This window comes from Gossypium hirsutum, chromosome A02, assembly GCF_007990345.1.
Source record: "Gossypium hirsutum isolate 1008001.06 chromosome A02, Gossypium_hirsutum_v2.1, whole genome shotgun sequence".
Taxonomy (NCBI): domain Eukaryota; kingdom Viridiplantae; phylum Streptophyta; class Magnoliopsida; order Malvales; family Malvaceae; genus Gossypium; species Gossypium hirsutum.
The window spans coordinates 14,030,934-14,103,022 of record NC_053425.1 but is presented as its reverse complement, the minus strand read 5'-3'; the positions used below and the strand labels follow the sequence as shown (position 1 = coordinate 14,103,022).

The following is a 72,089-nucleotide window of genomic DNA, read 5'->3' as shown; positions in this document are numbered from 1 at the left end:
CTGATGTTTGGATGAATGTATGCAAAATATTTTCTGTTGTTTGGCAGATTTCCTGAAAATATTTCATAAAAATTATTTTAAATAAAACAAATATACATTTGAGAATTTATTATATTTTCATTGTTTAATTGAGTTTATTATATATATATTAATAAATTTATATTTTACATTTGTTTTTACATATACTGCAATAAATAAATCAAATTAAATATATAATAATACTCAGTTATTAAGTTAGAATATTAACCATCATAAATTAAAAACAACTAAAGCAAATAAATTATTTTTAATTGTGTTATAAAAAATAAAAAACAAAGATTGAATAATTATTAATTAGCTTCCAAACCACAATTAATACTAGAAATTAATAATATTATCCAAGTGCATAATTAGTAGTACACCACATGATAACAATAACATTGTCAAAGTGCATAACTAATATTACACCACATTAAAGTATAAATATCTTTAATCTTGAGAAAATTTTTGAAACTAAATTTTTCTATGCTTCATACTTTTAACTAAAAAAGCTTTAGCCTCGAATTCATAACCTACAAAATAATCAAACATACTACAAAAGAAGTCGTCATCAAATCCTTCTACCTCCATCGACATCACTTCTTCGTAAAGATATGGTATATTATCCGCAGTAAATTGTTCTAAAGTATTAGCAATGTTGCCGAGTTGCTCGCCCATAAATTTAATTTATTCATCAATGACACTTTCTTGAGCATTTTTCCTTTTACATTTAAATGTGCCAGATGAAGATACTTTTGTTCTTACCTCTTCAATCTCTTCATTGTCACAATCTATAGGCACTGAATCTTGGTTACCATCATCCAAGTCTATGTTAGCAAATGTTCTAGCAAAACTCTCCATTGCCATATCTTTGCCAACAACCAAAGCCATTTCATCATAAAGATCAATGCTTTTATTCAAAAATAGTTCATACTTCTTGTGTGCCTGTTGGATATTATACACAATTAGAATAACAAGTAAAAAACAATTGAAATATACTTAACATATATATACATATATTACTATCACTATTACATCATATGTTGCTCTATCACAAGTAATTATTTTCATGTTATCATCCCATCCAAAACCACTTTCAATTCAAATTGTGCATATAATCTGCCACTGATTTTTTACAATCTTCAAAAATGATTTTCCACATGCTTCGCATCGCATTGGACTTGGAATCTTTTAAAAATAGCTACGGTGAAATCTTTTAAAAATAGCTACGACAACTCGATGAATAGAAATTGCTTTGAAAGTGTTAGAAAGATTATTTCCTTTCTGAGCCTTCTTTGCCAGAATTTCGAGAAAAATATGTTCCATCGGTTTTGTCCATCTGAATTGCTTGGATGCCCCTTCTTTGTTGCCCTTACCCATTCTACATTAATAATTGTCATTATTAATTGTTTCAATATCCAACAAGCTTAAAACATAATAAATTCAATATCTAACAAATTTAAAACATAATAATTTCAAAATCTAACAAACTAATTTCAATATTAATATCCAACAATTATTAAAAAAATAACAATTTTAATACTAAAACATACATAACATAGAAACAATAACCCTAAGCCCTAAACTTACCTAATATTTCTAACCATATAATCAGTCCACATAGTTTGTGCAATTTCCTCTCTCTTAGTAAACCATTCTCTTGCTTCTTCTCTTTCTTCCCGCTCCGTAAGAGTTGGTATTATCAAATCAGACTCAGACTCCTTGTATAATCCTTGATTAAGTAAATCACTAGGATTAACTCCCATTATATGATTATGATGACACAACAAACCAAAACTATATCTACTTGAGTTTGAAAATTCCAAAATGGTTCAACATCTAACACATGAAATTGTTTCTTCAAAATCCCCAAAACACGTTCAATAGTGATTCGCAATGATGAATGACAAAGATTAATGAGTTCCTTTGCATTTTCTGGCCCCTGAGCGCTAAGCTCTTTTAAATGATATTGGACACCACGATATAGGATAATATATCCATTTCGGATGCCATATCCAGCACTAGCAAGATAATATTTACCTAAAATTTTACACAACATAATTATTACTATAAATTATGAGCTTACTTGAACTATTTGGTATTTAATGTTAATTCTTACCTTCCGAAATTCTTACTCCTCTTGGACATGAAAATACATCACTTAAAATACGAAAATTATATGCACTACCTTCCCAACCAGCTAGAACATAGGAAAATTTCAAAACAAATATAATGGCAACAATACATTTTGTGTCGTCCCCCCTTTACGGCTACGAAATCTTTCTTGAATGCTAAGTGGAATGGATGTACGAACATGAGTTCCATCTAATGCCTCCAATACAATCTATAAAATAAAAGCAAAACCTCAAATTGTTTCTGATTTCACTAGGAGTTGACTCATCAAGTAATCTAATAACTAGTTTATACAATTTCAAAATAGCTCTCAATACAACCCTAAAGTAACGATGAATTGTCTCAATTGATCTATAATATCTAGATTTAATCACTCGAAATATTACATTATGACTAATTATATGTAAAAATATAATTACTTGCTCCCTAATATTCACCGATTTAGTTGATTATAACAAATTATTCCTACTAAGAATATCACACAAATTAAAAAAGACAATCGGTCTCATCCTTATCACATCAATACAATGCTGATCACCACTATATAAAATAATATTAATATAATTTCCTCTTTCAAAATCTCGATTCATACAAGGGGGAGAAGCAATTTCCTTCCTAGTTTTTAATTTTTTAATCCAAAGAGCTCCAAAAGCTAAAAAGCCACAACTCCAACAATTACATTTTGATCTTGATAACGATTCATCTACAAAAAATAATGCCACACAAATATTTGACCACTACAAAAAAAGATGTAAGCTTCCCATAGGATCACACAAAAATTTACAAATTAATATGCAATTATTACAAATCAATGTGTAATTAATTTGAAAATTAATAATAATCAGATCTAACTTAAAGAAATGACATAACGAAATCTGAATTTAAAGACTTATTAAGGATTTCATTTAAAATTAACCCACTAATTTAAATTTAAACGCAAAGTTAATTTAAGATTTGACCACTTTAATCTTTTAATAGCTTAGCTATAAGGGCAATAATTTACCTTTGGTGTCGCCCTGCTTTATCCAACTTCCATGGACTCCGCTGGGCTTTTGATCTTTCTATTATTTTAGTGATATCAATCCTGCCTTCAGTCCCTGTACCACATTAACTTTTAAAATTTAATCTTCAAGTGTTTTTTTAACTAAATAATTCGAAAATTTTAATCTAATACTTGTTTTATTTAAAGTTCAATGGACTTTTTACTAAATAATTCAGACAAAAACCAGTTGTACCAGTAAAAAACCATATAAATTGGTTTTAAACTTAATTTTTAAATTTATTTTATGCTATGAGATTTGAATCTTTACCCCTTTGAATCTATACTATACTATTAACCAAAATTCATATTTCTACTAAATATCTATTATATTTAATTCTTATTTAATATTGTAAATTATTTTTTATTAAACTGGAAGGTCCCAGTGGTTGAACCTGTTCAATTGGTTACCAAAGGTCTCGCCAGTGTGACCTCCATCCGACTTTTTAAGCTTTGCCTTTGTATTTCTTTTCCTACTTTTTTCTGACGTCTATAATGAAGTCAAAATGATCTCAAATTGTAAATGGAACAGGAATGATTAAAAAAAAAATCTATATTAACAATAAAAATACTTGGTATAGTATATCGATTCAATTTAATCCTTGAATTAAACTAAAAAACTGAATTATGTTTTGAGCTACAATAACTGCCATTTAACATTAGCTGTTACTTCCTAGATCATGCCATTTAACATTCATGTCAGTTATTAGGGATTATAATATCCAAATGACTTTTGTTGACATGCGGGTACATCCACCATGGATGCGTACTTTTATTCTTATTTTAGAAAATAGTTAAGAAAGCTCTTCACATTTTTTTTCTTTTTTTCCTTTTCAAATCTCTCCCACTCAAAAGAAAAAAATACCATGGCTATCGACAAGAAACCAAACAGATTATCTCAAACAACAATTATCAAACAAATCCATAAATGTGAGCACTATATTAGAAACCAAACAGATTGCCTCAAACCTATGCTGAATGCCTTCTCCAAGCGTCTAACCAGGGAAGTATATCGCAGTGGTCTTTGCCTTATACAAATTCTAACATTATTTAGCTTTGAATTATCAACTCCTACTTTCCCGAAACACAACTTTGGAATTTTAATATTTGGAACTCCTAAGCTACCTGAAATAACAAGAAGTTACCATGACTAAAGTGCATATATACATATATGAAAGTTTCCCAAGCAATGATAAGATAATTAATTGCTAAAAATCTTTATTGATTTTGAGGAGAGACAATCAAACAAATGATGTCAGATTAATAGTGGGACAAAAAAGTTTTCTGGACTTTTAAAGTTACGAATGCATCTATCACGCACAAGCATTTCCAACATCTAATTTTTATCTTACATTTCAAAGTAAAGAATGCAAAGCATCAGGCATAAAGATCATAATATGCACAACAAATGTCATGCATGCATAGATACATTACATTACTACAAGCAAATTACACCCTTATCAAACTATAACATGGTAGCATAATCAGCACTATCAAACATGTTGGGTTCTCCCTACATGGAGTGTGCATATTAGAATCGAAGTACGAAGGCAAAAATATACAGGTTTCTTCTCACTGCAGTATAGTAAAAAACTTCTACTGCCTGCCAAGGATGAAAGATGCTAACTCAAGCCTTACAACAGTGCATACATCACAAGATGCATGTGAGCCAAAAGTGCCTCAAGAGACATGAAACTTAACACAGTTATAATCTTCATATTTACCCCAAAAGTTCAGACTTCATACAACAGAAAATGGTAGACAAACTAGCTTTTTATAGTGTCAAACATGTGCGTTGCAACAAAATGTTCAGATTGACCTTCTCCGATAAAACAAAAGGTTTTAAAACAAATGGAAAATGAAAAAACAATTGGAAACAAACTATTAAATAACACTTAGACATGGATCATAAGTCTTGAATTTTGACAATATTCGGAACCAGCAAGAATAATGTTTACAATTCAAGTAACAAAACAAAACAAAAGGATGCAGCTGGGACCATATTACCAAGTGAAAAGCATGTGAATAAATGTCAGGATAGACTCAAGGCATAAATATTATTTCCTGAACACAATTTTAAAACAACTCGTCATATTCTTGGACTTTGTTATGAGGGAGAAACAATGCAACTTCAGCTACAGTAATCAACTCTTCCCTCAACTCTTTTCAAATCAAATATTGACATTAACATTATGTCAAAGCCTCAAACTTAAATATGTATGAAGTAAACTATAGTTATATGACTCAGCTTTATTACTTGGAAAATTCGAAGACAATAACTGTATAACAAAACGTCATACTGTCCTGATTATCGACAAGAAAATAAGGAAAGAACAATAATAACAAGAAAAGGTTCATTGAATTTAGCATTGATTGAGGACAAAAGGAAGTTCACCCAAAAATACAAGCATAACACAACAAAGTATATGTTGACAACCTATGAAACTTATGGACTTTGTACCAATGCTGATAGCTTTAGAATTTAAATGTTAGAAACATGAATTGATGTTCTAGAAAGCAAATGTATTAGTAGTGGATAGGGTCTATCACCATCATTTGTCAGAGTCAAGTACTTGTGCCCCTCACTTGAATGAAGACATGGTAGTATTCAACATTACCAGGGTATACAAGTTTACAACTTTCATCTTTAATGATTGGCCCTCAGAACTAACTGCACCAACCTAGAAATTACAAGTTATATGAAGAAGCACTGAAGGAAGAAAAAAATACCATATAAGGAATGCTATCTGTTTTTACAACATGGTATCATAGATTCTTTACTTAGCAATTTTGAAATTGTATTTCTAGTTCTTCACATGTGGCTAAAAAATCTCCAGTCTCTTAACAAAATAAAAACCAAATAGACCAAACATCCTTTCCTTTACATGCAAAAGCTAATTCTAAAGATTACAAAAAAAAAAAAGCTAATTCAAGAACCAAGAAACAGAAGAGCAGAACTTAAAAAAAAATTCTTTACTCATCCAAACTTGAAAAACAACCAAAAACCCCAATTAAAATCTTAGTCAGCTTAAACTGAAAAATCACATAGAAAGAAAAAAAGAAAGAAAGAAGCTCACATGTGGCTATGGAGATAGCAACGAATTTCTCTATCGTTTCCAAGGGACCAAATACAAGAACTTTGAAGAATAAAAATACTTAGGGAATTAACCAAAGAGAAAAACAAGAATAAGAAAATGTGTGGGTGAAATGGAATGTGTAGTCAAGTGTTTCATTTACAGGGTAACCAAAATAAAACACTGCAAAGACCAATTAACCAAAAAAAAACAAAATAGAAGATAGTGATATACCTTGATAGGACTGGAAAGCCAAATTTTAGGGTTTCTTGTAGATTTGGTAAGAACGACAGTCGACCAACAGAGATGACGAGATAGAGATTCGGAGGTGAGACGAATGAACAAAGATGAGGAGGAGCAGTAGAGGCTGACCGGCAGAGAGGAAGGGAGAACGGATTACTTCGATGAGGATGAAGAGAATGGAAAATGTCTCATAGAAATAGAACCGATAAGGGATTTTCCATAAAAACATTTGTTTTTACCCTAGGAAAATATTTTTCGAAAAATGTTTTACTGCAAATCTTTAGAAGATGATTCCCTTCCCTTATTTTAATGTAAAAATTTAGTGAATAAATTATGTTAAAACAAATTGTGTAAAATAGAATAGAAAAATATAGAGTAAAAATAAGAAGAATTTTGAAATAGAAAAAGGTAAATGCCAGTGGATTGATTCATAATTCTGTGTTGTGTTTCATCATATTTGCAACAATTCTATTTATAAACCACATAAAATGGGAGGAATAAAGGTGAATTTTGAATACTTCTTTTATTTTATATAAATTATTCATTAATTTTAAGGGTTATTTTTCCCATAATTTTTATTTTAATTTTCACAATTAACATTAAGAATTTTTCTATTACCTTTTATGTAACAATCAGAAAGTTAGTCATATTGGAAAATACGATTCTGGAATTCCATCTCTATAAATCGGATCAATAAATATTAAATTAAAATATTTATGGAGTTTGTATAATAGAATATTAAATTTTACTCCAATTTTTTAGTAATTATTTAATTTAGGTACAAGGACTAAACTGTAAAAATTCAATCGCTATAGGTTTTTAATTATAAATTGGATTAAGAACTTAAATTATAATTAACCAAAGGTCTAAAATAGAAATTAGACCATGTTAAAATGATACATAGTGGATGGTTGATGATGGTTTACTAATTAAATAAAATCAAGATTAATTTTAATTAAGTACATAATTAACCTAAGTTAAGTAAAATTAAGCTAGGTATAAATTAAAACTTAGCCGAGAAAATAGTACCTTCTTCTTCATTACACTCATCCACTGTCCAAGAAGAAAGAAAAACCTAAGGGAGAGCTCCAAAAACCATAAGCTTTTAGCCATTAAATTGGTGAGTTCAATTAGGTCCTTTCTTATAAGTTTTATAGATTTGAGGTCATGAGAATTTGATTTAACGAGACTATGTACCAATTTCTAAAATTGTGAAAGTTTTAGAAAGTTTCCATTGTTGATTTCTTGATGTTTTAGGTGTTAAATTGATAGATTTTAAGCTTAGATGTGAAAAAGGACTAAATTATAAAGCTTAATCAATAGTTTTGTACATTAGGGACCAAATTGAATAAAATGAAAAATTGAAAGTAGGAATAAGAATTAGGAGTTCCCTAATAAGTAATAGTGAAATCATATTTCAATTCAGAGTTTTAAATTGAAAGTTATGCTAGTCCCGATTTTAGAGACTAAATTGAATAAATTGCAAAATATGATGACTTTGAAATTGAATATATTTTGATATGGAATTTGATACTGTACTATTATTGAACTATTATTTATAGCTAAAGATGACGCAGGACCATCGAGAGAGAAAGGAAAGGCGAGAGCCGACGACCAGTGACTCGAGCTTTTGGTTTGTATTTCTATGACTTGAGACCAATCTAGTTACTGCATATTCATGGTATATTACATTAAATAATTTGGGGGTAAGATATTGATGGTTATTGAGTTGAAATGTTATGGTTGAGATTGAATATCAAGATAGGAATTAAATTGAATAGAATAGAATAGAAAGTTGTATAACTTAACTGAAATAGGAAATTGATATGAGATCGAGATGAATTATGTTATATTCCATGACAAATTGATCTTGAATTGAGAATGATAGGATGTGAATTGAACTATGTGATGAAATTGGAAATTGGATACTATATTAAATGTACAGGTCTATACTTTGGTTCAATTAATGATGCACTTATGTACCGGTATAATTGCTTCAGTATATCCGATGATATACTTATGTGCCAGTATATATTCTTCAGTACATCTGGTGATGCATTTACGTTCCAATATGATTTTTTTGATTTATCCGATCATTCACAATGCATGCCAGTATGATTGCTTCGATATATTCAATTATGCACTATGTGTGCTAGTATACATTCTTCGTTACATCTGATGATGCAATATGTGTTAGTATATTTCCTTTGATTTATTCGATGATGCACCATGATGCCAGTTTGAGATGCAGATTGACTAATCTGAGTATCCATCTTGAATATTTGCGTCAGGTTAATAGGATTATATTAATATGATTTGACTATAAGGTAGATATGATATGAAATGTGAATTGATTTGGTATAATTGCATACTTATGAAATGTGATATACGGTAGTATAAAAAAAGCAAGCAATATGATTAAAAAATGAACCCTGAGGATCGATTGAGTATTTACGAGCCAATAGACTCGAAAATGATTGAATGGATGAAATGGAATTGAATATGTAAATTGTTGAATGTATATATATAAAAGTATATGTTTATAAATGGTGATATGAAATCATCAAACATGTATGAAATGAAATATGTGGAAAAATGGTTAGATAAGTGTTATAAAGTAAGATATGAAATAAGCAAATGAATTGATCACTAGGTTTGTTCTACAATTTGGTATATGAATTAGTTGTATAATAAACTTGAATTTGATTATTTGCATTTGAATAACATTTATATTATATTAACTTGAATTATAGAAATACCACTGAGTGTTATCACTCAACATACTGTTTGTTCTTTTGTGCGCAAGTTAGGAACAAATCGAGATCCCAAGCGTTGACTTCAACATCCAATCAAAGATCCTGAACTCAACGATGTTTGTGTACTTCTTTCACTTGTTGTTTGGCACGTACCTAGGTTGTGTCAATTTTGATGCCAAATTATGTCAATATACTCTTTTAATTTTAAATGTTGATGTGTGTGTTTGGTTAATTTGTTAGTATCTTGTAAATTAGAAATGAATATGGGATTGAAATTGTACAAATATTGAAATGCTAATGATCTTAGTGAAGTAGGTATGAATGTTTATGGATTTGCATTAGAAGTTAGCTTTTGGGAGATGAAGCATTTCCATATTGTGAATAAAGCGTATATGTTCATGAATTGGTGCTAAAGATATGCATATGATTGTTGAATGAGATCTAAATGTGTTTAGAATTGGTTTGGAATAATTGCAGGTTGTTTAACAAAGAGATATTGTAAAAACTATAACAACTCATTTTTCAATGGTGTTAAAAACGACAGTTTCAAAATCCTATTATTTGATTATGGAGTTCGTAAATATTATATAATAATTATATAATATTTACGAGTCTATTACAGTGTTATATTGATTTTCGGTCCAGTTGAAACACCCCTAACTAGTATTCGTTACCAGAACAGGGTTACAGAGTATTACCGAAGTTTACAGAACAATTTTAGTTAATTCACGCTAATTACTATTCATTTTCGAAACTAGTCATATTGTCCCTTGAATAGAACTTCAAGGCCCAATATAAACATTAGAATCGAGACGGGACTAAATAGGGAACTCAGATAATTTTTCGCAAAATTTCAAAATTGCCGTCATATACAAGGGTTACACGCCCGTGTGGGTAGGCCGTGTGGCTCACACGGCCAAATGACACACCCTTGTTCTAGGCCATGTGGTATATGAAATAGGTCACACGGCTGTGTCTCCAACCCGTGTAACTCTCTGACTTACAAAATCTTAAAGTGCAGGTTTCACACGGTCAAGACACACACCTGTGTTCTAGGCTGTGTATCACACACGGCTGAGACACACGTCCGTGTCTCTTTCCGTGTGCTTAATTCTAAGCATTCTGTTTCACAAATTTAACATGTAGAGGACAAACGGCCAAACTACATGCCCATATGCTAGGCTGTGTGTCACACACGGTCGAGGTACACTCCCTTGTGTCTACCTGTGTGGACAAAATAAGCCATTTCCTAGCCTTATTTCTCACCCATCTTGTCATTTACCTACACCAACACTTAAACACATTTACAAGCCATATCAAGAAAACTAATTTAAGTCAAAACCAAGTTTCATGCATGACATAATATCACATACAACTAATGTACTCTTCGATATCTCAGAATGACAATTTATTATCGTGTTAATTTATCATTCATAATTACTTATTTACCAAATGCATATATGTATGATCACATTCATTCCTCAAACATGATGGGTCCATTTATAAATATATCAAAACATGTTTATCCCAATCCATTCCATTGGCTAGTTATAACCAAAACATTTACATGCCAATATGGCCAATTAACCTATACATGTCATTATAACCATAATTGATTTACCATAAGTACCGAAATGGGCCGATGGATAGTGTGAGTGATCTCCGCCAAGCTTCGAATCTAACGAGCTTCCAATTTACTATAAAACAGGGAAATAAAATTAAATAAGCGTATAATGCTTAGTAAGTTAGTATAACATGGTACTTAACTTACCATTCAATCTATTTCAAGATAAACATGTGCGACACATTCAATCAATTTGATCTCAAACCCTACACATATCCTTATTGCCCTTGTTAGTCATACATTCCACAATATCATCAAGAAACATATATGGGTTCCACAACAATCAGATTTCCAGACACATATGTTTTCCACATCACGTATTCATTTAACATATATAAATTATATCTTTATATTACAAGTATATTTTCATAATAATTCATCTCGAGTTCAAATTATTTCATATAAGAACTTTACTCATATCAGTCGAAATATCAATGTCACATGAGTAGTACACTCAAGTTGTACAAATCTATAATCAAGGATGAACATATTCATCAAATAAATTCTATGTACAAATATCATCATCTCATATTTCCATATATCAATTATCATGTATCATCATTTTTATGTATTTCAGGCAGATACGTGTAATAACTCATTTCTTATTCATATATTCTCATGTCAGGATTTTTCCTGTTGAATTTATTTGAAATATCGATAGATATACAGGTAGTACACTCGAGGTTTACAAATTAGGATCCGTCAATTCATATTTAGGGGTACCCGTTAGGGCACATAACCAGGGAGCACACATTCAAGCCACATATCAGGATGCTCAGATGAGCCATGTAACAGGACACTTATCCGGGCTAAACAGGAAACTCGTAAGAGTTTTACTGAGGAAGCTCATAGAGCTTATCAGATGTTTCCGAAGAGATAATATCAGGGAGCACTAGATAAGGTAACAGGGAGTTCAAGCGAGCCATGTTAGGAAGCTCATAAGAGCCTAATCAGGATGCTCACATAGAGCTGCGTTTGTGTCCGCATTATATATTGGATCACAACCGATCGAATCATGTAACAGGACGCTCACAAAGAGCTGTGGTAGTGTGCAACACATGCTAAATCACTATCGATTAAGATGCTCGCAGGAACTATACATCAGGATGCTCGACAGGGATTTTATCAAGATTACTCGTTTCAGCTAAATCCCACCCGCAACATATGCAGGACCTTAATATTAATACAAGAAAATATTGTATCCATCGACTTTCATTTATTCAAACGGAATTGAACATTTTTCAGGCATTATCAAGCATGTGATTATTTCATACATTTATAATATTCATATAATTCAAATAAACACATTCCACATTTATTTCAAGCATAAAAATAACATTTTTGTCATTTATCATTTATCAGGCATTATCATTTATTTCAGACATTATCACTTATCGGGCTTTTTCGGATATGTTTTCAATGTCATATATATATATGATTTATACAATTCAAACACAACATTTAATTCAATCATATAAATATAAACAGTTTAGTTACACAAACTTTCCCCAACAAATGTTCGTGTATGTAAAATCTACTAATCCGACATTTTTCTCTTTTCCTTGTTCTAACTCTAAATTTGATCTATCCGGATCTATACGAGTAAATTTAACATCAAATTAATTTAATTTAAACTCAATTCAGTCCAATTCACATCTTAAGAAAAATTACCATTTTACCCCTAAACTTTTAAATAATGACAATTTCATCCCTAGGCTCGGAAAATGTAATTCATGCAATTTAATCATTGTTCCAAACCTAACTGAAATTTTAGTATAACATTTACAGCACCTGTATTCCACAAATTTCAGAATTTGTCTTCAATTTTCACAACTTTACAATTTAATCCCTAAATCACAATTTCATCAAAATTTACTTTGTAAAAGTTATTTACCTATCAATAACATTTCATTTTCTACCATAAATTTCAAAATTTTAGCATATTCATCCATGGAAAAATTTTCATACAAATTAACCCCTAAAATAGATAGATTAAGTTATCCCGATCTCGAAAATATAAAAATTACTAAAAACGAGACAAGATTACTTTCCCAATTAAGCCAAGAAAGATTGCTTTCTCTTTCCTAGGGTTTCCATGTATTTTGGGAAAGAAGATGACATAAAATGATGATATTTTGTTATTTAAGTAATTTATCACCTTTTATTTTTCATCTTTCCAATTTCATCCTTTTCTTTATTTTATTTTTCATGGATGAATCATCATCCTTAATAACTAAGAATTTTTAATGGTCTAATTACCATGTAAGGACCTCCAATTTAAAGTTCTATAGCTATTTAATCCTTTTAGCTATTAGAACTCAACTTTTGTACTTTGTGCGATTTGGTCCTTTATCAAGTTAAACATGTAATCGATAAATTTTTTTTACGAAATTTTCACACAATATTATTATCATACTGTAGATCATAAAATAGTATTTAAATAATTTTTTATTTTTCGGGCTCGGATCTGTGGTCCTGAAACCACTGTTCTGATTTTATCAAAAATGGGCTATTACAACTCTCCACTTTAAAGAATTTTTGTCCTCGAAAATTTTACCAGTAAAGAGATTTAGATATTGCTTTCTCATAATATCCTCCTATTCCCAGGTAGCTCCTTCTATATCATATCATTGTCAGAGAACTTTTACTAAAGCTATCTTTTTATTTCTTAGTTTTTCTCTTCAAGTGCCAGAATTTCAATCAGTCTCTCACTGTAAGTCGTGTCAAGCTAAATTTAACATTTATCAAAATAATAATAGATGATGGATATGATCGATATTGTCGTAACACATATACACATGAAAAACATTGTGAATTTTGTCGAGCTTTGGTAATAATACCAATCAATACACAATAGGTCTAATTCTTTTCAATGATCTTATATGACCCAATAAACCGTAGACTTAATTTACCTTTACGGCCAAACCAGAAAACTTTTTTCCATGGCAAACTTTCAAAAATATTTTGTCGCCAATTTGAAACTCTATTTCTTTTCATTTTAGATTCACTTCAGATTTTTGATGATCAAATACTGTTTTTTAAACTGTCTCAGATCACTTTCACCCTTTTTCGGTTTCAACGAATCAAACCAACTACATATATCTTTTCTCACTGAGCTCAATCTAAAACACCAAAGTTTTACATTTGTGACCATATAAAGTCTCGTATGGTCCAATTTTATACTTGATTGGAAACTGTTATTATATGCAAATTCGACTAACGAAAATTATTTCTTTTCCAATTGCCTTCAGATTCTAACATATCTTCAAAATCTAAATCACACATTCAGATTGACGATCCATCTAAGGATGAAATCCAGCACTAAAATATAATAGTGTACCCAGAGCTTCTTATAATTTGTTCCAGAATTGGGATGTAAACCGTGAATTTTAATCAGAAATAATGGAAATTGGCATATCATGAAATCTGAAAATCTCAGAAACAGGTAATTCAGACAATCAATTAAGTAAGAAATCCATTCATACCAGGATAAATATGCAAACTTCATTAAATGATGAACAATTACCCAAATAGCATCTTTCTTTTTCAGAGATAGGGGTAATTCCGATATAAAATTAATAGAAATTTTATCCCATTTCTATTCTAGTATTGTCACTAGCTATAATAGTTCTAAAGGTATCAATTCCTAATGTTTAGCTTTAGCTTGTTGACATATCTAACATTTAAATACAAATTCAGAAATATCACATTTCATCCCGGACAGCTAACACATCATCTCTTTTTTTTTAATCATTGTATATTTTATTATTCTCCGGATGAACAATCATATTACCATTGTGATCCTTCATCTGTACAAGTTCTAAATTCTTTGGTACGCAGACTCTGCCTCTGAATAACAGAAAATTATCAGATCAATTCCAAATTTCTAAGTTAGAAGTTGAGTTACTCTGTACCCATTTAGATTGTAACTCATTATCACTTTTTTTGAGCTTCACTGCTCTGTTGTAGAAACATTGGTTTAACTTTAAACTCAGCTAAAAAAAATTGAGCCATCATCAGGCAATAATAATCGAGTATTCATTACGTATAAGGAAAATAGAGATTTTCTTCTCAGAACGTCAGTAATTACACTTGCTTTTCCCAAACAAAAATCAATTATCAAATCATAATCTTTCAACAATTCAAGCCATATAAGCCATCTCAGATTCAAATCTTCTTGCAACATCTGATATTTCAAACTTTTATAATCGGTGAATATATGACATTTTTCACCAAACAAGTAATGTTGTCAGATTTTAATATAAAGACAATAGCTGTCAATTTTAGATCACGTATCAAGTAATTCTTTCCATGTGATTTTTAACTGTTTGAAAGTACAGGCTATTACTTTGCCTCACTGCATCAAAACAAAGTCTAATCCTATTCAATAATATACCACTGTAATAATAAATTCCTTATCCGATTCAGATTGAACCAGAATTAATACTTCTGTCAACAGAGCTTCCAACTAGTCAAAACTTTATTGATATTTATCAGTCCATTCAAATCTTACATCTTTTCTGTAATAATCGTGTCATCAATGTAGCAATTTCAATTATTAACATTGAAGCTTTGAGTTTTTCTGAAGCCACAACCATCAGATAGATTTAAAACCATAGTGCTATAATATGACTGACATTTTAACTGTATAGATAAAACAATACTTGAACATCAATGTGCACCTCAAATTAGAAGAGGGAAAACTGAAAATGGCCCTAATAATAACCAGTGTAGTAATACAATTTCTATAATCTGTGATCCTTATCACTAAACTTCATGATCGATTCAATATTTATAAAAGTAATAAATGTAATTACCTTCGGCCAATGAATATCTTTTACAGATAAACCATGTTTGAATAATAAATAAATTGATGATATCTTAGAAAAAATCCAGAAAAGTAATATCACACATATGTAGTAAAAACAACTGTAATAAAGACAATATAATTTGCATATTCGTAATTCAGGGCTTCAATCAGTAGAAGTAAAAAAAATAGTATCATATGAATCTTGCCATCAAGTCTTCTATCAATCATGATGAATTAAAAAAACCAAGAAAGATAGGGTAATATCGCTCATGAATCAACCAGACTTACAATAATTACATCTATTATAATTAACTAGCCTTCCAATATGATAAATATTGCATCTGAACATGAACAATTTCATATGCCTCTGAGAATGACAGAACATATAGAATACCCAAAAAAGATTGCTGTAATATACCCGATTATAATAGCTGCATTCAAATATCTTTGCAATTTCATCACTATTCCTCTGACTAATTAAGTCATCAATAATCTTACATTATTCAGTTCACTAAAATAGCCAATTTGGAAGAAATTTTTGGCTAATCCATTATGTAGATATCATACCTGAATAAGTAGATTACTCATGAATAACTTCTTCCTTAATAGTGACATCACATACCCAGAATAATCTTTAGAAAAATTTGATATCTCTTTTAATACTGCCTTTACTTACTAACCTGTTCTTAGTTCTGACTGCATTATTAATCATTCAGCCACTGAACTCTTTAGTTCCACACTTGTAAACTTTATCAATATAATTATTGTGAATTTCATTGTATAAAACTATACTGGTAAGAGCGTGGAGATCGTAAAGCCTCAAAATTTAACTTCCATCATATATATACACGTATAATATAACATTTAACATCGACATGTTCATACTTATCATAAGTAACATTGTTACTCAAATACCTGAGTATCACTTTCAACGTTATCGGAATTAGCTCGGTTGGAAAACATCTCTATCTATTAGCAAAATAATTTTCATCAGAGTAGGGAGATATCACACTATCACAGGTTATATAATGGCATGTATTTTTAGACTCCACACATGCTACGTTCAGCTTCAGAACTGACTAAACCGTAGCTCTGATAGCAATAAATGTAACACCCCTAACCCGTATCTGTCACCGAAATAGGGTTACAGAGTATTATAGAAGTTTACAGAACAATTTTAGATAATTCATGTTAATTACTATTCATTTCCGAAACTAGTCATATTGTCCATTGAATGGACCTTCGGGGCCCAATATAAACATTAGAATCGAGATGGGACTAAATTGGGAACTCAATTTTTTTTTTGCAAAATTTCAAAATTTTCCTCATATACAGGGGTCACACACCTGTGTGGGTAAGCCGTATGAGCCACACGGCCAAATAACACACCCATGTTCTAAGTCGTGTGGTATATGAAATAGGTCACATGGCTGTGTCCCCATCCCATGTAACTCTCTGGCTTACAAAACATTAAGGTGCAGGTTTCACACGGCCAAGACGCACACCTATGTTCTAGGCCGTGTATCACACACGACTGAGACACACACTCGTGTCTCTGCCCATATGCTCAATTCTAAACATTCTGTTTCTCAAATTTAAGATGCAAGGGACACACGGCCAAACCACATGCCCATATGTCAGGCCGTGTGTCACACACAGTCAAGGCATGCACCTGTGTGTCTACCCGTGTGGACAAAATAAGGTCATTTCCTAGCCTTATTTCTCACCCATCTTGTCATTTACCTACACCAACACTTAAACACATTTACAAGCCATATCAAGAAAATTAATTTAAGTCAAAACCAAGTTTCATGCATGACATAATATCACATACAACTAATGTACTCTTCGATATCTCAGAATGACAATTTATTATCGTGTTAATTTATCATTCATAATTACCATTTACCAAATGCATATATGTATGGTTACATTCATTCCTCAAACATGATGGATCCATTTATAAATATATCAAAACATGTTTATCACAAGCCATTTTATAGGCTAGTTATAACCAAAATATGTACATGCCAATATGACCAATTAACCTATACATGCCATTATAACCATAATTGATTTACCATATGTACTGAAATGGGCCGTTGGATAGTGTGAGTGATCTCCACCAAACTTCCAATCTAACGAGCTTCTGATTTATTGTAAAATAGGGAAATAAAACTAAGTAAGCATATAATTCTTAGTAAGTTCGTATAACATGGTAGTTAACTTACCATTCAATCTATTTCAAGATAAACATGTAAGGCACATTCAATCAATTTGATCTCAAACCCTACACATATCCTTATTGCCCTTGTTAGTCATACATTCCATAATATCATCAAGAAACATATATGGGTTCCACAACAATCAGATTTCCAGGCACATATGTTTTCCACATCACATATTCATTTAATATGTATAAATTATATCTTTATATTACAAGTATATTTTCATAATAATTCATCTCGAGTTCAAATTATTTCATTTCAGAACTTTACTCATATCAATCGAAATATCAATGTCAAACGAGTAGTACACTCAAGTTGTACAAATATATAATCAAGGATGAACATATTCATCAAATAAATTCCATGTACAAGTATCATCATCTCATATTTCCATATATCAATTATCATGTATCATCATTTTCATTTATTTCAAGTAGATACGTGTAATATTCATATCTTCTCATGTCAGGATTTTTCTCATTAAATTTATTTGAAATATCGATAGATACACAGGTAGTACACTCGAGGTTTACAAATCAAGTTCTGTCAATTCATATTTAGTGGTACCTGTTAGGGCACATAACCAGGGAGCACACTCTCAAGCTATATATCAGGATGCTTAGATGAGCCATGCAACATGACACTTATCTGGCCTAAACAAAAAACTCATAAGAGTTTTACTGAGGAAGCTCATAGAGCTTATCAGATATGTAACACCCCAAACCCGGCCTAGACGTTACGGCCGAATCTGACGTGCCACATCAATTACCCGGAAACCCAACAAGCTTATGATGTTAAACCGGTTGTCGTAAAAGCCTTTATAGTTTTAAAGCCCGTGTATGCCTAGTGTTTCATGCTGTTTAAAATGTGTATGGTTTCCAATACATTGGTTTTTATCAGTATCAAAGTTGCAGGTTTGCTTACAGAAAATGTTATTGTTTTAAAAACTCGATGTTCCTACTCTAGCAGTTGATAAATACCAAATCATAGCCCAATTAAAAGTTAAAACCCCAAATGGCCTTATTACAAAAACAAAATTCAAATGTAAAATCATTAAATAATAAATTCAAACAGTCTAAGGTTGAGGATTGCCTGTACAATTAAAAGAAAGGGTGAGTTTACGAAAACTCAATATGTAATCCCTTATCAGACTATAGGAAACAGTGCATGCAGTAACAGTCTGGGTTTGAGCCCTATTCAGTATCAGTACAGTCTGGGCCTAAGCCCTTAAACAGTAACAGTGTGAGCCTAAGCCCAATACAGTCTCAGTATAGTGGAAAATGCAACCCATCCCAAAACCATTTAGCACACCACCCATACCAACCAACACACCATGTGGGGATATCAATCAACCCACCCAACCAACACACCAATATCGCAACAAAGCTACTAGGAATAATAATGCAGCGTAGCTGCCAGTAGCAGTAAGTGTGGCAAGCCACCAGTAATAGTAAACGTGACGTAGTCACCAGTACAATACTTCCTCCATAACATATAAATGTCATATACACCTCAACTAACCTGCCACTAGCGTTATAATGGTCATTTCGTCAGTTAAAACAGTAATTTTACCCCTCAAGGGTATTTTGGTCATTAAACTAATTTAGGGTCTCGGTACTGATAACGACCCTTTGAAAGGTCTACAGTCATCTCGAACGAATCAGATAACCCTTATGGCCAAAACAGTATAATGGGCCTAAGGCCCATTACTCGGCCTAAGTGGGCCCACACGCCCATATGGCCTATTTAGCTCAAGTTCAGTCGTGACAACACGATTTCCATGTCCCATTCCATATTTTGTCACTTACCGCATACCCTTCTGTGTGGGGCCTATAGGTCTATTGGGCCCGCATGACCCATCTCGGCCCAACAAGGCCCATAATAGCCTTAGTCCATGAAACGCACGCAACGGTCTTATAGTCTATCGCCCATAACATGTGGGCTCGATTCACCCCATGAGCGATCGCACGCTCGCAAGGCCTCAAAAGCTGAAACTTCGGCTTTTCGACTTTTGCCGATCTACAACAGCCTTGGTATGGTTACACACCCACGTTCATCATTGAACACAGAGTAAGGTTGGGTGTACGACAGCACACCTGTTTGGAGAAGAGATCACTACACACCATGTGCTTCACCTTGATAGAACAAGTAGGGTTCAGACCACCCTTAACCAACAACCTTCACCTATTGGCGACAATCTGCACAGAAATCCCATCCATTTAGCAACCTTAAAAGTAATAAACTTAGACTAAGTGTACTCCTTACCGAAACGTAAACCAAGAAAGGAGGATAACAGCTTTCGGCCAACTCTAATACCACCAACAATCAAAGCATGCGATGACACGAACGTTCTCTTGACAGCAATCGACACAAAGAAGAGATTAAAGAGGGAGACCACTATAGAAAGAAAAAAGAGAATCGCACCACTGTGAAACTACATTTGATAACTGTATTAGCAAGACTCCACCATTGATAAAAACCAGACAACTAAGAGGAATTCACTTACCTCGATCAAAGTAGGTAAAAATTCAGCAGAGAAAGGAAGATATTCGGCTAGCACCAAGATAAACCCAAATAAGATGAGAAGGAAAGAGCAAGCGGTATTCGGTCAAGGCTCCAAGGGAAGAAACACAACAGAGTAACAGAGAAGGGGTTAGAAAGAAAGAAGAGAAGGAAAATATTTCGGCACAGGCTAGAGAGTGAACCGAAAGAGTGTATTTGGCACAGAGTGAAAAACAAAGGGAGAAATAGCAGGAAATAATTTCGATTTAACTTGAAAGATACTAAAAGAAATCGGCACAAGAGGGAAATGGTATCAAGAGAACAAAAATGCAAAAACCGAAATAGTCTAAGAACAATTCGGCACCTATACTCTTTCTAATTGCCGAAAACACACTCCCCAAAACCCCTTTGCCGAATTTGCACTCCCAAGCACCCCTATTCGGCTCCAACTCCTACTAATTCAAATCCCTTGAAATCCTTCAAGATTTTCTCCCCTTATCCCTCCATAACAACCTCCAAGACCCATTCAAACTCTCACCCAACAGAGTTTCAGTCCACTACTAACTCTTGCCGTCCCAAGCAGCAAAATTAACATCTTTTACTTTCTATGAGATTCGAACCCTAGTCTGCTCATCCGCTAAATCACGCCACATACCACCAAGCCACAAGGCTTTTTGTGGTAACAAGCAACCACAATTATTCATAAAGCCTAGGTGCCAACGTTTAGGTTCTTTTTAAGAGAAACAAAATTTTTGCAAAAGCCAGAACTTGAACCCAGGCCTTCTCAGACACCCTAAACATGCCCAAATCATTTAGCCACCACACCAAACATGTGATTTATGTCAACCTAGTAAAATTACAAACCCTAAATTTTTAGGGCATTACAAGATATCTCCGAAGAGATAATATCAGGGAGCACTGGATAAGGTAATAGGGAGTTCAAGCGAGCCATATCAAGAAGCTCATAAGAGCCTATATTAGGACGCTCATGTAGAGCTGCGTTTGTGCCCACATTATATGCTAGATCACAACCGATCAAATCATGTAACATGACACTCACAAAGAGATGCGGTAGTGCGCAACATATGCTAAATCATTACTGATCAGGATGCTCGCAGGAATTATACATTAGGATGCTTGAGAGGGCTTTTATTAGGATTACTTGTCTGACCTAAATCCCACCCGCAACATATACAGGACCTTAATATTAATATAGGAAAATGTATCCATCGACTTTCATTTATTCAAACGAAATTTAAAATTTTTCAGGCATTATCAAGCAGGTGATTATTTCATACATTTATAATATTCATATAATTCAAATAAACACATTCCACATTCATTTCAAGCATAAAAATAACATTTTTATCATTTATCATTTATCGGGCATTATCATTTGTTTCAGATATTATCACTTATCGGGCTTTGCAAGATATGTTTTCAATGTCATATATTTATGATATTTATACAATTCACAAACACAACATTTAATTTAAGCATATAAATATACACAGCTTAGTTACACGACTTACCTCGACAAATGTTCATGTACATAAAATCTACTAATCCGACATTTTTCTCTTTTCCTCGTTCTAACTCCAAATTTGATCTATCTGGATCTATACGAGTAAATTTAACATCAATTTAATACAATTTAGACTCAATTCACTCCAATTCACATATTAGGAAAAATTACCATTTTGCCCTTAAACTTTTAATTAATGACGATTTCGTCCCTTAGCTCGGAAAATGTAATTCATGCAATTTAATCATTGTTCAAAGCCTAACAGAAATTTTAGTATAACATTTACAGAACATGTATTCCAAAAATTTCAGAATTTGTGTTCAATTTTCACAACTTTACAATTTAATCCCTAAATCACATTTTCATCAAAGTTCACTTTGTAAAAGTTGTTTATCTATCAACAACCTTTCATTTTCTACCATAAATTTCAAAATTTTAGCATATTCATCCATGGAAAAATTGTCATACAAATTAACCCCCAAAATAGATAGATTAAGTTATCTCGATCTCGAAAATATAAAATTACTAAAACCGGGACAAGATTACTTACCTAATTAAGCCAAGTAAGCTTTCTTTCTCTTTCCTAGGGTTTCTATGTATTTTGGGGAAGAAGATGACATAAAATGATGATATTTTGTTATTTAATTAATTTATCACATTTTATTTTTCATCTTTCCAATTTCATCCTTTTCTTATTTTATTTTCCATGGATGAATCGTCATCCTTAACATCTAAGCATTTTTAATGGTCTAGTTACCATGTAAGGACCTCCAAATTAAAGTTTTATAGCTATTTAATCTCTTTAGCACTTTGTGCAATTTGGTCCTTTATCAAGTTAAACATGTAATCGGTAAAATTTTTTTACGAAATTTTAACACAATATTATTATCATACTATAGATAAAAAAATAGTATTAAAATAAATTTTTTTCTAGACTCGGATTTGTGGTCCCGAAACCACGGTTCTGATTTTATAAAAAATTGGCTATTACACCAGTAATTTTATAGAATGTATAGTTAATTAAGGTATAAGGACTAAATCGTAAAGGTAGTAAAAGTTAATTACTATAGATTTTGAATGATTAAAAAGCTTAGTTGTTCATTAATAGGGATCTAAAATGGAAATTAAGCCATTTTGGATTAATGGTGGATAGTTGGAGCAATTTTTATTAAGTAAATGATATTAAATTTTATAATTAAATTAATTAAAGCATAAAAAAAAAGATGTTGCCATATTCTTTTCTTTTATTTTCTTTCCAAACCGTTTCACCATTGAAGAGAGACCAAAGGTTTCGTCCAAGCTTTAGTCCTTCAATTGGTAAGGAATTTCAAGTCATTTTCTTGTAATTTTTTATTTTTGAGATCTCGGAAGCTTGATTTAGCTAGTATAGGGACTATTTTGCAAAATTATTAAAGTTTATAAAAGTTTCCACTGTTGAATCTTGAAGCTTTTGGTACTAAATTGATAGATTTTGAGCTTAGATATGAAAAAGAACTAGTTTGTAAAGAGAAAATTGTTATTGTGAGCTTAGGAAATAAAGTGTAAATATTTTGAAATTGTTATGAAATATCTGTAATTATATATATTAGAGGGCTATAAAAAGATGAAATTGATTTAAAAATCAAACCTAAAATTTGAAAGCTATAACAATTTTGGTTTTAGGGACTAAATTGAATAAAATGTAAAACTTGAAAGAATATCTTATAAATGAATTTGTAACACCCATAACTTGATCTGGTCGTCGGACCCAATTTACGGAATGCTACATTTATAACCGAAATAGAACGCATTCAATTCACATTAATTATCTCAAATAATCAAAGAATACTTCATAAATGCATAATTATAAATCAAACACAACGGATGTAACAAATCTTTGCTTAGTAAGCTTGTATTAAATTTAAACTTTAACTTACCGTAAAGGTTGCAACTTAAACAATTTGCAATTAAATTCATAAGCAAGGTCAACCTATGCAAATCACAAGTCTCACAAGGTTAGTGAGTTCACATATGCAAAACTTATAGCTTTATCATGATATAAAACATATACAAGTAAATACATATTGTAACACCCTGAATTTGGGCCTAGAAGTTTTGGGCCTTGAGCATGGGAGCGGTTGAAGGCAGCTTATAATATTCTGTTGTGCGTGAAAATTTTGTTAATGAAGGCTTGTTTTAGTGGTAAGTGTGTTGAGAAGTGTTGGAGAAGTCCTGGGTTCAAACCTGGACTCTAGCAAAAATTTTGGTTTAAGGTGAATCAACCCTGGGTGTAGTAGGTAGGCCTTAAGAATATTGTTGGAGAAATTGTGACACAAAAAGCCTTGTGGCTTAGTGGCAAGTAGCGTGTGGAGCATCTGAGGGGAGGCATGGGTTCGAATCCCATGGCAAGCAAAGAGCATTTATTTTGTTAACAGGGGGCGGCAATAGTTGGTGTTGAATTTAAACTCTGATGATGGAGGGATCCCACATCGGGAAGCTAACATAAGAGTGGATGCGAAGTTGGCTTTAAATATAGAGAACCATGAGGAGAGTAAGGTACCTTTCTTAGCTGATCCCTTTTGCTTTATGGCGTGCTCATTTGGGTTGGGCGTCGGCTAAGAGTGCTCGGAGTGTGGATTAACTCCAGTCTCCAATCAGGTGTGTATTTTCTCGCTACTCTAGCTATAGGATGGCTACTTCGGGCCGCGATGGGCCGAAAGGGGTCATGTGGGCTCAATGGGCCTACGAGCCCAATTGGATAAGTTGTTTGATGGTGTAGTAAATATTGGACTAGGCTAGGTGAATCTCATATCTGTGGCTAGATTTGGGCTAAAAGGGCCACACGAGCGTGTGGGCCCATTTGGGCCGAGAAGGGCTTTAGGCCCATTCGTATTGTTATCCCTGTTTAGAATACTTTAGTTTACCAAATTATTGAAATATCCTCAGTTGTAAAATTACCAAAGTACCCTCGGTTTATAAAATTACCCAAATATCCTTGATTTGCAAAATTATCGAAATACCCTCAGTTTGTAAAATTACTAAAATACCCTCGACATGTAAAATTATCAAAGTAACCTCGATTTACAAAATTACCATTTTACCCTCGATTTACAGAATTACTGTTTTACCCTCGATTTACAAAATTACTATTTTACCCTCGATTTACAGAGTTACTATTTTACCCTTGAATTACAAAATTACTATTTTACCCTCGATTTACAGAATTACCGTTCTACCCTCGATTTATAGAATTACCATTTTACCCTCGATTTAGAGAATTACCATTTTACCCTCGATTTAGAAAATTACTAAAATACCCCTGGTTTGTAAAATTACTAAAATACCCCCTGATTTGTAAAATTACTGAAATACCCTCGACTGGTAAAAATTACCAAAGTACCTTTGATTTATAGAATTACTGTTTTACCCTCGATTTACAGAATTACTGTTTTACCCTTGATTTACAAAATTACCGTTTTACCCTCGATTGTGAAATTACTGAAATACCCCTATAGGGTAGAATTACCAAAACACCCTTAGTTTGTAAAATTACCAAAATACCCTTGTAGGGTAGAATTACTAAAATACCCTAGTAAGGTAGAATTACCGAAATACCCCTGTAGGGTAGAATTACTGAAATACCCCTGTAGGGTAGAATTACCGAAATACCCCTGTAGGGTAGAATTATTGAAATACCCCTGTAGGGTAGAATTACCAAAATACCCCTGTAGGGTAGAATTATCGCAATACCCCTATAGGGTAGAATTACTGAAATACCCCTGTAGGGTAGAATTACTAAAATACCCCTGTAGGGTGGAATTACCGAGATACCTTGTGGGGTAAAATTACCATTTTGCCCATAAGGTGTTAAATGACTGTTTTGCCCTTGTGGCCAAGTGACTAACTTGGACTGTGTGGTTGACGGATTTGATTGTGAATATATGTTGGTGATATGAATGATTTGACTGTGATTGTTTGATTCAAATATGGACATAATATTCTGATTCTGTATGTTGTATGCGATGACATGTATATCTGTTGCATGGGATATGGGTTATATTGATGGAGGAAGCGTTCTGGCAGCCTCGCTGCAATCTGGTGGCTTCGCCACATATATCTGTTCTGGTGACTTCGTCACAATATCTGGCAGCCTCGCTGCAATCTGGTGGCTTCGCCACGTATATCTGTTCTGGTGACTTCGTCACAATATCTGGCAGCCTCGCTGCAATTTCTGTGGTGTGTAGCGGTTGGGTGGGTCGAGTAGTCTCCCCACATGGTGTAAGGTTGGTACGGGGGTGTATACGGCTGGATTGGGTTGGGATTGCATTCATATTCTGATTCTGATTCTGTTACCTGATACTGATTCTGATTCTGTTACCTAATTCTGATTCTGATTCTGATTCTGATTCTAGTTATGATAATGTTTCTTACTCTGTAATGGGTTAAAGCCCATCTGATACTGTCTGTTATAGTGGGCTAAGGCCCAATTGATACTGAAACTGTAAGTAAGGCTGGTGCCAGACTTTTAATTCTTTTATATGACTGACTGTTCCTGTTTATAGTAGGGGATTTCACACTGAGTTTTCGTAAACTCACCCCGTTTATTAACCTTTCAGGTAATTTCCAGACTTAGACGGATCGGAGCTGCGAGGGGCTCGGAGGAAGCCACACACGCTGTTTATGTTACAATTTTGATTATTACTTTTAAATGTTTTATGTGGGTTGTAGTAAAGCCGTTGCAATTTTCTGGATTTCAAATTTGGAATTTTATTTATTGTTCTTATAATTGCTAGTATTAGAACACGGTTTTCCAAAGCAACAACTGTTGTTCAAAACATCACGTAACCGCAATTGTTTTTAAATTAAGCTTCCGCAACTGCCAGGATTTTTTTACAAAGTTGTTAAGAATGTTATTCAGCTGAGGTTTTCTAACAAGGTTTAAAAATGATACAAGTTTTTAATTATTAAGAAGGGTTTTTAATGGAAACTTGGTTTCCGAAAAACACTTCAATGTGACACGCCAGATTCGAGCCAAACTTCTAGGCCAGGTTTGGGGTGTACACATATACAAGTAAATACATTTGTGATGATCGTTTTATGAAAAACTAAACTAGACTATGATCACGACAAAGGCAATCGCACCTATCGAATGGTCGTATAGCTATGGTGAGTCCAGAATATCGTATCCACAATGAATAAAAGTACTAGTATTAACTATCTTTCTATTATTTAGCCTAGAATAGAAGAGGTTTTGTTTTAATCTAAATTTAACTAAACTAATTAACTAATAAACACGATAGAAAGTGAAGAAAATAATCGAATAAACCAATAATAAAGACAATACCCAAGGAAGAATCCACCTAGACTTCACTTATTATTTTGACTCTGAATCAAACGATTTATTCACTTGTCTTGATCCGTAAAAATCCCTAAATTATGTTAATATCTCTTTCGAAACTAAAAACAACTGACTCTAGGTTGATTAATTGAAATCTCTTTCTAATTAAAACCCCTATTGTCACATTAACTTGATCTATGGATTCCCTTATTAAATTTGACTCTAATCCGGTAGATTTATGTCTCCCTATTTCTGGGGTTGCATGCAACTCCGCTTAATTATGGTAGATCTACTCTTAAGCAGAGACTTTTGCTCCTCTGAATAAGTGCATCAACTTGAATTAATATCCTGAAAATATTAGATGAAGAATTAAGAACACATAATTAAGAACAAGAACAAGTATTTATCATTAAATTCAGAAAATTAAATAATAAGATCCATCATAGGTTTCATCCTCCCTAGGTATCTAAGGAGTTTAGTTCTTAATGTGAAAGGAAAACATCTCAAATTTAGAAAAACAACAAGACATAAAAAAACCCAAATAAAATTCGAAAGAAATTTGAATGAAGATCCTCAATCTTGAGGTGGATCTGTTTTTGAGACGATTCCAACAGCTTCCTTCTAGTAATTTTTGCTTTTTTCTCTGTGTGCCCCCTTAGGTCTTCTTCTAGTATGTATTTATAGACTTTTGAATGCTCAAAAACCTTAAAAATTGGCTTTTTCCGCGTCTTTGGAAAATAGGGAGTGATATCAACACGGACTAGCACATGGGCGTGTGGCCTACCCGTGTGGATCCGGAAAACTCCAATTTTGGCCCCTTTTTCGCTCATTTTGCTCCCAAATGCTCTCTTAAGTATAGAAACATGAATTCAAGGGATTAGGAGCATTAAATTCACTAATTTACATCATTAATTGTCCATAACTGCATTAAGAATGGGATTAAAATATGTTACATTTATGGTTTATCAAATATCCCCACACTTAAGCATTTGCTTGTCCTCAAGCAAAATCCTCAACTCACAATTAAAATTAATTCTTCTCAACTTATAATTCTCATCAATAATGTTTCGAAATAATTCACAAATAATCATGCATTGAAAATTCAACTAAAAGAGCCCTAAAGATTCAAACAATCCAAGTCACACATTTTTTTAAGACATGAAAACATAGGTATCTCCCCTTATCTAAGTACTTACCTTTAATTCAAAATCAACAATATTTTACATCCTCACTAAAGATTCACTCAAATCACTCAAAGTGTTTAAGGTTAAAAAATTAAGCAGTCAAAAGTCAATTATGAAAAGTCATTACCATAGGCTTACATGAAAATCAAATCTCCACCACTATAAAATGATATGATACACAAATCAAAAGGTCTTTAAAGGGTAGTAACGGGGAGTGAGTTTAAAGGTGTGGATAAAGGCTGAAAAAGAAGGTTAGAATCGAGATTGAATCGATAAATTACCTAACTAGAAAAATAAACTAATACCGAATAATTACATCAATCGAAATTATTATAAAATAACACGAGCTTCTTATCAGAATATGAAATTAACTACTTACGCTCAAAAACATAGAACTAGTAATAATTCAACATAAATGTGTATATATAAATATTTTTTTCACTTTTTTTTCACCTTTTTTTAGAACAATAGATAATAAGAGAAAATTTAACAACTAAAACAAAAGAACATAGTTAAGCAACTAACCAAATCAAATCTCGACAAAAAGGGAGTCAATAAAATGGGAAACAATTCTCAATGAATCAAAAAAAAGTTATGGGTTAATATTAAAGGTTAAATCAAGAAACAATTTGTTAGGCTTAAAGGGGGTTTACTAAGGGTTAATTATGAAGGTAGGCTTATGGGATAAGTGGGTTAAAACCTAGGTGCCTTTATCATCTCAATATATCAAATTAAAGGTGTGGTCTTGACATGTATAATCGAAGCAAGTTCTAGAATAACAAATCAATATTGACATACTCGTAACCAATAATAAAGTGAGCAAGAAAAAATTGTATCCTCTAAAGGCTCAAAATCTCACAAAAATTATCGCTTTTGATGTCAATCTTGGAAATTTCAAACTTCAAGGTAATACTTACAACCTAATTTTTTTTTAATTCTGAAAATAGATTTATCATGCTTGATTCTCTAGTGTCTTAAAGTTTAAACAATCAATACACAATTACCTATGAATTTAATCTAAAACACATCAACGATAATCATAAATTAATAAGAATTCATTCTAATAGTAATGTGAGAAATTACTTAAACATAAGACATAATTCAAGATTTTCTAATAATTCTATAGATAACCTCCCCATACTTAAGATGTACATTGTCCTCAATGTACAAACACATATAATCATAGTATAAACAGAATATCATAAGAGAGGGAAAAAACTGAAACTGCCCTGAATATTGGATGAAATCTTCAGAATAGTGAAAAGCAGAATTGCAGTTAAATTTAAATGTAACTCATGATTCCGAGCAAACTAACAAGAAAATAAACACAAATAATAAAGAAAATTAATGGGTTATAACTCGATTAGAAACAACCATAAATCTTTCAAAAAATAATAATGAAAATAAATTGAAGAGAAAAAAAAATAAAACAACTAAAACAAAATTAAAAAGAAAGATAAAAAATAAAATAATAATAAAAAATAATAATAAACTCAATAATATCAATAAACTTAAAAGGTAATTGTAATGATAATAGTAAAAATAAAAAAATATAAAAAAGGAAAAAAATAGAAATAGCAAAATAAAAATAATAAAAGTATATAAAAATTTAAAATATAAAAAAAATTAAAAATATAAATATAAGAATACTAAATTAATTAATTAATTAGTAAAATAAAAATAAATAATATAACAATTAAAAATAAATAAAATAAAATAGAATTAGGGTGATTAACCCAGTTTTCACATGGCCATGGACATGCTGTGTGGGTCACATGGCCATGTCGCCAGGCCGTGTGTGTTTTCCTTCGCTTCTCCCATGCTCATGTGAAATCCCACACACCCGTGTGGCCAGGCCGTGTAACTCTCTGACTTTGAAAAAAAAATTAGCTCTAGGTTTCACATGGCCTAGGACACGCCCGTGTGTCCAGGCCGTGTGGATCACATAGCCATGTCGCCAGGCCGTGTGCGTTTTCCTTCGCTTCTTCCACACCCATGTGAGATCCTACACGCCTGTATGGCCAGGCCATGTGCTCCATACACCCGTATGGCCAGGCCATGTGGGTCAAAAACACATTTTTTTTTGTAGATTTTGAAAATTAATTATTTTTTAAAAAAATAATGAAATAATATTAAGAAAATTAATAGTGTTAACACTCGGGTTGCCTCCCGAGAAGCGCTTATTTAAAGTCTAAGCTCGACTTACCTCGTATTCGCACGGTTACGGTGGTTCATAGAGTCGAAACTCCTCTTTCTCACTATCAATTCTATTATCAACATAAGGTTTTAGCTGAGTAATATTTACCTTAAAAGTGCCCAATTTGAAATGATTTACCTCGACTGTACCGTTGGGAAAATATTTAGTACCGTAAAAGGAGTTGCTCCGTTTGCATTAAGCTCTGAAGTGGTGATTCGAGGGTCTGTTTTATCCAACAATGCCTGATCGCCAATCTTAAATTGGTTCATCCCATCCTTAAGCTCGTCATGGAGTCGCTTTGGTTCATCGTGTATTCTAGGTTTCTCCTTGACGTATGTCCGCCATTCATCTAATTCATCGATTTGTAATCTTCTTTCTTCATGATTTGTTCTGTTTTTGTTATGTAAACTGGACTGTGACTCTGTCACATTTTTTCGAGGTGTTTTCTGCAAAGAATGTTTAGCCACAAGGTTATTAACATTAACAGAACTCGTAATATCATCTCTATTACTAGATATCCTAACAGAATCACGAGCTTGGAGTTTAATCGTGTCATCACCTACACGAAGTATTAACTCACCTGTACCAACATCTATGATAGTTCTAGCAGTTGCTGAAAAGGGCCGTCCTAAAATCAACGGTACGTCACTATCCTCATCCATGTCTATAACAACAAAATCAACTGGTAAAATGAATTTATCAATTTTGACGAGTGCGTATTCAACAATACCCCTAGGAAATCTAATTGTTCTATCTGCCAATTGAAAGCTCATCCTAGTCTATTTGGGTTTCCCAAGACCTAGTTGCTTAAACATTTTGTAGGGCATGACATTAATACTAGCCCCTCAATCAGCCAAAGCATTATTAACACTTAAACTACCAATTAAACAAGGAATAGTAAAACTCCCTGGATCTTTCAATTTGTTGGGTAGTTTATTCTGCAAAATGGTCGAGCACACTACATTTAGCTCCACCTGCGACGAATCGTCTAACTTTCACTTATTTGCTAAAAGCTCCTTTAAAAATTTAACGGAATTTGGCATCTGCGAAAGAGCTTCAATAAACGATAAGTTAAGATGTAATTTTTTTCTACAATTTAAGAAATTTACGAATTGTTCGTTTGTGTGGTCTTTCCTTGTCGCATTTGGATATGGCACATGAGGTTTATATTTCTTTATAACTGGTTTTTGTTCGTTGTGGCTCACCTCAACCTTACCTTTACCTACCACATCTTCTTGTCTCGATTTTGGTTCATCTTCAACTAACCCTTCTTTATCTCGAACAGTAATCACATGAAGCTGCTCCCTTGGGTTAGTTTCGGTGTTACTCGGTAAGCTACCTTGTGGTCATTCTACAATCATCTTGGTAAGTAGACCAATTTGATTTTCGAGCCTTTGAATCGACGCTTGCTGATTTTTGAGTGTGGTTTCGGTGTTTTGGAAGCGAGTTTCTGACACCGAGATGAATTTCATTAGCATCTCCTCAAGGTTTGATTTTTTTTGTTGGTAAGGTGGTTGTTGGAAACCCGGAGGGGGTGATGGTGGTCTTTCATTTCCTTGGTCTCCCCATGAAAAATTTGGGTGCTTTCCCCGACCTGCATTGTAAGTATTACTGTAAGGATTACTTGAGGTCTAGGATTATTACCCATATAATTCATTTGCTCATTTTTCATGATAGGACCGTAGGGTAGATTTTCTGAATTGCTCATTCCACCTCCACTCGTGTCACACTGCATCACCGGATGTACCTGCGAAGAACCACATAAACCATCAATCTTTCTATTTAAAAGTTTTACCTAATTTGACAACACGGTAACCGTATCAATGCTAAAAACACCGGATGCTTTTGTCGACTTTGTCCTCATAACTTGCCACTGATAATTATTTAGTGACATCTCCTCTATGAACTCATAAGCCTCCTCATGTGTTTTATTATTTATAGTACCACCGGCAGCTGCATCGATCATTTGCTTAGTTGAGGGGTTCAAACCATTGTGGAAAGTCTGAACCTGTAGCATAGAGGTAACCCATGGTGAGGGCACCTTCTTAATAGATCCTTATACCTTTCTCATGCATCGTATAGGGTCTCTAAGTCCATTTGCACAAAGGAAGAGATATTATTCTTCAACCTTGCTGTCTTGGCCGGCGAAAAGTATTTCAATAAAAACTTCTCGGTCATTTGATTCCAAGCAGTGATGGAACCTCGTGGTAAGGAGTTCAACCACTGCTTAGCCTTATTTCTCGATAAGAAGGGGAATAATCGTAGGTGAATGGCATCGTCAAAAATGCCATTTATCTTGAAAGTATCACAGAACTCTAAGAAATTGGCCAAATGAGTATTTAGGTCTTCATCCTGCAAACCATCAAACTGAACAAACTGTGGAATCATTTGAATAGTGTTAGGTTTCAGTTCAAAATTATTTGCCGCAATAGTAGGTCTAACAATACTCAATTCGGCCCCAGTGAAAGTGGGCTTGGAATAATCGTACATAGTACGAGGAGCAGGATTTTGATTTACAGGATTCGTGGCAACCATATAAGGTAGCGGATTATTCCGATTGTCAGCCATCTCCTTGGTAATATTGGTATCGTCCTCGTGCTCTTCCTCTATGTACTGTAGACTCTGCCTTACTTTTCAATAATTTTTACGAGCTGTGCTTTCAATTTTACTGTCAAAAAGTAGAGGTCCTGATGGGTTTCTTCTAGTCATAAACTACAAGAACTTGCCAGAAACAAACAAAAAAAATTTAGTAATTAAAAATAAAACTAAAACAAAAATAAAATGCAATAAAATAAAAAATGGCTAAATTAATAAAAATCAAGCTGTAACACCCCAAACCCGGCCTAGACGTTATGGCTGAATCTGGCAGTGTTACATTGGAGTACTTTACGAAAACCTGCTCTTGCTGATGAAAACCCATTTGAAAATTTAAAGCCTCTTTGTTAGAACTCAAATCATTCTAGCTATTCGTTATTCATTTTAAATTGTCATTACTTCTAAAAAATTATTTGTTGCGGAAGCATTTCAAAAAGTGTTGCAAAAACGTAGTGTTTAAAAACAGTTATCGTTTTGGAAATAGCATTCTACTTAAACAGTTATAAATCGTAATAAACCCAAATTAAAAGCTAGAAAATTAGAGAGGCCTTATTACATAATTTAAAACCCAAAACAAATCTAATAGAAAATAAACGCCAAATAAAAGAAAACCGAAGCAATAGTGTGGCCATCTCCAAGTCCCTCACAACATCGATCCGCCTAAAGATTACCTGCACAGTCGAAAAGAAAGAGTGAATTTATGAAAACTCAGTGTGCAATCCCCTATAAGTCGATCAGTATACACCATATAGTAATAGTCTTGGCCTGAGCCCTATTCAGTAACACTGCAGAATGGGCCTTAGCCCAATACTATAACAAAATAGTACAATAATGCAACCCATCCCAATCCAACCAATACACCACTTTGTACCACCAACACACCATGTGGGGACAAAGTCAACCCACCCAGCCAACACACCAATATCGCAGCAAAGCTGCCAGAAATAATATCACAACAAAGCTGCCAGTAATAGTAACGCAGCAAAGCTCCCACTATCAGTATATGTGGCAAAGCCACAAGTAACAGTATATGTGGTAAAACCATCAGTACAGTACACTTTCTCCTTAACAGAATCCCAACCCCATGCAGAATGTCATCTCATAAATCATACATGTATGCAGAATGTCATGCTCAGAAAGAACAGCCAAATCACAGCACAAATTAGTCATTTACCCTCGAGGGGTAAAATAGTCATTTTACCTTATAGGGGTATTTTGGTCATTTTACCTGCCTTAGGGTCCAGGTACTCTTATCGACCCATCAGAAGGTCTACAGTCACCTCGAGTGACTCATGAAACCTTAACGAACCTAACCGTGTATATGGGCCCAGGCCCAATATGAGGCCCAAGTAGGCCCACACGCCCGTGTGGCCCATCAAGCCCAAAAACGACCACGATCGTGGAAACTACATAGCGCAGTCCAATATTTACCACATAACGATGATTTTTTTCATGTGGAGCCCACAAGTCATTGGGCCCACACGACCCATTTCAGCCCATCGTGGCCCAGAACAACCAAAACCCATGAGAATGCTCACGGTGGCCTCTACAGTCTTACACTTATGATTCGTGGGCCTGGCCTACCACACTAGCAATCGCACGTTCGTGTGGCCTCAAACACCGTATTTTCGGCTTTTACCGTTTTGCAGTTGGAAGGGGGTGTGATTACACACCTGATTGCGACAAAGTACCAAAATCCCACGAGCGCTAATCCTACATACATTCAAGGCATTCCATTAGCCGATTGCCAGTAAGGTAAATCATACCCTCCTTAATACCTATACCAAAACATTAGATACTTGTGAAAGAATAGAAGTGGTTTATCCCACTTAACCGCTGAATAATATTGGTCAGCCAAACTCCTAACAAATCGACAGTAAATAGGAGGCGTTAGCAATGGGATTAACACAGCAGAGAGGGGAAGTATGAGAAAACCACAAGATTAGAAGCAAGCAGGAACCTACCAACGCTAAACCACTTCAAAGAGAAGGGCGGTCAGCCAACTCTCACCACGAATGCCGCAAGCACCCCGAGTGACAGGGACAGGAGTAGAATAATTGTATCCCTAACGGTATTTGGCAAGGAAGAAGAGATTTACAAAAAGATCATAATGGGGAAAGGAAACAAAACATGAAGATCAAGAGCACTTACCAATTCATCCGGAAATCCTCAATAACCTGAATCAAAGACTAAGATAACCGAATAAAGGGTGGAGCAGTATTTGGCCAAGATACTAGACAAGTAGAAGAGATGACCAAAACGATCTAAAAGAGAAGAAAGAAAAACAACCAAAACACTACAGAGTCAAAAGATCGAGTTAGGGGAAAAAAGCAAATGTTCGGCTTAAGCAATACAAGAAGGAACGATTGCAGAAACTGAAAGAACAAGGATGATGAGGGAAAGGATATTCAGCTCAGGTTAGAAGAGGTAAAAGATATTATCTAAGTAATCAATTTCAGCCTCAATCCCCCAAACACAAAGAAGAAACAAAAGTAGAGCAACTAAAATGGAGAGGACAAAACCAAAAGGTGTTTCGATACCAAATTGCTAACCAACCTATGACCGAATAGCTTAGGAAAGTCCCGATTCGGCACTACCACCATCACATCCCTATTCCTTTGATTTTATCCTAATATTTATCCATGATTTACTCCACAAAATAGTCCAACTTCCTACTCAAACTCCCATGACCGACTCAACCTTAGAGTCTCAATCCAACTCCACTACTTACCTAGCTCAACAGCAAAATAAATTCTCCATTGAACAACCCAGGACTCGAACTCAAGTCCCCCAGCAGAAGCAACACTCCACCTTGCCACTAGACCACGTGCTCTCTTTGTGTCATAAACAAACACAATTATTTATAAGGCCTATGTGAAAGTGTCCAGATTCATTTAAGAGCAATACAAAAATCTTTCAAAAGCCAGAACTTGAACCCAGGCTTCTCAAACACTCCCAAACACACCCAAACCACTTAGCCATTACAAAAAACATGCAATTTGTATCAGATAATACAAAATTAAAGACTCTAAATTTTTAGGGCGTCACAACTCTACCCGCTAAAAGAAATTTCGTCATCGAAATTTACCAGATCAGAAAAGATGAAGGTATTGTTGTAGCATAGCCTCCTCAAGTTCCCACGTGGCTTCCTTTGAGCTGTGATTACGCCAAAGCACCTTAACCAGTGGAATAGATTTCTTTATCAGCACCTTAACCTTACGATCCAATATCTACCCTGGCTCCTCCTCAAAGGTCAGATCTGGCCTAACCTCGATCTCCTCAACTGGTACTATATGTATGGGATTAGAGCGATAACGTCTTGGCATGGAGATGTGGAATACATCATGAATTCGGTCCAACTCTAGAGGCAACTCAAGTTGATAGGCGACCGGTCCCACATGATTCAGTATACGATAAGGCCCAATGAACCTAGGGCTTAGCTTACCCTTCTGTCCAAACCTCAGAATCTTCTTCCATGGTGAGACTTTAAGAAAGACATAATCCCCCATAGAGTACTCAATCTCTTTACATTTCAAGTCTGTATACGACTTCTGTCTGTCTGACGCTGTCTTTAAACGGTCTCGAATTAACCTTACCTTGTCTTCAGTATCAGAAACTATCTCAGTCCCCAAAGCTCGTCACTCACCCAACTTAGTCCAACACTTAGGAGTGTGGCACCTACGACCATATAACGCTTCATACGGTGCCATCTGGATGCTGGATTGGTAGTTATTGTTATAAGTGAACTAGGCTAACGACAAGTAACCTTCACAACTACCTCGAAAATAAATCACATAGCTTCTTAGCATGTCCTCCAGTATCTGAATCACCATCTCTGATTGACCGTCTGTCTGAGGATGGAACGCAGTACTGAAGTCCAACCTTGTACCCAGTGCCCCATGCAACTTCTTCCAAAATTGAGATGTGAATCGAGGATCCCTGTCAAATATAATGGAAACCGGTACCCCATGCAGTCTTAAAATATCAGCCACATACAACTTAGCCAACTTTTACAGCGAATAATCAGTATAGACCGGTATAAAATGGGCAGATTTAGTCAAACGGTCTACGATAACCCATACCAAATCCTTCTTAGTAGGTGTTAAGGGCAGCCCACTCACAAAATCCATGGTTGCCCTCTCTCACTTCCAGAGTGGAATTTTAACTGGCTGCAGTAAGCCTGAAGGCAGTTGATGCTCAGCCTTAACTTGCTGGCATGTCAGACACTTACTTACATAATCAGTAACTTCACTTTTAAGTCTTGGCCACCAGTACAGCTCACGAAGATCTCGGTATTACTTGTTTCAGCCAGGATGTATAGTATTGACCGCCTCAGATTAGAATCTCTTGGTACACAGACTCTTCCACGAAAACACAACACCCCTTCACTATTTAGTCCAAAATCTAAAGTCTCCCCATTCTCAACTTGTCAAAAACGAGGAAGTAGTGTCTCATCCATCAACTGCTTACCCTTAATATATTCAGTCCACATTGGTTTAACTTGCAGCTCAGCTAACAAGCTACCATCATCAAGCAAGCTGAGACGAGCAAACATCCCTCTTAAGTCGGCTACAACCCTACGACTTAGTGCATCAGCTACTACGTTAGCCTTACCAGGATGATATTCAATTGAGCAGTCCTAATCCTTGAGGAGCTCTATCCACCTTCGCTGCCTATAATTTAACTTTTTTTGAGTGATGAGGTACATAAGACTTTTATGATCAGTGTAAATGATACACTTCTCACCGTACAAGTAATGCCTCCAAATTTTTAGAGCAAAAACCACCGCAGCTAACTCCAAGTCATACGTAGGGTAATTTGCCTCATGGGTTTTAAGCTGACGAGACGCGTAAGTAATTATTTTACCCTCCTGCATCAACACACAGCCCAAACCAACGTGTGATGCACCGCTATAAATAGTGAATTCCTTCCCAGGTTCTGGCTGTATCAAAACAAGGGCCTTAGTTAGAACCTTCTTCAGTTTCTCAAAATTTTCTGCTGCCTATCAGTCTAATCAAACGATACTCCTTTACGCAATAACCTAGTCAGAGGTGCAGCAATCAGTGAAAACCTCTTCACAAAACGTCTGCAATATCCAGCCAGACCTAGAAAACTTCGAATTTCAGATACTGTCTTTGGTGGTTTCCAATCCAAAATAGCTTCAATTTTCTAAGGATCAACTCTCACCCCCTTGACAGATACCATATGGCCCAAAAATGTCACCTCGCGCAGCCAGAACTCACATTTGCTGAACTTCGTGTATAACTGCTTCTCCCTCAAAATCTACAGAATAACACGGAGATGCGTATCATGTTCTTCCTCAGTTCTTGAATACACTAGGATATCATCTATAAATACTATCATGAACCGATCCAGATAAGGCTAGAACACCCGGTTCATCAAATCAATGAAGGCAGCTGGTGCATTTGTCAGCCTAAATGACATCACTAGGAACTCATAATGACCATAACGAGTCCTAAAGAAATCCCATGATAGCCGGTCGACCTGAGTACCCTTTCTCATGGTAAGCCACAACTAATAGGCCTCATCTAGCAGTAAAGACACTACACCTTTTAATTTTTGCTCAGAAGTGCAGTCCAGGTCATCCATTACTCTTTTCTTAGCTTCCAACCAGTATTCAACTAAATTAAGGGCTACCCTGGAAATACCTCTAAAAAATTTCGCCCCATTTGATCGGAGTCGTTCCGAAACTGATCCATGGCTCATAGTACCCGTATTGGTTCCAACAACTCTTTCTAAAATTCGAAGCATAGCCTGGGATAATGCATCATCCCCAGCTGCTCGATCGTAAGATCCCATCTCAGTTACCGGTGAAGCTGGTGCCCCCTAGCCTCATTGTTAGGTATGTGGCCCGATGTCGAAGACCCAGCCCTAGCACTACCACGGCCTCTACCGTGGCCTCCCCATTAAAAATTTGGGTGGTTTCTCTAATCTGCATTGTAAGTATTATCGTAAGGATTATTTGAGGTCTAGGATTATTACCTATATAATTCATTTGCTCATTTTCCATGATATGACCGTAGGATAGATTTTTTGAATTGCTCATTCCACCTCTACTCATGTCATATTGCATCACCGGATGTACCTGCGAAGAACCACATAAACCATCAATCTTTCTATTTAAAAGTTCTACCTGATTTGACAACACGGTAACCGCATCACCAACACACTATGTGGGGACAAAGTCGACCCACCCAGCCAACACACCAATATCGCAGTAAAGCTACCAGAAATAATATAGCAGCAAAGTTACCAGTAACAGTAACGTAGCAAAGCTGCCAGTATCAGTACATGTGGCAAAGCCACCAGTAACAGAATATGTGGCAAAGCCACTAGTACAGTACATTTCCTTCTTAATAGAATCCTAACCCCATGCAGAATGTTATGTCATAAATCATACGTGTATGCAGAATGTTATGCTCAGAAAGAACAACCAAATCACAGCATAAATCAGTCATTTACCCTCGAGGGGTAAAATAGTCATTTTACCCTATAGGGGATTTTGGTCATTTTACCTGCCTTGGGGTCCAGTACTCTTATCGACCCATCAAAGGTCTACAGTGGCCTTAAGCGACTCGTGTAACCTTAATGGACCTAATCGTGTATATGGGCCCAAGGCCCAATATACGGCCCAAGTAGACCCACACGTCCGTATGGCCCATCAAACCCAAAAATGACTACGGCCGTTCAAACTACACAGCCTAGTCCAATATTTACCACATAATGATGATTTTTTCCATGTAGAGCCCACAAGCCTATTGGGCCTACATGGCCCATTTCAGCCCATCGTGGCCCAGAACGGCCCAAACCATGAGAATGCTCACGGCGGCCTCTACAGTCTTACACCCATGATTCGTGGGCCTGGCCTACCACACGAGCAATCGCACGCTCGTGTGGCCTTAAACATCGTATTTTTGACTTTTGCCGTTTTACAGTTGGAAGGGGGTATGATTACACACCTGATTGCGACAAAGTGCCAAAATCCCACGAGCGCTAATCCTACATGCATTCAAGGCATTCCATTAGCTGATTTCCAATAAGGTAAATCATACCTTTCTTTAATAGCTATACCAAAACATTAGATACTTGCCTTGAAAGAACAGAAGTGGTTTATCCCACTTAACCGCTGAATAAGATTGGTCAGCCAAACTCCTAACAAATCGACAGTAAATAGGGGGCGTTAGCAACGGGATTAACACAACAGAGAGGGGAAGTACGAGAAAACCACAAGGTTAGAACCAAGCAGGAACCTACCAACGATGAACCACTTCGAAGAGAAGGGCAATCGGCCAACTCTCACCACCAACGCCGCAAGCACTCCGAATGACTGGGACAATAGTAGTATAATCGTATCCCTAACAACATTTGGCAAGGAAGAAGAGATTTACAAGAAGATCATAATGGGGAAAGGAAACAAAATGTGAAGATCAAGAGCACTTACCAGTTTGTCTGCAAATCCTCAATAGCCTGAATCAAATACTAAGATAACTGAATAAAGGGTGGAGCAGTATTCAACCAAGATACTAGACAAGTAGAAGAGATGATCAAAACAATCTAAAAGAGAAGAGAGAAAAACAACCAAAACACTACAGAGTCAAAAGATTAAGTTGGGGGGAAAATCAAATGTTTGGCTTAAGTAATACAAGAAGGAACGATTACAGAAACTAAAAGAATAGGGATGAGAAGAGAAAGGATATTCGGCTCAGGTTAGAAGAGGTAAAAGATATTATCTAAATGACCAATTTTCGCCTTAATACCCTAAACACAAAGAAGAAACAAAAGTAAAGAAACTAAAATGGAGAGCACAAAATCAAAAGGTGTTTCGGCACCAAATTGCTAACCAACCTATGACAGAATGGCTTTTGGAGAGTCCCCATTCAGCACTACCACCATCACATCCCTATTCCCTTGATTTTCTCCTAATATCTCTCAATGATTTACTCCACAAAACACTCCAACTTCCTACTCAAACTCCCATGACCGACTCAACCTCAGAGTCTCAGTCTAACTCCACTACTTACCCAGCTCAACAGTAAAATAAATTCTTCATTGAGCAACCCAGGACTCGAACTCAAGTCCCCCAGCAGAAGCAATATGCCACCTTGCCACTAGACCACACGCTCTCTTTGTGTCATAAACAAACACAATTATTTATAAGGCCTATGTGACAGTGTCCAGATTCATTTAAGAGCAACACAAAAATCTTACAAAAGCCTGAACTTGAACCCCGGCTTCTCAAACACTCCCAAACATACCCAAACTACTTATCTATTATAGCAAACATGCAATTTGTGTTAGATAATACAAAATTAAATACTCTAAATTTTTGGGATGTTATATAACCGTTCCTAATATCTTAGTCCCCAGCAACGGCTCCAAAAACTTGATAATCATGTTATGAAACACTAAACTAGACTACGATCACGACAAAGGCAAGTGCACCTATCGAATGGTAGTATAACTATGGTGAGTCCAGAATATCGTATCCACAAGGACTAAAAGTACTAGTATTAACTATTTTTCTATTATTTAGCATTGAATAGAAGGGATTTTATTTTAATATAAATTTAACTAAACTAATTAACTAATAAACATGACAGAAAATGAAGAAAATATTCGAATAAACCAAAAATAAAGATAATACCCAAGGCAGAATCCACTTAGACTTCACTTATTTCACCTAGACTTCACTTATTATTCTGACTTTGAATCAAACGATTTATTCACTTGTCTTGATCCGTAGAAATCCTTAAATTATGTTAATATCTCTTTCGAGACTAAAAACAACTGACTCTAGGTTGATTAATTGAAATCTCTTTCTAATTAAAACCCCTATTTCACATTAACCTGATCTATGGATTCTCTTATTAGATTTGACTCTAATTCAAAAGATTTATGTTACCTTATTTCTAAGGTTACGTGTAACTCCGCTTAATTATGGTAGATCTACTCTTAAGCAGAGACTTGTGCTCCTCTGAATAAGCACATCAACTTGAATTAATATCCTGTAAATATTAGATCAAGAATTAAGAACACATAATTAAGAACAAGAACAAGTATCTATCATTAAATTCAGAACATTAAATAATAAGATCCGTCATAGGTTTCATCCTCCCTAGGTATTTAAGGAGTTTAGTTCATAATGTGAAAGGAAAACATCTCAAATTTAGAAAAACAACAAGACATAAAAAAAAACCCAAATAAACTTTGAAAGAAATTTGAATAGAGATCTTCAATCTTGAGGTGGATCTGCTTCTGAGACGATTCTGGCGGCTTCCTTCGAGTAATTTCTGCTTTCTGCTCTGTGTGCTCTTTAGGTTTTCTTCTAGTATGTATTTATAGACTTTTAAATGCTCAGAAACCCTAAAAATTGGCTTTTTTGCGTGTTTGGGAAACAGGGAGTGATATAGACATGGGCTGGCACATGGGCGTGTGGCCTACCCGTGTGGATGACATCGGCGTGTGGCCTGCCCATGCGGATCCTGAAAACTCTGATTTTGGCTCCTTTTTCGCTCTTTTTGCTCCCAAATGCTCTCCTAAGTATAGAAACTTGAATTTAAGGGATTAGGAGCATCAAATTCGCTGATTTATATCATTAATCATCTATAAAAGCATTAAGAATGGGATTAAAATATGTTAAATTTATGGTTTTTCAATTTGATATACCATTCATTCAACATCTATTCATTTAACATTTCACATTTTCATTTTAAGTATTAATTCCAAATGTCCCTTTTTACATATCTATCTATATAAACATTTCGTATAAACACTTCATATAATTATTTCCATATAATCAATTCAAACAATCATTTCATATATTCATTTTATATAACCATTAGTATAACCGTCTCATATAATCATTTCATATTACACATTTAACACAATCATTTTATAATCACATGTCTTTTAAAAAATTCATATCAATCTTTCCATTCAAAGTTTCATTCCATATAACTGTTTTATATATCTATTTTAGTTTATACATTTAACACATGATAAACCAAATGAAATAACGTCTGATACATGGGAACCATGCTCACACAAAATGTGATTGTAACTGTAATTGTAATTCTAATGCTCACACGAGTTATGAAAGAAGTTTGCTTGGATGAGCTGTGGGTCGAGATGTTGCTCACACGAGTTGCAAAGAATCTGCAATAAATGCAGGACCTCAGCCATCAGTAGATGATCGGCTCTGTATGTACTAATGTCCATAGTGTGAATACTGCAATAAAATAGAGAATTACGAGATGGTATTTACAAGTATATAGGTCGAGTTGTAATATAGATTCTACAACGAAGTAGGTGAGTACTCCGAGGATCGTACCTAAGGGAGGTGAGCACTAGATTAATTCTTAACTTAAACATTTAAATATCTAATTAATACTTTTTAAATTAGTTATATTACAAAAGTAAAATAATAGATAATTTTAGGGTTTCTTAAACTAATAAAATAAAATAACAAAAAAGAATTGAATTTTAAGAGGTGAAGAGAATAAAGTGAATCAAATTTGAAGTGGGTGATTAGCTCGCTTCAGCAATCCCATTCAATTGTCGTCTCAGGTTTCTCATCAACCAACTAGTCACTACCTTAGTAGGATCTTCCGATCCTCTACTAACATAATGAGTCAACAAAAACTACTTATCTTTTGACCTCATAATCTAGATTAGCTTGGGGTAAAGGTGTTCACGAATAGCCAATACCAATTTTAGGTTAATTCCTACCTTGATGACTTCCTGGGTTGTCAGGCATTGAGTTTGTTTCACATTCTTCCTTTCTCAAACAATTGATCTGTTGAGTAACCCTACAAAATAGTTAAGAGATCATGCCTCCACTTGCTAATCTCCCATACAAAGATTAGTACCTCATGACATTCATAAACAATATGGAATAGATGGAAGAATTTATCATAGTGAATGAATTGAAGTAGAGAGTTTAAGAAGAGCCTGATTGGTATTGATAATAAGTGTGAATCCATAGAAGTTGATCTCCTTTACAAATCAAATCTCTTGAAAGAAAAAAAAGAACAAATAAACTAAAACTATGAAAACCTAAGAAAGCAAGAAAATAAAACTAAATCTCAGAGAGAATCTAAGTTAATGAAGTGTTTTTTAACAAGTGAAAAATGAGCCTATTTATAGCTTTAGGTGGTTGTTGTCCTCAAACCTAGGTTAGCTGATGTTCCTGAGCTTTAAAGTTTAATTATGCAGACCAAAATGCCCCTTCTTCATGTTTAGTTTCCATCACAGAGTCAATGTCGAGATACACCAGGACGTGTGTTGCGACATAGCAACCCAATATGCTCCTCTGTAGCCATCTTCAGGGGTATGTCATAACACCCTTAGTCTGTATCGCGACATCGAAGGTAGACTTGAGTTTTCTTCATTATGTTTCCTATCCTGCGACATTAGACTTCCCATGTTGTGACATAGCATGCAATATCGGCCTAAAATGCCTTCTAATGGTCTTCTACACACTCACAATGTACGTTAGCTCTCCCTTAGGCTTCATTTGGCCCTTAAGGTCAATAAAAGGCTTAATTTTCACATTTTATTGAATGTAAGTAAAACTAAAGAAACTTAACTAAAATGTAATGAAAATGCTTATATTCAGGCTCATTAAGTGTGAAAACTAGTTCGATATGCTACACCGAATTACGAAAGATCAAACTCCCCTACGCTTAAGTTATTGCTTTTCCTCAAGAAACATAAACAAAGATGACAAATAAACATGACAATCCTTGAGCAAGTATGGTACAAGTATTGACTTTGGAGCATATGACTTAGGCATTTCATGCTTACTAACAACTTCAACATGATGAATAGTTGACTTACCACCTTTGACTTTAAACATCTAAGCTCAATATGTTACAAAACATACAAGTGTTAAGGGTCTCACCTATAGGAATCCATCAAAAAATCATACAAGTACTTTAATTATTCGAGCAGAATACAAATAGTCATTTATGCGTATGTCTAGTATGATGTCCATTCATATATAAAGATATCTAGGTCACATAAGACTTTTCAGCTTGTAACATTCTAAAGCTTAGGACAATTATGGAATTCAAAAATAGTAAGCAATAAAAGGGTTAAAAATGCAAAAATAGTTTGGCACATTGTATTGATTCCTATTCTCCCCCCTTAGTGACCCTTACCCGCTGACCATATTATTTCTCCTTCTCTCACCTTTCTTGTCTCTCCATGTATAGGAAATCATAGCATGACATAGTAACTACGTTTAGCTATAACGTGGTTTGTGCAAGTGTACACAGTCATTCAAGTAATAAGTAAGTAAAATAAGTTATCGTCTCCACAGGGACTGTATAAGCTTAACTGATTGATTGTAAAATTATAATTAACAATTTAATGTAAAAACTGGATAATTTTGATGGTGATTATTAAACTAAGTAAAGTTAATTAGATGCAAAGATTGATCCCTATGCAATTCTAAACTAGATGCAATTTACCCAAATTTATGAATGAATGGCTTTAGCAACAAAAACAATCAACTTTAAATGGGCTAGGATAATTATATTAATCAATTCAATTTACTTTATAATGCTTAACAATGTTCGAAAATACTTCTACGAAAATACTTCTATGCAACTCAATCTTTCATGAGTTTGGAAACCAAATTAAGTCCCTTAAGAGTCTTTTACTTAGTTAAATATGCATTTTACTGATCATATTAACTAAGGGTTTCTTAGCATTTATGTAATGTCACATGGACATTTACGTTTGCAACAATTTAATTACAAAAACCTAAAAACTATGTAAGATAATAGAGCTAACTAAACATATTATGAACCTCAACTTAGTCGGGTTTAAAGATCTAAATTGACCATTGCACTTTTCAATTATGTGTCTACTAGCCGTCATCGAGTTAGGATCACTGTAACAACCCAAACCCGGCCTGAAAGTTTGGCTCGAATTTGGCGTGTCACATTGAAGTGTTTTTCGAAAACCATGTTTCCATTAAAAACCCTTCTTAATAATTAAAAACTTATACCCTTTATAAACCTTGTTAGAAAACCTCAGCTGAATAACATTCTTAACAACTTTGTAAAAATCCTGGCAGTTGCGGAAGCTTAATTTAAAAACAATTGCAGTGATGTGATGTTTTGAACAACAGTAGTTACTTTGGAAAATCGTGTTCTAATCTAGCAATTATAAGAACAATAAATAAAATTCCAAATTTGAAATCCAGAAAATTGCAACGACTTTACTACAACCCACATAAAACATTTAAAAGTAATAATCAAAATTGTAACATAAACAGTGTGTGTGGCTTCCTCCGAGCCCCTCGCAGCCCCGATCCGTCTAAGACTGAAAATTACCTGAAAGGTTAATAAACGGGGTGAGTTTACGAAAACTCAGTGTGAAATCCTCTACTATAAAAGGAATAGTCAGTTATATAAAAGAATTAAAAGTCTGGCCCCAGCCTTACTTACAGTTTCAGTATCAATTGGGCCTTAGCCCATTTTAACAGACAGTACCAGATGGGCTTTAACCCATTACAGAATAAGAAACATTATCAGAACTAGAATCAGAATCAGAATCAGAATTAGGTAACAGAATCAGAATCAGAATCAATATCAGGTAATAGAATCAAAATCAGAATCAGTATCAGGTAACAGAATCAAAAATCAGAATGTGAATGCAATCCCAACCCAATCCAGCCTATAACCAACCGCTACACTTCACCCGTACCAGCCCTACACTCCATGTGGGGAATAGCTCAACCCACCTAGCCCTACACTCCACAGTTGCAGCATCGCTGCTCAGTTATCAGATATTGTGACAGAGTCACCAGATACAGATATTGTGGCAGAGCCACCAGAATAGATATTTGTGGCATAGCCATCAGAAACAGATAATGTGACAAAGCCGCTTAACAGAATACGTGGCACAAAGCCATCGATAACTGCATTATGTTAGGCACATAGCCATCAACTAGAGTAACATAACCGACACACAGCCCTAGGTAAATGTGATCGACACAGAGTCGTCAATAACCATATATTAGCACATAGCCTTAGACAAATACGTTTGGCACACAGCCATAATCAGATTGGCACAGAGCCATATGTAGGTTGACACAAAGCCATAATCAGAAGGCTTTAAGCCATCGGTAGCTGTATCATGTTAGGCACATAGCCATCAACCACAGTAATATAGTCGGCACACAGCCTCGGGTAAATATGATCGGCACTCAGCCATTGATTGGTCCACAGTCGTCTTGGGCGACCCGTACGACCTTATCAAATCAGTACGAATATACGGCTCTTAAGCCTTCGGTGGATTCACAGTCGTCAAGCAACCGTGCGATCCTAACAGATCAGATCTTCCTCCGTACAAAATCCCAACCCATGCAACATGTCATGTATGCAGAATGTCATGCCCATATTTGAATCAAACAATCACAGTCAAGTCATTCATATACCAACATATATTCACAATCAAATTCGTCAACCACACAGTCCAAGTTAGTCACTTGGCCACAAGGGCAAAACAGTCATTTAACACCTTAGGGGCAAAATGGCAATTTTACCCCACAAGGTATCTCGGTAATTCCACCCTACAGGGGTATTATTTTAGTAATTCTACCCTACAGGGGTATTTCGATAATTCTACCCTACAGGGGTATTACGGTAATTCTACCCTACAGGGGTATTACGATAATTCTACCCTACAGGGGTATTTCAATAATTCTACCCTACAGGGGTATTTCGGTAATTCTATCCTACAGGGGTATTGCGATAATTCTACCCTACAGGGGTATTCCGGTAATTCTACCCTACAGGGGTATTCCGGTAATTCTACCCTACAGGGGTATTCCGGTAATTCTACCCTACAGGCGTATTCCGGTAATTCTACCCTACAGGGGTATTCCAGTAATTCTACCCTACAGGCGTATTCCGGTAATTCTACCCTACAGGGGTATTCCGGTAATTCTACCCTACAGGGGTATTCCGGTAATTCTACCCTACAAGGGTATTCCGGTAATTCTACCCTACAGGGGTATTCCGGTAATTTTACCCTATAGGGGTATTTCGGTAATTCTACCCTACAGGGGTATTCTGATAATTCTACCTTACAGGGGTATTCTGGTAATTCTACCCTATAGGGGTATTCCGGTAATTCTACCCTACAGGGGTATTGCGATAATTCTACCCTACAAGGGTATTTCGGTAATTCTACCCTACAGGGGTATTTCGGTAATTCTACCCTACAGGGTATTGCGATAATTCTACCCTACAGGGGTATTTCGATAATTCTACCCTATAGGGGTATTTCGGTAATTCTACCCTACAAGGGTATTTCGATAATTTTGTAAATCGAGGGTAAAACGGTAATTCTGTAAATCAAGGGTACTTTGGTAATTTTACAAGTCGAGGGTATTTTAGTAATTTTACAGGTCGAGGGTATTTCAGTAATTTCACAAATCAGGAGTATTTTGGTAATTTTACAAACTAGGGGTATTTTGATAATTTTACAAACCAGTGGTATTTTGGTAATTTTACAAACTAGGGTTATTTTGGTAATTTTATAAACCAAGCGTATTTTAGTAATTTTACAAACCAGGGGTATTTTGGTAATTTGGTAAACTAAAGTATTCTAAACAGGGATAACAATACGAATGACCCTAAAGCCTATTCTCGGACCAAATGGGCCCACACACTTGTGTGACCCTTTTAGCCCAAATCTAGCCACAAATATGAGATTCACCTAGCCCAGTCCAATATTTACTACACAATCAAACAACTTATCCAATTGGGCCCGTAGGCCCATCGGGCCCATATGGCCCCTTTCGGCCCGAAGTAGTCATCCTACAGCTAGAGTAGGGAGAAATACACACCTGATTGGAGACTGGAGTTAATCCACGCTCCAAGCACTCTTAGCCGACGCCCAACCCAAACGAGCACGCCATAAAGCGAAAGGGATCAGCCAAGAAAGGTACCTTACTCTCCTCATGGTTCTCTCTATTTAAAGCCAGCTTCGCATCCACTCTTATGTTAGCTTCTCGATGTGGGATCCCTCCATCATCAGAGTTTAAATTCAACACCAACTCTTGCCGCCCCCTGTTAGCAAAATAAATGCTCTTTGCTTGCCATGGGATTCGAACCCATGCCTCCCCTTAAATGCTCCACACGCTACTTGCCACTAAGCCACAAGGCTTTTTGTGTCACAATTTCTCCAACAATATTCTTAAGGCCTACCTACTACACCCAGGATTTGATTCACCTTAAACCAAAATTTTTGCTAGAGTCCAGGTTTGAACCCAGGACTTCTCCAACACTTCTCAGCACACTTAACCACTAAAACAAGCCTTCATTAACGAAATTTTCACGCACAATAGAATATTATAAGCTGCCTTCAACCGCTCCCATGCTCAAGGCCCAAAACTTCTAGGCCCAAATTCAGGGTGTTACAATCACTCAGCTAATCTGAGTGCACCCAATCATGGATGAAAGAAATGCATCATGATATTAATTGAAAACATGATTGACTAAGGCCTAAACATGTTAAACATAAATAAAATAGATCTTATTAAATTAACATAATCATCCTAGCAAATAGGATTTAAAATATCATTGTTGATGTCAAAAACAATAAAATCAAAGAAAAAATGATTAAAATAAATAACAAGAGGAAAGAGTAAACTCTATTCAGGTTAGTAGCCTTTCGGATCTACACTGACTGATTCAGTTCAACAACCTTTTGGATCTATTCTGACTGATGTGCTCCTCTGTTTTACTTGAAGCTTCTTTTGCTAAGTGTTTAAGGGGTATCCATCTAAGAAGTGCTTTTGAAAAAGCTTTTGAGGCTAAAGAATGGAGAAGGTATGGATGACTATGCAGGGGAAAAAGGGAAAAAGAATTGAGATGAAAACTAGTGAGAGTGAGAGAGGAATGTTGAGGGATGAGCGATGATCTTAGAAGTGAAGGATGGCAAGGTATTTATAGGTGAAGGTAAGGGTTTGAGTTTACTAAATATAGGTTTAAATTTCATTCCTTCCCTCTCTCATGTGGCCGACCATGCTTCAAAGAATAAGGGATGACCAAGTCTTCTCCATTTGAATTTCAAATTCAAGCTAAAAATAGCTATAGAATGGACGATTTCAATAGAGAAGTTGTTGGGCTGAGTTTTGATTATTTTCCAACTATAAGGACCTTCAATTAAGTATCCCAAAACATATTTTTGGTAGCCACCTTTAAGTTTCGAATTTGGGCTCTTAGTTACCTTTGTTGGACGGTTCTTTAGTCCAAAACTTAGCAGTCATGTCCATCTTTCATCACCTTCTTTATTAGGTCAAGTAGTCAACCTCATGCCCCAATTTGCATGGTCTTGCCTTCCACATGGATAACTTGTACATGTACATGTTTTATTTATTTAAATCATGTCTCCAATAGACCTCTTGCATAGTGAAACATACATATATTAATAAATTAGCATGAAAATCATGTAATTAAGCATAATTTCACATACTTTCTAAATTCATGTCTAAAATTAAAAATTAAGTAAAATTCACTAATTTCAATAATAATTACTCAAGATAAACACATTTATTAAGTAATAAGGTGGTAAAAATATATAGAAAAACCCTATATAATTTCGAGTTTACACTAGCCTACGAGTTTTTGTGCACTAATGAACGAGATTTTCTTTCTATTGTGATTTTGTTACTTTTCTCTTTTTCAATACATCTCATTCATGAATGCTTTTTTTTGTTGTTGCTATTTTAAGACTTTTTTCTATTCATACTAATTTCCTTTTTGGATTTTTCTTTTTGTTTTGCATGTTAGGCTAACTTATAGTTCTTATATCACACAAATCTTTCCTATTTCACTCTATTTTTACCAACTACGTCGTGATGTATCTAGTTAACCCTCAATACATATGGCCAAACATCTATAATCGTGTAGTGCAGGACTATAAAAAAGGGTAAACATAAATTAACATTTTCAAGATCGGGGCTTGTAATGAGGTTCATCAAGAAGTGTCTATAGGCTAAAAAATTAGTACTAAAGGTGAAAAACAAATAGGTCATCTTTTTGGCTCTAGATGTGTTCCAAACAATGCCTTAGGTCATCCCTAAATATCTCAACATGCACAAATTCAATTAACCAACAAATACAAATTCAACCATTTATCATTCGTACTAGTATGCTCGTTTCCTTGTATTTTCCATATCACTCGGTACAATTGATTACTTAATGCCTATTTATAGTGTAACATATAGAACTCGGTAGTCTAATAATAAAAAAATTTAAAATCACCTATCATCATGCCAAATCTATTCATAAAAACAAGCAATCTATGTACATGCTCCTAACCTTTAAAAATCTATTCATTTCTACAAGCTCAAGCACATAAAAGATAAGAAAAATCAAAGAAAAAAATTAAAAATGAATTTCCTATGTTACCCCTCAAACTTTAGTTGACACATTGTCCTTAATGTGTAGCCCATAAAAAAGTAAGGAAAGAAGTTACTCGATTGATCGTGGTTTCTCCAATTGCTAATGGTGGGTGTTTTCTTCCTTTGATTGTGTGAAGTTTGAATTGTTTGTGTCTCCTTCATGCTGGGTTATTACATAGAAAACTTAAATAGAATATACTAAAAGTATACTTGCTAATCCTACTCATACAAAATATAAATTAAAATCATCCAAAAATTAATACAAGTCTTTATAAAATTAAAGTAGTTCAATCGTCCTCCTCATCCATCTCCTCACTCCCATCATTTTCCTCATCTTCTCATTCCTCCCCATATTCATGCACTTTTTCTTCTTGTTCCATATTCGTCAGCCTGAACATATCAGGTTTATAATTGGGGACTCGGATGTTATTTTGCCTTGCAAATTCTTGGAATATTGGTCCCAACTCTTGCATCCACTGTATTATCCAATTAAGTCAGTTTAGTCGACAATTCTTGTTGTCGCTTGTTCCAATCTTTTATTTGTTTGGCTCGTAATTCTATGTACTGTTGGAACAAAGTATCATCGATAATACTTTTGGAAGGTTTCAACGGCTGCTCAGTGGATGTCATAGGTACACCCGCCTTTTTACATAATGTCATCACTAGGTGGGGAAAGAAAACTCCCACCTTCTGGCTACCAATGCATCTTCTAATGATCTAATGAATCCATTTACCGATACATACCTATTTTTTCTACAAAATAGCATAGAGTAACACTACTCTAAAAGTATTAATGTTACAAACATTTAAACCATGTACGGTTGTTGTGCATACAAATTGGATCCACATTTTGGCCTTAGGAAACATGATCGTTTGATGAAAGGATACTACGATATTGGTACCTACGTGATATTTCCATTCGCCCCTACCTTCAGCCAAGAAGTTTATAATGTTATCCATATCTAAGTCTCAAAAATATTCCACATTAGTTTCATCAATAAATTTTTTTTCATAGTGTGGAGCATTATAAAATACGCAAAAAATATGTGGGGTTACTCTAACCTCTTTCCCTCGCACAAGGACCATATCCCACATATGATCTTCAGTGTTTCTAGACTCTTGGTCTCGTAATAAGGTATAAAATTCTTGGACAATGGGGACTACAACACTCTATTTATGGATCGTCCAAAAACTTTCCCACCTATAATATCGCACTAAAGACTATATTTCATTACAAAAAATCATGGATAGATCAAATCCCCTCTCTTGGATGAATGTTTTTCTTTGAAGTTCATTAAAATATTTTTCAACATTTGTATTTGGGAAAATAGAGGGATTTTGAACCATCGATGACTTTGTATCCATGGTTCGCCTAACTTCCCTAAGAGGTATGATATTTCAATCCTAAGCAAATAATTCAATAGAACAGTAAAAAGTTTGAGTTTAGGAACCCTTAACCTTTAATATATAGCCAAAGATCGTTTAAATTCCTTGATTTTCAGCTATGTTCCCATTCATTGTTGCCCCAAATATGGTTGAAGAGTTTGTGAAGAATAATTAAAATGTTAAGAAATTTAGGGTTTAAAGTTTAAGAGGTCTTGAAAGGTTTGAGCGAGTTTGAGGGATTAGGGGTTAAGAGGTGTTTTAATTAGAAGTATATATGGTTAGGTTATAAAATGGGATTTAAAGTGTTAAAAATCGGGTTAAATGAAGAGTAAGTCATCGAGTTACGCGATTGGGCTGGGTCAACCTTGCAGAAAATTGTAGCAAAGTCACGACACAGGGGTTCTATGTCGAGACATCCTTGGCAGTACACCGATATTGCAACATAGGGGTTTTGTGTCATGATACGTCTGTCAATTTTATAGGAAGTATATATGGTTTTAGGTTATAAAATGGGATTTAAAGTGTTAAAAATCGGGTTAAATGAAGAGTAAGTCACCGGGTTACGCGATTGGGTCGCGTCAACCCTGCAGAAAATTGTAGCGAAGTCACGACACAGGGGTTCCATGTCGCGACATCCCTGGTAGTACACCGATATTACAACATAGGGGTTTTATGTCATGGCACTGACTTTGTTTCGGCTAAAAACTTCCAATTTTAAGGACGTTTCAATTTATAAATGAACCTAAATCAAATAAAAGTAAAAATCTAAACTAGGTGGTTAGTTAAATATACAATAATTTACAAAAGTTAAGTAGAAATTCAACTAATTTTTAAGTTTTACAACTGGATTCATCCGATAGTGTCATCAATTCATCGATAGAGGATTTTTCTGTTCTGTCAGTATTGGTCCATCTTCCATCATGCCATTCCACCTGTGCCCATTTGTCTTTTTCCTTAATCTTTTTATTCTTTCTGCATGCATAAAAGGAAGTGTGTCCCTTCACTCGGGGATGTTAGAAATAAATAATTTTTTAGATTGTTCCCTTAACTTCCTCCTATCTTCATCGCTTGATTGATGGCCACATTTAAAAGTTTTCGTCTCACCATTAACTTTCATATTTAATTCATTCTTTTCTAAATCAATGGGGGATCTAGAAGTGGCTAAGAAGGGTCTTCCTAATAAGATCGGTATCTCATGGTCTTCTTCAAAATCAAGTACCACAAAATTTGTGGGGATAATAAAACTTCGCACTTTGACTAACACATATTCTAATACCCCTTTTGGACATGCCAAAGACCTATCAGCCAACTGAAATATTATTTGAGTAGTTTTTAGATCCCCTAACCCGAGATTTTCAAAAATCGATAGAGGCATTAAATTAATACTAGCTCTTAGATTGCATAGAGCTCTGTTAAAATGAATGCTCCTTATCTCGATGGGAATAGTAAAACTTCCCAGGTCTTTCAATTTTTGAGGTACCTTTCTTAAAATAATCACGCTACAGTAAGCATTGAAAGTAACTTGTTCTCATACCTTAATTTTCTTATGCCTAGCCATCGTCTCCTTTAAAAACTTAGCGTATTTGGGAACCTTTTCAACTAACTCAATTAAAGGTAGGTTAACATTTAATGTTCTAAATAAGTTTAGGAAACATACAAATTCATTATCATCCCACTTTTCTTTTCTTCTAGTCTCGAAGGGAATGGGATTCTTGTACTGGCAAAATCTTTAGTTATTTCCATCTCTATCTCTACTGGCAATGTGATTACCTCCTCTGATTCTGGCTCTTCTTTTGCTTCTAGGAGCACTTCTTGAGGTTCATCACTCTTCTTCGCAATTTTCTCCGGAGAAGTGGTTTCTGGGCTACTCAGTACTTTGCCCGATCGAAGTGCAATTTACCTTTTCTCTGTGGATTATCTTCCATGTTGCTGGGAATACCTGTGTCAATTTGTCTTTTGATGTTACCCATCATGTTTATCAATTGGCTCATTTGATCCTCAAGTTTAGTCAATGTTCTTGTTGAATTGGTGCACTCAAATCGCACCTGTTTGACATCAATTCTCATTGGCTATATTTCTCTCTCAATTTTGTCTAACTGTTGACCACATGTAGTATGGTCATTTGGGTTGACCATATCCTGTGGTTTCTACAAATAAGGAGGTTGGTAATTAGTATTTTTAACTTACTTTGAATTGTTACCTCCTTATTGGTTTCCTCCCCATCTTAGATTTGGGTGATCCCTCTAACTAGGATCGTATGTATTCGAATAAGGGTTTCCACCCCTATTCCAAATGTAGTTTATATCCTCAACAGGATTAATGATATAATGGAAGAGTGACTTATCTCCTGCATGTATAGACAATGTAGAAGCAGATTCAATACGGTTAAGTTTATCCACTATTTATTGATACTTATCATCCTCCTGGATAACTTTGATCGTAACAAGTTTCTAGCCATATGTGAAGCATTCAATTGACCACTTACAAAATTTTAGTGCCATGTTCTCAATTGTTTTGTAAGCATCCTCGTATGTTCTGTTCATAAGGGCTCCTGCTACTGCTCTGTCTAATCCATACCGTGCATTCGTAACTAACCCATTATAAAATTCCTGCAAGAAATCTATGGTCTGGGCATTTTTGAATCAAGATTTTGAACTGTTCCCATGCATTGTAGAAACTTTCTCCCTCTATCTGTCTAAAAATAACACTCTTTCTTCTTAGTTGCACTACTTTACTGATTGGGAAAAACTTCTATAAGAATTTTCCAGCAAGTTCATCTCATGTCGTGATAGATCTTGATGCCTACGAGTCTAACTAAGGAAAAAGAGTTATCAATCAAGGAGAAGGGAAACAATCGAAGATGAATAGTGTCATCAATGACTTTGTTATACTTAAAAGTATCACAGTGTTGAAGAAACCATTTTAAATGTTGATTAGGGTCCTCTGTCATAGTGCCCCTAAACTGCAGATTGTTTTGGATCATTTGAATCATAGCCTATTTGATTTTGAAATTATTAGCTGTAATCGCCGACCTTGCTTACTTTCTTGAACCATATCCAGACTTGGTAAGCTATAATCCCTTAAAGTTCTTTCGTTCTGAGCCATCTGAATGTTTGCAGTAAACTGTGGTACTGGTGGGTTTCCTTGGGCGTTATTGTCAGCATCGTCAAATAGTAGGTTTTCACATGGCACGTTACCTGTAGTTGGAGGTGGTGGATCTTGCATTTGATGTTGCTGCTGTTGCTGTCACTGTTGGCGATTTCTTCGAATTATTCTCTTTGGATTTGTGGCTGCTACAATAGGTGTGCCCCTACTGCGAGTCATACACTAAACTGAGAAAGAGGAGATTAGTAACAATAAATGGAATAAAATCGTAACTATAACCTAAAAATTTCTTAATTATTACTTTAAAGTGCAAAAATTAAAATTAACCTAGTAACGTTGTGTAACAACCTGATTTTGGGCCTAGTCAGAACAGTGGTTTTGGGACCACGAATCAAACGTAGAAAAACTTATTTTTTTTATTACATATTCAGGGTCTACAATTTTACAGAATGACTTTTTTGAAATTTATTTCGAAAATTTTGACGTTTGAGCACTCAATTTAGCAAAAAGGACTAAATTGTAAAAAGTGCAAAAGTTGAGTTCTACATGCTAGAGGTGTCTAATTGTTATGAAATTTTAAATTGAGGGTCCTTAGATGGTAATTAGACCATTTTACTTTAAGTTGGACAAAAATAGACATGAGGTAAGAGAATTTTAGTGTTTTGAGAAAAGGGCATTTTGGTCATTTGGTAATTAAATGAATTAAAAACAAAAAATCTAGCCAAAATTTAATCCATCTTCTTCATGCTTGGCCAAAACTTGCAAGGGATACATAGCTAGGGTTTTTCCACTTTTCAAGCTCGATTATAAGTCTGTTCTTGCCCCGTTTTTAATGCTCTTTACATTTTTGAAGTCGTTATCACCCGATCTATCTATTTCTACCATTAATTTGAGAGATGATTGAGGTCTAGGGTTTGAACCATGTTATATATTTGTGTATTTTGATGTCTAATGGTATAGTATGCAAGTTTAATGCTAGATAAACAACTTTTGCTAGGTGATTTTTGATGAAAATGTCAAAAGGACCTATTTGTAAAAAGATTTCAAAATGTGTATAAAAGTGTGATTAATGGAAAATGTGAGCTATTATAAGCATGAAAGAGGTTCAGCTAGGCTTGTGCCTTGATGAAATTGAATAGATTTCATTTTACGAGCCTAGAGACTAAAATATAAATATGTCAAAGTTTAGGGGCAAAAATGTAATGTAAGTTTTGGACTGAATTGAGTAATGTGATTAATAAATGAGTTAAATTTGCTATTATAGATCGAGAGAAATGAGGTTCGGACCTAGATCGGGGGAAAACAAAGTATTTGACAATTAGGTCTATTTCTTACTATTTTTGTACCGATGTAAGTTCTTATGTAAATAATGCATTGTTTTAATTGTGTTTTAAATGCTTTATTATTGTATGAATTGTGATTGACTTATGGACGTATTCGAAAAAGTTACGACAAGCGTGAAATCCCGGTTGAACCTTAGGAATAGATAGGAAACAAATGTCATGACATTAGGGTTACTAAGTTTATGTGTAAGACCATATCTGGGATATGGCATCAGTGTGAGACTTCGTGTAAAATCATATCTAGGATATGGCATCGATATGAGATTTCATGTAAAACCATAGCTGGGCTATTGGCATCGATATGAGATTACATGTAAGACCATATCTGGGAAATGGCATTGGTATTGTACCAAGTGTACGAGACTTCTGAGTATCCTTTAGTATTCTAAGTGGTTCAACGGGTAATTTAACAATTATGCCAAAGATGAATTGTGTGTAAATCCAATTCGAAATGATTTAGGTATTTACGTAAAACTCATACGAAATAAGCTCTTTATGTGATGAACCTTCGATAAGATTTTGATTGAGTAAGTTATGATTATAAGATTTTATTGATATTTATGCTAATTATCATCATGTTAATTATATGTTAAATGTGTGTTTATAATTCTTATTATTTGCATGGGAACTTACTAAGCTTTATAGCTTACTCCTCTTTCTTTTCCTTTTTCTTATAGTGTCACCAAGCCAGCTCAGGAATCGAAGATTGTCGAAGATCCAGTCACACTATCAACTTAATAATTTGGGCACCATTGATTTCAATATTTTGAGTTATGGCATGTATAGGGACTTGGTCATTTTGTTATGTCATAATTGATTTGGCCAAATGTGTTGACTTATGTTGATTGATAATTCATTTTGTAAATGGCCATTGAATTTGGCTAATATTGGTTTAAGTATATATATGCATATGATGATGTTTTTATGGATGTGAAAAATTGCTTGATTTGAGTTGAGATATATGTGATGTTTGTGCATGATCAATAATAGCATGTGAATGAGGTATGGATGCCTTGGTTGTGGCTGATTTGGTTGAATGTATATAATTGGAATGGTGCTATGTTTTTTTGTGTAGGTTTGTGCATGGAAGGGTGACAATATGGCTTCGTAAATAGCCTTTTTTTTGTCCACACGGATAGGCACACGGACGTGTTTCTAGGCCATGTGTGACACATGGTTTGCCCCATGGGCGTGTGATCCAGCCGTGTGTCCCCTACACCTTAATTGTTGCAAAACAGAATGCTTAGAATTGAGTATACGGGCAGAGACACGGGCGTGTGTCTCAGCCTTGTGGATGACACGACCTCAGGCACGGGTGGGTGCCGTGGGCGTGTAAGGCCTACACCTATTTTATGAAAAACTATGAAAATTAAATCGACCACACGGCCTAAGCACACGGGCGTGTGCCTTGGCCGTGTGACTTCAATTTGTTCATGGGTGACAAACAGAGAGTTACACGAGTTAGGGACACGGGCGTGTGTGACCACATAGGCTACCCACGTGGGCGTGTCCTAAGCTACACGGGCATGTGGCTCTTAAAACATGAAAAAATTTCTAATGTTGTAAAATGTTCAAAAGTTCTCAATTTAGTCCAGAACCGCTTCCAATGTATGTTTTGGGCCTCGTAGGCTCATTTTAGGAACGATATGAATGTATATGAAAATTTTTAAGTTTGGATGGAAATTTACGTCTCGATTTTATATGATTTCTAGTGTATATGTCCAGTAATGCCTCGTACCCTATTCCAGCGTTAGATAGGGGTAAAAAGGTGTTACATGTTGCCTCACTGGCAATGGCGCTAACAACTTGACCGCCTCCGGACGTACTAACATTCAGAGTGTGAATACTATAATAAAATAGAGAATTATGAGACAATATCTGCAAGTATACGGGTTGAGTTGTAATATAGATTTTACAATGAAGTAGATGAGTACTCCGAGGATCGTACCCAAGGGAGGCGAGCACTAGATTAATTCTTAACCTAAATACTAAAAGATCTAATTAATACTTTTTAAATCAGTTATAGTATAAAAGTAAAATAAGAGATAATTTTAGAGTTTCTTAAACTAATAAAATAAAATAACATAAAATAATTTAATTTCAATAGATAAAGAGAGTAAAGTGAATCAAATTTGAAGATGGGTGATTAGCTCGCTTCAGCAATCCCAATCAACTGTCATATTGGGCTTCTAGTTAACCAACTAGTCTCAACCCTAGTAAGATCTTTTGATCTTCAACTAACATAATAATTCATTAAGAACTATTTTCCAACCTCACAGTCCAAACTGGCTTAGTGTAAAGGTGTTCATAAATAGGCAATACAAATTTTGGGTTAATTCCCACCTTGATGACTTCCCAGGGTTGTCAGGCCTAGGGTTTGTTTCACGTTCTTCCTTTCCCAAATAGTTGATCCATTGAGTAACCCTACAAAACAGTTAAGAGATCATGTCTCCACTTGCTAATCCCCCATAGAAGGATTAGTTCCCCATAGCTTTCATAAATAACATGAAATAGATGGAGGAATTAATCATAGTAAATGAATTGAAGTAGAGAGTTTAAGAAGAGCCAAATTGGTATTGATAATAAGTGTGAATTCATAGAATTAATCTATTTTACAAATCAGATCTCTTGAAAGAAGACAAAGAATAATTAAACTAAAACTATGAAAACCTAAGAAAGCAAGAAAACAAAACTAAATCTAAAAGAGAATCTAAGCTAATGAAGTGTTTTTTAACAAGTAACAAATGAGCCTATTTATAGCCTTCAGGTGGTTGTTGTCCTCAAACCTAGGTTAGCTGATGTTCCTAAGCTTTAAAGTTTAATTATGCAGACCAAAGTGCCTTTTCTACATGTTTAGTTTCCATCATAGAGTCAATGTCGAGATACACCAGGACCTATGTCACGACATAGCAACCCAGTATGCTCCTCTGTAGCAATCTTCAGGGGTATGTCGTGACACCCTCAGTCTGTATCGCAACATCAAAGGTAGACTTGAGTTTTCTTCATTATGTTTCCTATGCTGCAACATTGGACTTCCCATGTTGCGACATAGCATGCAATATCAGCCTAAAGTGCCTTCTAATGGTCTCCTGCATACTCACAAAGTATGTTAGCTCTCCCTTAGACTTCATTCAATAAAAGACTCAATTTTCAGATTTTATTGAATGTAAGTAAAACTACACATATACTGTCCAATAACTGTAATTATGGTATATTTATCATTTAAACTACCCACTTAACCATTTAGACTCATTTAATCTATAAAAACTAATAGCGATTAACTTTTGTAGCTTTTATGATTTAGTTCTTTTTCCTTAATTAACTATCAATTCACCAAAATTTATGGATCAAATTTCAATACACCTATATAATCACTCCATGAATATTTAATAAAAATATTTACAAGCTCAATTTATAAAAATGAGGTCCCGATACCTCGTTTTCCAAAACCACTTGACTTTAGGGATAAGCCACTTGTACTTAAATATTCATTCAATTAACAAAAAATATCGAATTAAAATTTATTATAATAATATATTTGACTCATAAATATTAAATAATAATATTTACAGACTCACTCGTCGGATTTGTTGCCTCGAAACCACAGTCTCCAACACCACTGAAAAACGGGCTGTTACAGAAATTGAACTGATATATAGTTATAATATGTTGTTAAATGATGTTTGGAATTGATAATTGAATTAAATTATGATTTAAATGAGATTTGAACTGATTGCAGAATAATCGTCGAAAAAGGAAAATTGAGGATTAGTCCCTAACACCTATCGGTCGTTATTCTTTTCAGGTAAGTTCATATGGTATAATTATGCTTAAATCCCTATTTATGCTATATTTTGGTTTTATGTATTCTTTTTTGAACTCTAAAGTAAGTTGCAATTTAGTACTAATGGGTGAGATTGGGATAAGTTGAAAGGAATAAATATATGAGCTTACATTATGAAAATTACCACGATGAAGCTTCGTTAATGTATCATACACATGGTTACATGTTGATTTTTGATGATTCCAAGATCCAGCATTTGTTACAGACTCGAAGGTACATGTGACATTGGTTTAGCTTGGACGAGTTGTAATAGGTCGTTTTTAGTGAAATCAGAATAGTGATTTCAGAACCATAAATCCTAGTTAGAAAGAAAATTTATTTTAATATTATTGCATGGTCTGCATTATGATAGGAAAGACGTATGAAAATTTTGATAAGAAAATTTTATCGATTTCATATTTAATTATGGAAAGGACCAAATTGCATAAAATGAAAAAGTTGAATTCTAGTTGCTATAAGTCTCAAATAGCTATGGAATTTAAAATTTTAAGTCTTTATATGGAATTAGACCATTAAGAAAAGTTAGTAGATATTTTTGGTGAATCATCCATGGAAAATTAGAAAAAAAAGGACTAAATTGGAAAGTGGGAAAAATAAAGAATGATATAATAATTAAATAGAAATAACATATTATAATTATCATCTTCTTCCCCAAAATACATGGAAACCCTAGGAAAGAGAAATGAAATCAAACAAGCTTAATTGGGTAAGTAATCTTGTCCCGTCTTTAGTAATTTTATATTTCCGAGATAGAAATAGGTTAATCTATCTATTTTGGGGATTAATTTGTAAAGATATCAAAGTATATAAATTTTTCCATGGATGCAAATGCTGAAATTTTGAATTTTATGGTAGAAAATGAAAGGTTGTTAATAGATAAATAACTTTTACAAAGATAATTTTGATGAAATTATTATTTAGGGACCAAATTAAAAAATGGTAAAAATCATGGAAAAAATTTAACTTTTTGTGAAATTCATGGGCTGTTATTGTAACATGTAAAATTTGGTTAAGCTTGAAATAAAGATTAAATTTCATGAATTTCATTTTTCGAGCTTAGGGACGAAATTTTCATTTATGAAAAGTATATAGGCAAAACGGTAATTTTGCTTAAGATGTGAATTGAATTCAATTGAGTACAAAGCGAATTAAATTGATGCTAAATTCATTTATATAGATCTAGAAATATCAAATAAAGAGTTAGATCGAGTAAAGAAAAGGCGTTGGATTAGTAGATTTTCATACACGAACAAATGTCGAGGTAAGTTCGTGTAACTTAATTATGTATATTAGTGTGTTTGAAGCGAATGTTGTATTTGTGTGAATTGAATAAATGTTTAATCACATACCCGATATTGTTCGATAAATGATAAGTCCCGTTTGAATAATGAAATGCGATGGATACAATATTTTCCCATATTAATTATAATCCTGCATATGCTGCGGACATTATAGCTCAGACGAGCATCCTGTTAAAAGCTTTCTCGAGCATCCCTGTTAAATGGTTCCTGCGGGCATCTTGACCGGTAGTGATTCTGCATGTGTTGCCAACTACCGCAGCTCTTTGTGAGCGTCCTATTTTATGATCAGTTGTGATCCTACATGTGATGCGGACACAAACGCAGCTCTTTATGAGCGTCTTGTTATAGCCCGCTTGAACTTCCTGTTAAATGGCTATCTGGAACTCCGTGATAATAACTCTTCAAAGTTACCTATTCATCTCAATGAGCTTTCTGATTAAAATTCTTATGAGTTTCCTGTTTAGCCCTAATAAGCTTCCTGATACATGGTTCACATGAGCATCCTGTTACATGGTTCAAGAGAGTGCTTCCTGGTTATGTGCCCTAATTGGGTGCCCCTGAATACGAATTGATAGATTTACAGTTTTGTACAGTTTGAGTGCAATACTGATGTATCCATTGATATTTCAAATAAATTCAACAGATAAAGTTTTAACATGTCTACACTGAACTTGAGATAACTTGTTATGGAAATGTATGAGTTATGTGAAAATACTATATGAAAGGATTATGTATATGGAAGTTATTACCTGATGAGCTCATCGTCATTATTATTTGAAAAGTATTTAGAAAATTTATGACTAACTTGTTTGATTGAGTGTATGTGATTAGACAAATGGCTAATTTTGTTAGGATGCATGTTATTGATATGCTTATTTTAAATGAACATGATTGGCAAGTGAAATTCTTGTTATACAAACTTACTAAGCATCAAATGCTTACTAGGTTTTCTTTCCTTTGTTTTATAGTACTCGAAAGCTTGTAAAGGTTGGAGATCGACAGGAGCATCATCACACTATCGTCCAGCTCGTTTTGGTATAAATAGGAATCTTGCCTTGGTGTAATGGCATGTATAGGCTAATGATAATAAATGAGGGTATGTAAATGTTTTGGTTGTAACTAGCCGTTGGAATGGCTACTGATAGTAAATTTAATGCATACTTATGCATGAGGTTTATTATATTTAGTATATGAATATGTTTGGTTTAATATATTACATGCAATTAAGTTTGGGTAAGTATATAATTTTAATGTAAAGATGATACTTGAAAGCATGAGTAAATGTGTCATGCATAAAACTTGATCATTAGATTGATTTATAAGCCTTGAATTAGTTGGTGAATATATTGAAGTGTTGATGTAGGTGCAAGGTAAAAAGGGTGAGAAATAAGGATTGAAAAATGGCCTTATACTGTCCACATAGGTAGACACACAAGCGTGTGTCTCAACCGTGTGTGACACACGGCCATACGCATAGGTATGTGGTTTGGTCGTGTGTCCCCTGCATCTTAAAATTAGAGAAATAGAATGCTCAGAATTGAACACACGGGTAGAGACACGGGCGTGTGTCCTGGCTGTGTAACCCCTGCACCTAATTGTCAAAAATTAAATTGTCCACACGGTCTAGCACACGGGCGTGTGGTTAGCCGTGTGACCCAAGTCAAAGAGTTACACGAGTAAGGACACTGGCTGGAACACGGCCGTGTGCCTTACATCGAATGCCCACACGGCCTGGCCACACGGGGGTCTGCATCTAAGAAAAATTTTGAGATTACGCGAAACTTTTTTGTGATTCTAATATGTATTTTGGGCCTCGAGGACCTATATGAGGGACATTATGATGGATTTTGATTGATTTTCTAAAATTTATAGTAAATGACATGAATTAACTGTAATTGTACTGTAAACTCTGGTAATGCTTTATAACCCTATTCCGGTGATGGATTCGGGTTAGGGGTGTTACACGAGTAAACTGATATTGTTTTATAAGTTCAGCACGGATGAGTAACCTTATATGTAAATATAACCCTGGCCAGGCTATTTGATGTGCTGTTAAAAGGTTTAGCTCAGACTGGTAACCTGACACAAATGCATATGATTAGCTCGAATAAGCATCAGATATGATTAGTACTTGTGTATTCGAGTTCTTTTACAGTGTTTCATCGGGTAATTCATAAGATGTGAAATATGGAATTGAATTGCAAGTTATGTGCTTAACAATCAAATGTATCAAAGTGTAAGACTTAGTGACAAGCTTGTGAATACATATGTGATTGAAAGTTGGATGAATTGAGTTTCAAAGTTATAAATTGTTATGTTTAGTATTTGAATGTTACATAATTGAATATGAATCAAGCTCACCTTATTGTGATTGTGTTTTGTTATGTTAGGTTATTGAGTTATATACATTATTTTAACCTAAGTACTTGTTATATGAGGTAAGATAATTATTTATTATATATGAGCTTACAAAGCATTCTGTAATGCTTACCTCGTCACTTTTCTTTCTCCTGTAGATTTAACTTTCGGAACGTGTCAATCGGATCCTCGAGGAGCTCACACTATCCAACTTTTGATTAGGTAGCCTTTTGATCATTTTGAGTTTGGTTGTATGTGGCATGTACTTAGGAGTGTCAAGTTGTATGTAATGTTAAGCATGTTTTGAGACATAGTTGATTATGAACCCTTATAGTAATGATAATTCGCTCATGTTCATAGTTTTGGTATTTTGCTATGCACATAAGGATGGGAAATTATAACGAATGAGGTATGCATGAATCAACTTATGTATGGAATGGATAAGTGATATGTAATGATAAAAATAGGTTGAATGACTTGTATTGATTCACGTATCCTTATTGTGAATTGGTGTCAAATGTGGCATATTGGTTGTAACATTCCATACTCAGTCCAGCCACTAGACTCGAGCTACAGGATGCTACTATAGAAAACATAAATCATCATATGCAATTCTGATTTAAAAATCAATTTATCATTTCATAATCCATGCAAAACATGATTAACAACCTAATTCGGGTCTCAATCGAGCTTACGAAAGCTCTAAAACAAGTTCGGGATTGAACAAGGATTAAAATGAAAAATTTCACAAAATAAAGGCAAAAATGTAAAATAGAGGTCACACGGCCATGTGAAAGGTTGAGACCGTATAGTATTGATATACACGATCGTGTATCTAGGCCGTGTAACTCACTAAGGTCATGTTGGTCAAAATGCAAAATTTCCAATAAAAGTCACACGGTCCTGTAACTAGGCCGTGTAACTAATTGTGTCTATGTAACCTAATTTCAACCTATCATCTAGTGGTACATGGCCATGTGTTCAACTATATGACCCTAAAACTTGTCATTTTTATGCTTACATCAAGCCAACAATTAGGTATTTCTAAAAAACACATTTTGATGCTTGTAAACATTACTCAAAAACACTTCAAAAGCCAAAACAAACAGAATAAAAACAACGTATTAGTGCCTAACCAATATGCCATTTTGTCACAATCACAATCAAGATAATACATTATTAACCATTCACCAAGTCACACGCATGATACCTAAGATATCACTCACATACCAACAAATCCAATTTTGCCTAAGTTTATCAAGTCACAATCAAAGCCTGACCATTTAGGTCTTAAACATAAACAGCATTCAAGTGCCAAAACTTATTGTAACACCCTTAACTAGCCCTGTCATTGGACTCGAGTAATAAGATGCTACTATAAAAATCCAACAAACAACAAATACTTTAAATAACAAAAACTCAATTCTTTATCATTAAATCATATATAATATCAAACGTATTAGCAATTTTGAATTGTACAAGGACCTATATACGAGATACAAGTATAGAGTGAGATTAAATTGTAACATTTTAAAGTTTAAAGGTTAATGATGAAAATCCATAGTTGGTATCAATACCAAATCGATACCTTATTGAAAATCGATACCGAAATTCAATTCTGTTTACTTTGTAAAATAAGGGTATTGATACTTTATGAAAAAGTATCAATATCCAAATAAAATTCGGTACCATTTTGGTATTCTGTTTATTTTTAAAACTGTTCATATGGTCAGGTATCGATAGCAAATGAAAAAAAAATCAATTCTTAAATTTAAAAATGCTAAAATCTCCCTTTAAAAGGTCCACTTTATGCCCAAAACTTACCTAAACTCAATTGATATACCTAGACATAATTAAGGCATGTAAATCATCATCTAAACATACTTATTCATCTATAACCAAACATTCAATTTCATTTATAATACATACACCAAAGCATTATCAACCAAATGCAAGATTAACATGAATAAAAACAAACTATACAATCATGTAAAGCTTAAGTGTAAAAATGATTTGTATCCATATCATACTAAAACATAAACTAAGCATAGTAGGCATTAAACTATATTCAATCATACATCAAAAAAATGCCTATCATATAAACTTATCCACCATAAAACACTTAGCACATTATCAAGACCACCATTAAGCTATCAACAAATTGTTCATTACCAAAACAACTTATATAATTATATAGCTATGAAAACATCTAGGTTCCAAAATGCTATCAACTATGTTAACAACATTCCAACACAAGACTCTCTAGGTACATGCCAAGAACCAAAATAAGAACATAACCAAATGTTGAGTACATGATTATCTTTGGATTCTAAGTTGACATACAAACTGAAAAGTACCTAACCTGCGCATGAAATTAAAATTTACGCTGAGTATAACTCAGTTGCATTTCCATAATCCAAACATTATTAGCAAACTATTATACAATAAAATATTCAAATTAAAACTAGAAGATACTATTCTATTATATAAAATTTACTAATGTTAATACATGGCAATTTCCATTCATACATATCCATTTCCTATATTAATCTCTAATACACCTTTCATTTCATATTACTTTCCATTTCAAATCGATAATCAAAATGTACCATCTACTTTCCCTATTTACATGACTCAGACTTGGATGGATACACGGATCTAACCAGCACACCAGTGTGACACCCAATGTCTCATCGGATAAATCTGAAGCAAACGATTGCACCTTACGCTATAAATAAATTTGACACCCAATGTCTCATCGGTTAAAACAAAGCAAATTGGCACCTAGTGCCTCATCGACTCATAGTCGAAGTAACCTTGAACTCTTCCTAACCTATGGCATGCCATCTCTATCCGACTCGGCCTGAATAGTTAATAGGGTTTTTATTTCATATTTCCAATAACCAATGTTTCAATTCCATATACGTTCTCAACATGTGTACATTTATTTCTCAAATATGCATAATTGAATCATCATAATCATAAATTACTCAAATCAGCCCAATTGAGAAGAATTCTCACCTCAAATTCTTACCCTAAACAAACAAATTAATAGGCAACAATTTATAAATTAGTTCGGATTATAGAAATACAAACCATAAACTCTGAGTTATTCATCGAAGACCTTTTCTTTACATAACTTTTGCAATAAAATAAACAACACATTTCATCAATTCACAAACAATTTCACCTTTAATTGCTAATTTACGTAACTTTCGCATTTAATTCAATTTAGTCTCGAAAACCGAAACTAACATAACTTTCACATTTAATCCTGAATTTTTATACCAATTTCATTCTAAGCTAAATTTAACTCCTTATTTATTTTTTTAGCCCTAAAATTTGAAAATTTTTCAATTTGGTCCCTATAACTCAAAATTAACATTTAATTTCACAATTTAGTCCTTTTTCACTTATAACCTAAAAATCTATCAAATTAGTCTCTAAAGCTTTAACTAATCAACAATGGTAACATCTAAAATCTTAAGCAGTACTGAAAAATAGGACATGAGTCAGCTAGCTTATAGTGCCGGGATTCCAAAAATATAAAATTTACTAGAAAATGACTAAATTGAGCATACCAATTTGAAAATTGAAATTTATAAACCATAAGTCTATTCTCCCCCTTTTCTTATTCTTTCTGTTTGCATTTAAAATAGAAAAAGAAATGGGTTTTGATTCTTTTAATTCCACTAATTATATTTTATTCCTTATAATTTTATTACTTAACATAATTATAACTTAAATTTTATAATATAAAACACATATATTATTAATTCATAACCATCCACTATTATAATCCCATATAATGGTTTATTTAATTTATAAGTCCTTTATATTCATTTCTATTTGTAATTCCTTATAAACCTTACTTTATTCACTTAATTGATTTAGTCCTTGTACTCTAATTAAGCACTAACTCAACGAAATTACCTACCTTAAATTCAATTCACTTCTTAAGATAACTCTATAAATATTTAATAAAATATTTATGAGTCTGGTTGACGAAAACGGGTTCCCGAAACCACTCTTTTCGACATCACTATTTTTCGGGTCGTTACACTTACTAGCTTGGTCTAATGAATTTAGACATTACAACAATCATTTAGCACATATGCTACACATTCCACTTAAGCATTAGCATTTTCATACATTTCATGACTCAAAATCAAGAATACTTTTACTACACATAAATTCATCATTTACCATATAAACATGCCATAGAATTCTTAGAATTTAACCTTATATGTCCAACAATAAGAACACTTTACAACATCAACCTTTAAGCTCAAAACATAATCCCAAAATAGTCTATATACATGCCACATAACTAAAGTAAAAATGATTTTAAATCTACCAAAACTGAAGCTTAATAGTGTGAGCTCTAGAGTTGATCCAGCAGCCTTACTTTGCAAAATGTCAACTACAAGAAACAGGAAACAAGACCAAGTAAGCTTTACAAAATCTTAGTAAGTTCATATAATAACGTGTGCATTATCTTACTTTATCAACCAAAAATATCAGTTATATAACTATGTATATATAACACTTTCAATCCTGGTACTTTATTTCACAAGAAATAGGATAATCTTTTATATACTCATGTAACAAAACAATCGATAACACATTTCAACCAGATCAATCCAAACATTCAATACATATTCAAGTCATCAAGTCATTCACTTCTTTTATTAATCAAGACAGCTCAATGAACAATAGTAAAAGAGTTCGGATACACAGGTTATAGTATCAAGATACACTGGGGTGATAAACAGAGCACGAAAGTGAATATAACAGCACAAAAGTGCAAATAGGGCACCAGAGTGCATAACTGGACACAAATGTGCAGTCAAGGCATCGTATTGCAAATAGGAGCATGAATATGCCATTAGAAGCACCGTAGTGCTAACATAAGCACTAATGTTCTATTTGGAGCACTGTAGTGCTAACAGGAGTACGAAAGTACTATAAGAAACACTTATTTAGGATTTAGGACATTCATGTTATCACAGCACTTCCAACACTAAAGCATATATTAAATTCATCTCCATATCTTGCAATACTCTACACAGAGTTTAATTATCACATATATATCTATATACCTTTCATTTAAGTCCAAACTTAACTTCATCAATGTCATTTCATTCTAGATTAATTTAGTATATATAAGTATTTATAACAAAATTAGTCTACATTTATAATGATTAAAAACTGTATGAACTTACTAGGCATAGACAACAATAGTAGGAGTGTTAGAGACTAATTTGTAACTTTCTCTTTTCCTCGATTATCTACTAGTTCTTGATCTATACAATAATTTATTTCCAATTATCAGTTCCAAACACTTTAAATCATCTCATTTCATGTATATGATTTTTTTATTCTTTTTTCACAATTTCTCTAAAGTTTTCCTTTTTATTCAATTTAGTCCCTACAATCGAAATAAACATATAATTCATTTTTAATCTCCAAACTTTAAATCCAGGTTCAAACACATCCTTATACAACTCTCAAACATCTATATGTATGAGGATTATATGTCAATTTCAACATATTCTCATTTCAGTCCCTAAACTCAAAACTAACAAAAAATTACTTTATAAAATAACCCTATTTTCCATCAAAGCTTCAAGCTTAACCGTATAACATCAACAACGTCCAAATTCAACAATGTGAACTTTTCAAAAAAAATTCAGTTTTACTATTTAATACTTGAGTAGCTAGATTAAGCTACAACGATATCAAAAGCATAAAATTTACAAAAAAATGGACCTCGAATTAGCTCACATACATGGAACGCTCCTTAAGCTGGAAATGAAAAATGGCTTCCTTAGGTTTTATGTTTAAGAAATAGTGGAGAAGAGAAATAACAAAGGTGCCAACTTTTCTTTATATTTTATTAACCTTTAACTTATTACTTTTGTTACATTTTAATAAAATTTTATTAAAACAAAAGCACTTAATCATCCACTACAAAAAAAATGGCTTAATTACAATTTAAAATCATTAAATTATGCTTTTAGAATCATTTAGCTCATATAATTTAATAGTAATTAACTTTTATGATTTTTATAATTTAGTCCTTATACCTTAATTAATCATCCAATCACTAAAATTTTTGGGCCAAAATAAAAGACACCTATATTAAAAACTCCATAAATATTTTTTAATATTTACAGACTCGGTTTATGGAAATGAGATCCCAATACCTCATTTTCCAAAACCACTGACTTTATGGTCAAACAACTTGTACGTTAATTAACCATCCAATTAGAAAAATTTACCAAATCAAAATTCACTATAACACTGTGCTGAAAAATGTGCCCATATTGTAGTAAACATGTAACTGTTTTCTATTTATTTGAAGGATGAATAAATAAATAAAGTTAATTTCACATTTCACTATTATGTCTTTTGTATTTTCTGTCATTTAAATTTTACATGCATATTGAAATTGTGACAAGCAAGTATTATTTCATTGATTGTCTAGAGTTCAAACTAAAGATAAGTAGCATTGTAAGAATGTTTACATTGCGAGAAAGACAACCTACTTCAGTAGATAATCTAAATGAGCATGTAATCCCATAAAAGAATCTGTTTGTAAGTTAATTCACTTGTGATGTTCATAGTATGATTTACCTAAATCTTGAGTTAGACACTGACCATGTGTATGCAGCTCATGTGCTTTGATATAAGTGGAGGCTTATGCTCTAAAGATGATCGATCCCATAGTCGGTATATTGGGTACATGACTTGTGTATGGCATGGCTTTACTAGCAGCAGTGGAATTCATAGTTCAATTAAAGAGTTAATGATATCCTCTCATTGGCATTGTGTGGATTGATAAATATCGAACGTGGTCGCGGGGTGCTTGTTCTCGAACGAGAAATTTATCCCAGTCATTTGTTGGTATTGATCATAGTAATCATTAAGAAGACAATAGTGACAAAAAGATAAAATAGGATTGTATTGAGTGAACAGATTTAACTGAAAAGGATCAAGGATATTTTATGAGGGTAACACACACATGACGAGGTCATTGGACAAAGTAGTTGGATG

General features: G+C 34.2%; 1 long non-coding RNA gene and 2 other non-coding genes across 6 annotated transcripts; 2 read left to right on the top strand and 1 right to left on the bottom strand.

The window, feature by feature from the left end:
- Positions 1-355: 355 nt before the first annotated feature.
- On the bottom strand, positions 356-6,957 carry LOC107951482 (uncharacterized). Of its 4 annotated transcripts, XR_005912159.1 has the most exons (7): positions 6,499-6,956; positions 5,741-5,871; positions 4,160-4,315; positions 3,155-3,248; positions 2,264-2,362; positions 1,609-1,750; positions 356-1,399 (listed from the first exon to the last, which is right to left on the bottom strand). It is a non-coding gene; the product is annotated as an uncharacterized lncRNA (long non-coding RNA). The 4 variants fall into 4 exon arrangements; XR_005912158.1 differs by lacking the exon at positions 5,741-5,871 and having other exon boundaries at positions 1,609-2,362; positions 6,499-6,957; XR_001698457.2 differs by lacking the exons at positions 1,609-1,750; positions 2,264-2,362 and having other exon boundaries at positions 6,499-6,952.
- A 25,716-nt stretch (positions 6,958-32,673) lies between these two features.
- Positions 32,674-32,780, top strand: LOC121217573 (small nucleolar RNA R71). Its single transcript, XR_005913680.1, has one exon. It is a non-coding gene; the product is annotated as a small nucleolar RNA R71 (small nucleolar RNA).
- Positions 32,781-55,696: 22,916 nt separating this feature from the next.
- LOC121217531 (small nucleolar RNA R71) lies at positions 55,697-55,803 on the top strand. Its single transcript, XR_005913625.1, has one exon. It is a non-coding gene; the product is annotated as a small nucleolar RNA R71 (small nucleolar RNA).
- Positions 55,804-72,089: the final 16,286 nt, after the last annotated feature.